We start from the raw sequence: 72089 nt of genomic DNA, 5'->3' as shown, positions 1-72089 counted from the left end.
GTTTTTTGCATACATTCGACCAAGAATAAATATGTTTATCAACTGGCGATGCAATAATTTTTACATGTTTGACATATTGCAGGTGAAACACCACAAGGCTATGTGGTGCAATGGTCATAAATTTTGCATCAAAAAGTTGGATGACACGAAGAAAACTTGTGATTCTGAAATAACTACAATATTTCAGGTGACTAATGTTTCATCTAGAAGCGACATACATCCTCAAGTCTCAAAAAATTGATACTATGGGATTTTGGATGATATACTTGAGTGTGACTTTAGGTCCTTCAAATTAGTTCTTTTCATTGTCCAATGGTACAGGCTACAATTAAATGAAAATGATCCTAACAGAACTATTATTGAACATGATAATAGATTTGCAATGGTTAATACAAGGTCATTTGAGTGAGTTGGAAATGAGCCCTATGTTCTTCCAAGCAAATGTGAGCATGTATTTTACTCAAAGGTTCCACATAAACTGGGTTGGTCATTTGTTGTTAGACATAATCCTAAAGGGGAGGTTGGTAAAGTATAATGTAATGGAAGAAGAAGATACAGAAGAAATAGAAGACGATGTAGATGATGATCAGGATCAACAGTTAGTTGATGATGTGTCTGACAAAGATGTCGAAGAAGAGGAACAAGATCACGATGATGTAGGAGTTAATGTTCATAAAGATGATGATGATGATGATGATGATGATGATGATGATGATGATGACGACGATGATGATCAATCCTTACAATGTTGATTATGGATCGGATGATACAGACAAAGAGTTGGATGAAGAAGAAGATCAATGACATGATTTAAATGTATGAAGTATGTGATTAGTATATTATCTATTTAATATTGATTTCTTGATATTTTTTGGTGAAATCTAAATGTTGTGATAATGTGGGAGGACTTGTTTGTAATTATGTGGGAGAACTTGTACTTTGTGATGATCTTTACATGTATCTTTACATTTCAAGTCATTTATACTTTTACATTACAAATATTTGCATCATGTTGTGTTCCCTACTGAGATATTTATGGAAAATTTAATGGATGAATCATTTTAATGGTTTTTTATGCAATAACACAATGATTCCTATTATGATGCATGATGCACCTGATATTATTTTGTATCTATGCTCTTAATCTAATTCAAGGAGATGATTCTCTTAATCTAATTTGACTACCCTCTAGAGGGGGCATCATCCTCATTTTTCTATCCTACTGGGACATATCACCACCTTTTTGCATCCCAAAAGTATACAATTGAATGAATCCTAATTGAAGTAGATCCCTAGGACATTTTTCTATTATTTTCAAAAGAATTGAATGAATCCTAATTGAAGCATATCCCTAATGCATATAATTAACTAAATGTATCTAAAATAAACTCATCTAAGATGAATGGAAGAATGTAAACTAGAGAGAGAGGGGGGAAAAGAGAGAGGGAGAGAGGGAGAGAGGGAAGGAGAGAGAGACTTGAGAGAGAAAGAGAGTAATAGGCAAAGAGAGAGATGTGAGAGAGAAAGAGAAAGGGAGGACATGGAGAGAATGGAAAAATTGGGATGGAGACATCTGTGAGAGAGTGAGTGAGAGAGAGAGAGAGAGAGAGAGAGAGAGAGAGAGAGAGAGAGAGAGAGTAGTCATAATATCTACAATTCATCCACAAGTTAGTTTATCAATCACAATGTCTAGTCAACTAGGTCCTAAAACCCACATGTTACTCCTAGAGTGGGGGCATGAACTACATGTCGCCCAACCCACACTATACTTGGTCCAATGAACATCCACACACTTTGTCTAGCTAGTGCATAGCAAAATAATCTAGTACATTTATTTGGAACACCCTGGAATAAACTACGAACTAGTCATAGTGAGCATAATGTCAAACTTAACTTTCCTTCTTGATCCTCCCCTATAAAATTTGAATAGATTTGTCTTCGTGTTTAGCCTTACTTATTTTTCAAACTAAAAGCCTCAAAATAATATAGTGGTAGAATGTGGTACAAAATATTGCATCAATGTACTAATAGGTTGTGAGCAATAGACCTTTGAAAAATATCATAAATAATTTTTAATATAGAAATGTTTAATATCCCATAGGTTAATTTTGATTTTTACAAATAATTACATATAGAAATGTATAATATCCCATATAATATCCCATACTTTGGCAATGTTTACTTATAATTTTATATAAAAATGTTTAATATCCCATAGGTCAATTTTAATTTTTACATATAATTATAATATCCCATAAAATATCCCATTTAATTATAATTACCATGCAAAGAAAAAGAGATGTCTATGTAAATGAAATATCCCATTTACATATAATAATAATATCTCATAGGTCAATTTTAATTTCAAAATACTCTGCAAAGCAAAAGACTTTGAAAAACTTCATTCCCACAAGGCAAAGCAAAAGACCATTGGCGCGCGCAGGAGAGGAGATTCACAGGTTTAGAGATGATGATGAATGAAGACTTCATTTGTGTGCGTAGGAGGAGGAAATATTATAGGGTGAGCACATGTGGTGAATGAAGTACCCGATCAGAAGACTTCATTCGCATGCGCCAAGGTTAGAGGAGACAATCTGGTTGGATGCATTCTCAAATCCCTAGCCAAGGTTATAGGAGACACTGAAGATAATCATAACTTGGTATTTTATTTGCATTTTTAGATCTGATTACAAAATTTTGGGGTTTTATTTGAACTTTTAGATCTAATTGGGTTTTTCATCCGAATTGGGTTTCTCTATTAATTACTCCGATGACACTATGACCTACAAATATTAATGGCAATCTCCTTTCCATACCTTTTAGAAGCTTTATCTTTTTCTTCTTAACTTTATCTCATGCTTTCTTACTACTATTATTACTTGGTTTGTATGATTCTTTAAAGATTTTTGCTAAGGCTTAAACATAAATATATGTGTAATATTTTATAGTTTGCAATGTCTTCCATCAATGTCCCATGTAAATCATCTCATATTTTAACTTTAACCCTCCTAACCTACCTTGTAACCTCCAATGATAATTTCTTCCTTGATTTCATTGAAAATTATATGCTTCTTTCAAGGCTCCCTCATGAAATTGAAGCATTAGTACATCTCCACTAATCAATTGGTCCATCAGATAATTCAATAAAATAGTTTTTCAAGAAAAAACTCTATTATCATCTTCCTTCTTCAATTCTTCAACATCTAAATTATCTTCAAATGCATGGTCTTCACTAGTCAACATCTAAATTAATCTTCAACGTAAGGTTACTCTTACTTTGAAAGGTACCTATGTTTTGTTTGCTCCAAGTTGTCTTTTTGTACTTATATTGTTTTAACTTTTGCTTCATGATTGCTCCTTCATAGATATTACAGTTGACTATCCCACCTTATACCTTTATCCTTATTACTAGAAGACTTAATTTGCATGTGGAAGAGAGGAGATTCATAGGGTGAGAGATGGTGGTGAATGAAGAACCCGACCATAATTCGTTGAGCGAGGGATAGTTCGAATCAATTACTTAGCTAATCAGTTTACATGTGAGCAATCACTTAGCTTCAACTTATGTGCATTTCAAACATAATCAGATTTATTTATTTCCCTTTTGCTAAAAATTACCCTATCCGATCGGATAATCTAAACCTAAAACCCTAATGATGCATGTTTAAGGCCAAAATATCTAAATATGACAAATGAGAAGAAAACCTAAGGAATCCATTAAGATAGTTGAAAACACCTATTTAATAAGATAGTTGATAGCAAAATATCGAATCCTAAAGTATTGCTAGATACCAGAAAAAATTATATTACTAGATAGCAGAAAAAATATCTAATCATAAAGTTGGTATCATCAACATATCATACATCTCATTTTCAAGATACATCTCACAACATATCATTATCATACATCTTATTTTCAAGATACATCTCACAGCATATCATATCATACATCTCATTTTCAAGATACATCTCACAGCATGTCATATCATACATCTCATTTTCAAGATACATCTCATAGCATATCACATCATACATCTCATTTTCAAGATACATCTCACAGTATATCATATCATGCTAGATAATTTCTCAATGAAAATGCATAAAGTATGTTTTTTAATTTTGCAATTTCAAGACAAACATATGACTATCATTTAAAAATCTAACAAAGGCTTTCTCTCCACCCTATTGTAATGGTGTCATGGAGCCTCATGGGCTCTAGCTATACCCCTGAGCAAGAACATTATTATAGACCTATGTCAAATCCATGGATTCTTCTCATATACCCGAAAATGAACCAAGGATAGAATAGTTGTATAGTTAGATTAATTTCAGCAATATTTCTCTTCTTTTATTAATGTTTTCAATCACAATGAAAGTCTTGGATCAGATAGAGATCCAACTATTGTTAGGAATTTACTAAAAGTGGAAGTCATTTTGAAGTGATCCATGACTTTCATTGTGTTTGAGTCAAGGAGTTTAACCCATGAATTGTAGGAAATAAATTTTGATCTCAGTTACTTCATAGACTTGGCTAATCATTGATGTAGAGAGTAAATAAAATAGAGCTTATCAGAATGAGATCCATAGGTCAATTTCAATTTCATATTAAAATACTTCAAATTACTATGCAAACCAAAAGACTTCAAAATTGATGAAGAGAATCCACACACAAACTCACCAATTAGGGACAAATTATCCCAACTCACCTATCTAGTAGGTGTGTTCCATCAACTAGGTGCTCTCACTCTCCTAATTCATCAACACCTTTCCTTAATAGGATTCACAAACTCACACATCTACAACCACCCCAAGGCTTGATAAACACCATGTACCTCCCTTCCATGATTGAACACAAGACCCAATACCTTCACACACCCCTTGAGTTCTCACAACACCCGGTTGCAAAACCACATTCCATTGGCTCAACACACATCCACATTTAGGAAAGTTATTATGAAACTCAAGACCCTTGCTTGGAAACACATATGGGAATGAAAACAAGACCCTCATACACTCTCTTGAAATAAATGTTTCCCAATCCTTGAACACTCAAGATGGTTTGTGGTATAAGTAAATGAGTCTTGTAAAGGGAAATTAGGATGTAAAAGTCTATTTATAATGTAATTGGACCTATTTGGATCCATTTTGAGTCATTTGAGGTCTAGGTTTAGTCTAGGTGGGATTTTATGCAAATTTGTCAAAGTTGACAAAAAATGTTGTCATGCAAAAGTTGCATTTTGGAAGAAAATGATGTAAAGTTGGTTCCAAATCAAGTTGAAGGTAGTTACAATCTATTTTGGTTATGTATAGAAGAAGATAAATTCATTCTTGTGAATCACAATCAAAACCCTCATTAGGGTAATCAGTGGCCAAATAAAATGTATTTTGAATTAGTTCTTGATTGATTGATCATACCAATGAGGAAATATTTGTATCATATTGTGTTCTTGCTTATAATATTATCTGCAGGGTCTCCAGGAAATGTTGGCACGTTCTCAAACAATGGTTTATGACTGAAAATGTGTCTCAATCATTTTATAGCAGCAAGGAGTGGTTAATGGTGAAGCTTATGCAAACGATTAATTGAGTAAGAGGCTTAGGGGAAGGAAGGAGAGTGAATAAAGGTTATTGGAGAGTTACAAGGTTGGGTAAGGAAAGTAAAAAACCCCAAAAGAAAAGACCTTTGATTGTCCTACAAATGACAGTGGCTACCCTTGTTGATAGGGTATAAGGAACTTATATTTGCAAGATTCATTCTTGATTGGTTGGATGATTAGTGTTGGTGGAGAAGTTTGGGTAACTACCATCAAATTCCTAGAAGTTCCTAAGGCATTGATAAGAGTGAATAATTCTAAGGGTATGACTATCCTTTCATAGTGTATGAGTGTCCTAAAATTTGCATCACTTCAAAATAGCAATGAAATAGTGTCCTAGAAGTCAAAGGGTATGATTGTCCTAGAAGTCTAAGGGTATGATTGTCCTTGCATAGTGTATGAATATCCTAGAAGTTGCATCACTTCAAAATGGAAATGAAATAGTGTTCTAGAATTCTAAGGGTATGATTGTCCTAGAAGTCTAAGGGTATGACTGTCCTAGAAGTCCAAGGGTATGACTGTCCTTGCATAGTGTATGATTGTTTCAATCACAATGAAATTCTTGCATCACTTCAAAATGGCTTTCACTTTTACCATTTGTCTGTTAACTTTTGATCTCGGTTACTTCAAAACACAAAACTTCATTTGAGGGGCGGCATAATTTGGAAATGAGAAGTGCACATCTGATTTAAATAAGAAGTGCAGGCCTGATTATGAAAGTTTATGTCCCTTTCAAAGGGAAGAAATAATGAAGAGTTGCACTCTTTCTTAAGGGTGCAATTTATATTAAGAACTATGAAAAATGAAATTAATCATCTAATGAGGAAAATAAATAAGAACTTGTTAATAACTAATTGAAGATATCAATCAATTTTAGTATATTGCAATTGTGGAATATGACTTGAAAAGGTTTCTAAAATATTGAATTAACCCTACGAAAATCCTTGCATCACTTCAAAATGGCTTTCACTTATACATTAAAATCACAATGAAATTCTTGCATCACTTCAAAATGGCTTTCACTTATACATTTCTATATGTAATTATATGGGATATTGTAATTATATGTAAATGGGATATTTCAATTTTATAGACATATGTATTTTTCTTTGCATAGTAATTATAAGTAAATGGGATATTATATGGGATATTATAATTATATGTAAAAATTGAAATTGAAATATCCCATTTACATATAATTATAATATCTCATTTACTTATAATTACTATACAAAGCAAACGATCTTCTTGTGTAATTTTTCAAAGTAACGCGGTCAAGGTAGGGAGATCCAATGAAGGACAACCCAACCTTGTAGCCTAACACAAAAACCATGCAAGATATACCAATAATCGATAACAAGATGCCAGTAACAGCAGAAAGAACAATCGATAACAACACATAATACATAACTGGTAAACAATATGAACAATTCTTATTACAGTCTGAAGAATTACATATGCCACATGCTGAACCGCAACCCAGGATTACAAATCAACTCTTACAAATTAGATCTATGATCCACAGATCATCCTCTCAACAATTCATCATCCAGTAACAACTTCCATTGTTCTGCACTGATCTAGACCTCAGCCATATTGGCTTTAGTCTCCCCAGACCAGAATCTCTCCGGAATCAATATACAAATCTAAGATCCGCAGATCTTTTGCTTGACGAATGGGTCTCCGATAACAATTTGCAATGTTCTGCACTAATCTGGACTTCAACCATCCCAACTTCCATCTCCCCGGATCAAAATCTCTCCAGAACCTACTTCTTGGTCGATCTTGAACTCCTGTCTCCTATCTGCCATCTTCTCCATCCTCTCAACAATTCATCATCTGGTAACAACTTCCACTATTCTGCACTGATCAGGACCTCCCTGTCTTGACTGCATCACGAAGTCTTTTTCTTTGTAGAGTAATTTGAAATTGAAATTGACCTATGAGATATTACAATTATATGTAAATGGGATATTTCAATTACATATACATGACTTTTTCTTTGCATGGTAATTATAATTTAAAGGGATATTATATGGGATTTAATTATAATATCCCATATAATGCCTAACATAGGCCTCAACAAGAATGATGTACCTACGACGAAATTAAAATTGACGTATCGGATATTAAACATTTTCATATGAAATTATAAGTAAACATTTCCAAGGTATGGGATACTATATGAGATATTATACATTTCTATATGTAATTATATGTAAAAATTAAAATTGACCTATGAGATATTAAACATTTCTATATGTAATTAGAGAATTTGTGATCTGAATGAACATTTCCAAGCTATGTTGAATATATGTTTTGCACTATTTGACCAATATAAGCAATGTATGAAAAATGTGGTAACATAGACAAGGCAGTGAACTGTCAAAAAAAATGCCTTAAAGAAATGCAGTCTCATGGTGATCGAATGCAATGACGGTGATGGAATGCCATGACAGTCAAATTACTATGGATTGTCATGGCATTCCATCACCATGAGAACACATTTCTTTGAGACATTTTTTTTCAAACAGTTTGTTGCCTTGTCTATGAAAGGTAGTGAACCATTTAATAAAATGTTTAAGACAAACATGTATTTAGTTGTATGTACCTGATTCTAATCAATAAATAAGTTACTTTTACCTACCCCTAATTATGTATTGTGTAGTGTGATGAAATGATTGATTTTTTACAGTCCTGAAGAATACTCTTTACCACTCATTCCAGTATTTGTATAAACTATGATGACTGCATATTGTAATAAGAAATAAATCTATTCATGTTGTCTACTATGTAAATCTGATTATGATTGACCTTCATATAAGATGTAAGCTAACATAAGATAAATGAATTACATATGCAGGAACCTGAACCCCTTTGATGGGGATCCTGCACAGTCTACATAAAGGCAAGGCGATGATTCTTCTCATGGATCGACAGGTATAACTCAATACATCCTATAGAAACCATTTATTATTTGCTTGCTTTCTCTTTACACCCATCTTGGAGTGGTTTAATAATAAGCCAGGTTTTAGCAACTATATTTTGTCAAAACTTTGATTTTAATTCTCACCTAAACTACCTTGACATCCACATGGTATAGCTCATTCCACTTTCTTGGCCCTTCTATATGCTTTAAGTGATGAGGAAGACTATTTTTCTAAGTTTTTGAAACTCCAAATTACCAGGAAAACAAACTTGCTCAGTTTTTGAAACCTCCACATTAGCAGTAACTCTAATACAATTATCAGCACTTGAGGCCACAGTTGGGCTTATTCGAATTTAAATCTCAACATCAACTTTAGGGCCAACTTCTTAATCAACATTACCCTCAATGATGAATTTGGGAAAAAAACATGAGCCATTCTTATCAATCCATGCAATGGACCTTTGACAACCTACCCTCAAATCTATTTGCAACATTTGCAAAAAATCAACAAGATATGGTGAACCATCTATTACAACTTCTTGTCGTATCTAGTCTCCATGGAATCCTAAAATTTATTTCCTCTCATAATAACAATCGACCCTCTACCAACTATCTCTCTCATTTGATGGAGTGCAGGTACCACCAAATAGGTATTTGTTAGATATGTCTTCCTCGAGTGAGGGAAATTTAGGAAGAGAAGAGGAAAGCGAGACATGTAGTAGGTCTAAAAGAGTGAGATCAACTAGAGGTCAAAAGATTAGAAGAAAATTCCATAAACGGATGGAATTTTTTCTTGCACAAGGGGGATCATGTTCTTATGATGATGAGAGCATAGGCGACATTGAGGTGCCCTTGAGGTACAAGCATCTACAGAAACAATGGGTACCCAAGGAACTTCCTCCAATAAACACTGATTTTTGTGTTAACGAGAGGATATATCGCATAGCACCATTGTCATTACATGGTTTGGGCCTATTTTCCATGGACGATATAAAGGTCTTTTACAACAAAGTTGTTGAATTGATGGAGTATGTTAGACCTTGTTACAATTACAAAAATTGGATGCAGTTAGTTCGATATACACGAAGTATGCGTAGGTATGCATTGTCAACAAATTATATACAGCTAAAGATAATGATCAAAGTAAAAGAGTGGCTATGTACATTGACGGAAGGCCAAAAGCAAGAGGGAATATTGCAGGTTTTATAAATAGTACACAACCTGGGTCAACTAATAGGCAACCCAATTGCATATTCGAGGCACGCGAGGGAAACTATGTATTCGTATGTGCGATAAAATCAATAAGTGCAAGGGAAGAGCTGCTACTCGTTTACAATTTGAATCGCATAGATACAAACAAAGTTACTATCATGGGGGTGGTACGTACTATATACCATTTAAACGAACCTCCAATTAATGACTCCAATATACCATTTTATTATTAAGTTTTTTTGGTAAGTCTATTGGTTTCATTTCACTAATGTTTTTTTATATTTAATTTTTGTCACAACGCGACATTGATCCGACACATAGCACAGACCGGGATGTAGCTTTGGGCACTTCTACCCTATAGGTAACACTCATTGTAATTGTACAAATTAGATACAAGAAAAATGTTATATTATGATGTTCTTTTATTTAGGGTTTTGGATTAATTTTGATAATGTTACTAATATTCTTGTCACAGACGGATGTTTGAGGAAAGGCACTTGCAGTAGCTGAGAACATCGATACAAAGGTGGACTCACTATTATGCAATGATGACATTGCATATTCCACAAACCCTGCTGAAATGATAAGAAAGACGCAAAAAAAATTAATAAAGAAATTCTTAAATTGTTATTCATAGTCCCTCAAATTGATGAGATAAAAGAGGGTGAAACAATTGACAGAGAGCACAAAACTTGCAAGTAAGCAGTCATGAAATCTTTAATTATAACAAAAGTTCATTCATGGTTTATATTTTATACTCTTTTATGTCATGAACTAAAATATGTACGTGTTGTTTTTATAGGAATTTTTGCGTCCTCATGAAGTTGGTGGTCATGATAAGGGTACTCTAGGTAGTTCAGGTGATGACCATGTCATGTGCATACAACAACTCATATTTTTACATGTTCTTGTCCTTCTATTAATGTGTCATTGCTCATATATTTAATGTATTATTCTTCAAGTGTTATCCATGTTCCTGTTCATACACCACCTCATCCGACCCATCATCTGCACCTATATTCCCAATTACAATGTCGACAACACGCAACATGCAGGCATCGAGTACTGCACTAACCTGTGTAGTAGGACATGTACCTGGGGATGTAGAGGTGTCAAGATTTTAGAAGCATTGCCTGGATCTTCCTCTATTACTAGTAAGGGAACATTGTCAGTCACATTTGTGGTGACTGATGATTTTGTTCCCATAAAGATAGAGAAGGTTCCAGGTACTTTAAAATTATTATTATATATAGTCCAATTGTAATTTACTTATTGATCACTCGTTTTGGACTAATGATCCCATGATTTTTTTGCAGGAAATGATGTTTTTTTATAAAAATCTAAATGATATTACATTGGAGATCTTTGGGCCCACCATACGTACACGGTGGAATGCCCAAAATCAACAATTAAAAGATGAACTCATAAACAGTTTGGCTGCGTTGTTCGGAAATGACACATTCAACAAAACCAAGGTCCTTTAGAAAGATGGCACATATCTAAAGTATGTGAGGGACCTGTTAATCCTATGAGGATCCGGTTAATACTGAGAGGGGGGGTGAATTAGTATTAATAGAAATTTAAAACCTTAAACCCAAATCAAACTTACAACAAATCTAACTTCATTTACCACATATGCCAATTCATTAAACAGTACCAGTAATCTCTAATAAATCTTTGATAAACTGTTATAATCAGTGTATTTAGAAATAATACAAAAATTAAAGATAATCAATATCACATGAAAATCATTCCACACATGAACACCATATTTTTGACATGGAAACCCAAATAGGGAAAAACCATGGTGGGAGTTAATACCCACAAAGATTTGTACTCTTTTGAAGTATGCCCTATTAGGAGCCTAGCCTTGTTAGGAGATTACAATATGCCCCGTTAGGAGTAGACCCTATTAGGAGTCACCCGGTTAAGGGATTTAGATGTGCAGCCCAGTTAGGAGCTGAATGACCTGTTAGGATCAACCTCGTGAGAGGATTTACTACTCTTTTTGAGAGATACTCTGTTAGGGGATTTACAAGATTAGGGAATGTTAGGACCTACCCGATTAAGGGATTTAATCTGCTGTAATTGTTAAGGAACAATAGTGAAAAAGTGATATGTTACTTGCACTTCTCAGCTTGCTAAATCAGATCCAGTTATGCTTCACTATCTACAACTCTATATGTTACTTGCACTTCTCAGCTTGCTAAATTAGATCCAGTTATGCTTCACTACCTGCAACTCTCAGGCAGACCTAACTCTTCTCTGGTATGGCTTCACACTCTTCTCTAAGATCACCGACACAATAAACATCAACTAAGCCAACATAAATAATGCTTTCCACTAGGTCAGCCATTAAACCCTAAATTACATCATAGATCATCACAGATCTTTACAACTCATTATAGATCATCATGTGGATCATTACAATAAATTACAAATCAATATTAGTCATTGAATGATCATAAGTAGTCACATCAAGTTGATCTGGTACAAAGTCAAACCCTTAGCTCACTTCTCTAAGCACTTTGCACATTCCCAAGAAATTTGCTCTCCAAACGCGCCAAAACATCTTTCAAACATTTTGCATGGTTTGTGTCGCGTTATCATCAAGACATGAACTTGTTGTTGATCACCACGATACCAAAAATCATTACCGGTTTTATGATTTATTCAACAATTCTAAAACCCTTCTTAAACCCTGGCAAAACTTCATCAAAAATTAGAAACATGCCTTCTGATAGTCATCACAAGATGCAGTTTTGGTCAGATACTCATTACCATGATAAAAGCTTATATTCCAAACCATAAATCACCAATCATTACCAATCATCCTCTTCAAGTAAAACACCTTTGCATATACTGGTTAAAGTCCTATTTCATAGACTTTTGTATATTGCCAGTAAGCCTTGTCTCTAGTAGACTAAATCACTTAGATGATAAACCAAACATCAGGAAACATCAATTAACATCAGTTGTCGTCAATGACAACATAAATAACTGATCAAGCCATCTAATTATAAAATCTCAATCTCTTCATCATAAATAGTCTTCTATCCTCTATCGGTGCAGTCATCAGTCTTTAACTACATCACCTCATCTGTATCAGTTATGCCAATCATACCAACAATCTCCCCCTTTGGTATTGATGGCAACACCAATCATATTGCAATACCATCACTGCTACTTGTTGTCAGAATCATATCATCTGTCGGTCTCCTTCTTTTTTCTTCTTCAACTTCTTTGATCCTTTTCTTCTCTCAAATCTGATCTTGTTCTTCTCCCGATTCTGAACTTGTTCTTCTCCCCCTTTGACAACAATGCCAAAGGTTTATGTGCATCGCCGATATTCTTTACTGCTGCTTCTGTCATCATCATCTCTACTAACCAAATCATAACATTATATCCAATCATTATATTAGATCATTAAATCAGAACTTTATATTTGAGCTTCTCCCCCTACAGAGTAGCTTGCACCTCATCAATCCTTAGTGAAAAATAAACATTATATCCACAGGATTTATGCATCTTCATCATTCTAGTTCTTTTGGTGTAGGGGTCTAACCCCTAATTTACCTCTAAGAAACTCAAAGGTAGTCAAGTAAAGATATCAACTATCTGATCTTTACTCTTCACATATTCCATCTTGATATATTTTTATTGAACTCTTTCCCTTAGAAAATGATACTTCAATTAAATGTGCTTGGTTCTAGCATGAAGTACAGGATTCTTAGAAATATTTATTGCACTTGTATTATCACAATAGATAGTCACCGGTTCAGACATATCTATTTTGAATCCTTCTGGAACATGTCTCATCCATATTGCCTGCGTGCAATTCGTGGATGCAACAACATACTCTGCTTCAGCTGTAGATTGAGAAACACATGTTTGTTTCTTGCTCATCCATGCCACTAATCTTCCACCAATAAGAAAAGCTCCAGTGGGTATGCTTTTCCGATCATCCACATTACCTGCCCAATCCGCATCAATAAAGACATCTAAATTGTAATGCCCCGCCAGGAAACCCCTAAGGGTTTAAGTTAATAACACTCAAATAGAGTGTAAATATTTTTTTTTTAAATAATAATTAAGAGCGTTAATGAAAAGTTACAATATTAAGATAGTTTGAAGTTATCTCAGTTCATAATTAGACACAACATTAAGATATATTGGAGTTATCTGACAACTTAGATATCACAGCGGAAAGCTAAAATGATCCTAAGGAGTTTCCCAACGCGATTACATAACCTCACACCTAACTCAACTTTCGTCATTAGATCCATTAAACTGGATATTTAAATTACGAGATAATGCATAGATCTTGATTTAATATGTGTTCATTGGTTTGACATCTTATAATTTTAGGAAGTGTTCATTTACTTTGGGTGGTTAGGAGGCCTTTGATAGGTTATTTATTCAATGCACTTAAATTCATAATTTCATTTAGAGGCCTACAAATAGGTTCCAAGCGTTTAATATAATGAGGTTCATTCATTGGGATTAGGGAACCCATTCACAATCGATGTCATCCTTTAATATTAAAAGTATGGTTAATTAGACGAGATTCATTCATTAAGGATTAACTACAATTAATAGAGTGAGATCCCTTCATTTGATTTCATGCATAGCCAACTAATGAGTTGTAGTTCTTATATGAAAGATAAAATGTGAGTAGCCATAGATTTCATTTGGAGTTTTGATAATGCTAATAAATGGACTAATTTCATTAAGGTGGATATGCGTTAGGACACACGAGAGCATCCTTTAAATTAAAATATCGTTAGCTAGATGACATTCATCATTTCAAGGTTAGAATAATAAGATCATAGTGACGTTCTTCTATTAGGATTAAAATACAATTTTCTTATTGCATATCACTCTTTTTTTTTTTTGAGTTAATATGAGAGAGATACTTTTACTAAGATTTTATGTATAAACATCTAATCAATTGTTACCCATTTTAGTTCAATTTTAGCATTCATAAGGAATTCTTTTTTTATAAGGGTTATAATATGGATATCTAATTGAGTCCACACAATTATCAAATTAATCTGGTGAGGGTTATTGGTTATAATTACAACATAAATAACTAAATATATTCATCCAATATAGTGGAATATAATTAACATGGCATTGCTCATTTAAGAAGATAAAAGTAATTACCTATATGTTGATCATCCTTTAGATTCCAACTTAGAAATTATAACATTAATTCTATCTTCATTATCCCTACTCATTTGTTCGATTTACATGCTTAATAACAAGTTAATCCAATGATGTAACCTAGCAAGATTCTTTCCACTATTACTACGTTTAATTAACCTTATCAAAATACTTTTTCCACAACTTTAATTACAATATTTTAAATACTTTGCCATCATCATAATTTACAATGTTTTATAAATCTGATTTACTACATTCCTCAAGATGTCTGATTTTGTGCATTTGACTTAAATTCGTTAATTTTCCATCATGCACTTATGAATAGCAACCATACATGAATAACTTAAAGCATGAAACAAGGGAAAACTAAAACATCGTATAACACAGATATGATCTCGGAGTTCACCCCTAAGGGGCTACATCTCCGGGTCTGCTCAACTGCAAGACCCCTCTGGCATTTAATATAGTTAAGATTACAAATTTACATGTCTTTTACAATCCTGCCTCTCAGGCGATCACAACCATACTACAACTGACCACTTCGGTTAGTAAATACATCTCTACAAGTTTTTCCAACAAAGTTCACATAAATGTAAGCATCTCTCGTCCGGGTATTTTACTTAATCCTTAGATAAACATCACTGACATATTGGTCTAGAACTATACACTAATACCCAAATCAAGGAAAATATACTTTAAAAGGAAGCTTTGAAATGAAAAGAAGACACCCCCCAATGATCTATGAATCTCTTACGTATATATAAACGAGTATACATGAATCTCAATCTATAACTAACCAATTTAGAAATAACCCCCACATTTAACCATAATTTATAGTTAATAATTATTAATGCCATTTATATAAATCAGAGTGCAGCAAAAACTTGTATTACTATATGGTTTTTCTAAATATCAAAATTCTAATTTCCAAATATTATTTAATACTCAACTTAAATACATTAAATAAACAAAGAAGCAAAAGAGTAAATTAAAGTAATTAATAACTCCATTTAAAATTCATTATTTTATTATTTTTTTCCATTTGCTACCATAACATTAATTTATTTTATTGTTTTTTCACCTTTTTATTTTATTTTATTTTAAAACAATAATTAAAAACTAAATTAAAAAAAAACATGTTGAAATGGGGTTACCCACGTGGACCCCCACGTGGGCCCCCTTGGTAGCCACGCTACCATTGGTAGCGCTGCTACCAAATGGTAGCAGGCCGCTACCCTTGGTAGCGCTGCTACCATTTGGTAGCAGTTCTACCAGTGGTAGCGCTGCTACCAACTGGTAGCAGTAGCTACCGTGGCAGCCATGATTCCTCCCAGCGATGGGGGGTAATAAAATATTTTTTTTTATATTTTTTTTTTTTCATTTTATTTTTTTTCATTTTTTAAAGGAAATCTCTGGTAAAATGACAATACCAGACCCAGACCCAAAACTGCCAGAATGCAGTCAACAAGTTACTAAATGAATATATATATATATTTTTTTTAAAAACAATATATGTAAGTATTACAAGAAGGATGAATGACTCATCAAACACACAGTTTAAAAACACAATTTTACATTATTTTCCAGCAAACCCCATTTTGAAAAAAAAACAATCACAGTCATAGCCATTTCTTCTCTTTTTTTTGAAAGACAAGGGTTTCAAAATAATAGAAGAAATTGTGGAATAACCTTCTCATTAAGCAAATCTTTGGCACAAAGAAGATCTCTTCTCACACAAAGATCTATCAAAACAAATTTTTAACAATTTTTTTTTCTACAAGAACTCCTCATGGCAAACAATGGAAAATCTGAAAACAAAAATTGCAAGAACAACATACAAGTCTCTTTTCTTTCTTTTTTTTTTTTTGTTAAAAAAACAACTTGAACAAAATGATAAAAGAGATTCCTACCTCAACAACCTTTCCTAGAAGGATTTTGATGATGAGCCCCCAAATCTGCTGCTCCAAAACTCCATCCTTGTCCAACATTCCCAATCTCTCCTCCAAAAAACCATGTTTTTCCCAAAAAAAATGACCAAAAGCCAAGAAGCCCCCAAAAACATTTCCCATCTAGTTTAAAAATGAGAAACCCTATTTTTGCCCTAATTTTCAATTTCGAAATTAGGCATTTATTTTTTTAAAATAAAACAAATGAAAATCCAAATGGAAGTCATTCATTACCATTATCTATTACATCTTATTTGTTTTCCTTATTAAAATTATAATGCTTCTATTTCTTTTTGAGTTTTAAATTTTTAATTCCTCAATATTAATTTTAGGCCTACTTTTATATTTTGGAACTATTGACCGGGTAAGGCGTTTTGATTAATTTAATTTTCTAAAAATCAATCTTTTTATACTATATCAACTATACAAGTAAAAAGGAAATAATTTCTTTTAAATAATAATAATTTACCTTTTTTCTTCCAAAATGCGAAAATGAGTAATTTATTTCTATCTCCCAAATGACTTTAAATTTTTCCTTTCCAAAACGCATAACTCATTAAATTCATTATTTTAAAATTAGCTATTAAATTAACTCGCTATAACATAATAAAGCGACATTTTTAAATAAATGACTAATCTAATGCAAGAATCTTATTTATTCTAATTTCTCAACTACAAATGCGTAAATGTTACAAATGCGTAAATGAGCACACTAACCCAAGTTAAATACCTTAAGCTTGCTACAATAATAATTAAAGCAATCCCTTTAAAATTAACGATTACTCGTATAGAAGAAACTACCTATTTACATTTCTATATCACTAATGTGTACGTTTACTCATTAAATTGAATTTAATACTTAGGATAACAAACTCCACTTACCTCGTGCAAGGCACGCAAATCGAGGAAGTCCTCCAAATCTCTCGACATGCATCCCAATAAAAAGCAAGCCCCACGAATCCACACACGATGCTCCCCTAACCATGGCTAAGGCAAGACGAGAGTTATATGATCACCAAATCCGAATTCTAAAGATGAAAGAGGCATACTCAACCTTGCAAATCCCAAAGGAGATGAACCTTGCCCTAAGCGGTGTTGTACCTGCAATCTCCTGCACCCATGAATTCATACAAGCATGCATATACATATACATATTCAATGAAGGCATTAGCTCAAGATTTATCACAAGGGTTAGGAACAATTACATTTACACGAAAATCGATGCAAAAGCACAATAATAAGTATGCACAGTTATTTATATTATCTAAACTACACATTTCACCATGGTTAACCTACCTTTCAAGGATGCCACATAGGAAGTCAATCATGGTCAACGGGTTTTACAAGTCTAACTAGGGTATGGGCATTACATAAATTAAGATCTCTTTTATAAGGATACCATAAACCATAGTCTACTGTGCCTTTGAGATACCAAAAAATTCTCTTCACTGCCACCAAATGTATCTCCTTAGGCTCTTTGTGAAATCTGACAACTAATCCAACAACATGAGTAATGTCTGGCCTACTATGAACAACATAGTGCAACTTACCAATCAGAGACCTGTACTCTTTTTCACAAACAACAGGAGAATCATCTTGTTTGGACAACTTGCAGCCTATCACCATCGGTGTTCCTACCGGTTTGTAGTCTTCCATGTCGAATGTCTTCAAAACCTCTTTGACATACTTGCTCTGACAAATAAAGATACCACCATCTAGTTGCTGGACTTGTAACCCAATAAAGAACTTTATTTCAAATTCCTTTTTCATTACATCAGCAAAATCCATACACAAATCATCATTTCCTCCAAAAAGTATGTCATCTACAAACACTTCTGCTATCAGCATCTTGTCTCCATCAGTCTTCAAATAAATGTTATTGTCCTCACTAATATGATGGAATCCAATTGTGATCAGATGTGCATGTAATCTCTCATACCATGCTCTCGATGCCTAATTTAGACCATATAGTGCTTTATGCAATTTACATACCATGTCTTCATCATCAGATAGAGAAAATCCATCTGGTTGTTCAATGTAGACTTCTTCTTCTAGAATCCCATTTAGAAAGGCTGATTTGACATCCATTTGATAAACTTTGAATCCCTTATATGCAGCAAATGCTAGCAGCATTCTCACTCCTTCTAATCTAACAACAGGTGCAAAGGTCTCTCCATAATCTTCACCTTCTTCATGTGCATTCCCTTTGCAGATTGACCTCGCCCTGTTTCTTATAGTTTTTCCTTCTTCATCCAACTTATTCCTAAAGACCCATTTTGTTCCAATTCCATTCTTATCCTTTGGTCTAGGAACAAGTAACCATGTCTGATTCTTCTCAATTTGATCTAATTCTTCATTCATTGCATTAACACAATCATCATCTTTTAGTGCTTCCTTTACTGTTTTGGGTTCAATTGTAGATATCAAACATGAGTTTTCTCTTATTTTTCTCCTTGTTTGCACACCAACATTCTTATCACCAATTATCTGCTCTTGTGAATGGTTTAATCTGACATACTTGGGCAATACTAGTACTGGTTTTGTATCTTTTGCTTCTTGTTCTTCATTTTCTTCATTGTAGTCATCACTTATCGGTTGAGCACCTAATTCTCCATTTGCCGGTTCTTCATTGTTATGTTTTTTCGGTTCAATAATCACAAGTTTCTCATCATCTTTTTCAGACTCAAATCTGCTGGTACCTTCTGACTTTCCAGAGAGACCATCTACCTTCACATTAGCACTTTCAATAATCTTCTTAGTTTTCCTATTGTAACATTTATATCCCCCTCTCTTAGTAGAGTAACCAAGAAAGATTCCTTCATCATATTTTGTGTCAAATTTCTTAGTGTAAATATCTTTCTTAATAAAAAATTGACTCCCAAAATTTTTGAAATAACTTACACAAGGAGTTTTTCCATACCATAGCTCATAGGGTGTTTTTGTTATTACCTCTTTTTACTAGTACCCAATTTAAAGTATATACAACAGTGTTGACTGCTTCTCTCCAAAATATTTTAGGTACATTACCCTGTAATAGCATGGTTCTGGCAGCTTCAACTATTGTTTTGTTCATCCTTTCTGCTATGCCATTATGTTGTGGTGTCCTTGGAGCTGACATTTGTCTCTTAATACCCTGTTTATCACAATACTTAACAAATTCATCAAATGTGAATTCTCCTCCCCGGTCTGAGCTTAAACACTTCAAGTTCTTACCAGTTTCATTCTCAACTAGAGCTTTAAATGTTTTAAATTTACTAAATGCTTCTGATTTCTCCTTCAAAAATGTCACCCACATCATTTTAGAATAGTCATCAGTGAAAATCATGAAATACCTATCATCGTAATAACTCTTTGTTCTCATAGGGCCACAGAGATCAGTATATACCAAATCTAAAATATTCTCAGAAATATAATTCTTGCTCTTGAAAGAAATAGATGTCATCTTACCAATTTTAAAATCTTTACATATCACACTATTCGGTTTAATAAGTTGGGGCAATCCTCTTACAACACTTGACTTGCTTATCTTAAAATCAAATTATCAAAATTAACATGACAACATCTTTTATGCCACAACCAACTATCTTACATTCTTGCAAGCAAACAATTATTAATATTACTATTCAAATGGAACAAGTTACCTCTAGTTTGCTTCCCGATAGCAATCGATTCACCATTACCTCCGAGAATTCTATAGACTCCACTTTTAAACTCAAGCAAATAACCTTTATCATTGAGTTGACCAACACTTAAAAGATTATGCTTTAGACCATCAACCCAAAACACACCATCAATATTACTCTTCCCATTTAGAGAAATTGAACCTTTACCTTTCACCATGCAGGGAGAGTTATTTCCAAATCTCACAACACCACCATCAAATTCATCAAGGTTTATGAAATTACTTTTATCTCCGATCATGTGGTATGAGCAACCACTGTCTATAATCCATTCATCACTATTCTCCATATGAGATACCAGTGCCTTTTCATCTGTTAGTTCCTCCTTCACGACTACTAACATAATTTCCTCATTGTCATCTTCATCTTCAGACTCCTCATTGGTCACACCTTCATCTACTGCAACATAACATTTCTTTTTTCCCTTTCCTCTATATTTTCTAAATTTCTCTTTCTTGTCAACATCAGGACAATTAGCAAAAATATGACCAATTTTACTACAAGAGAAACACTTCAAAGGTAGCTTTCCTTTATACTTACCGGTGCCTCTTGGAAATCTTTTTGCTAATAGTGCCTCAAGTTTCATCACTTGATCTTCATTGTCTTCATTTCCCTGGTAACTTCCATGACTTGACCTGCACTCATGATTTTGACATATATCTTTTTCTTTTCTAGCAAATGAGTCGGTAACAGAAGCTTTAAAGGCAGATTTAGTAGATTTTGTCACACTATTGTCAAAACTATTTAACTCAAAAGTTGTAAGCTTACCAATAAATGAATGAACGGTTACCTTATCCTTTGAAATAGATCCAAGTTCTTGGATTACAGATACTCTTATATCATACTGAGGTTGAAGAGTTCTAAGCATTTTACTTACTATTGTGTCATCATCTATTTTACGTCCAACACTCTTTATGCCACCAACAACTTCTTTGATTTTCTAACCATACTGTGTAATATTTTCTCCTTCAAGCATTCTCATGTCATCGAACTTTCCTCTCAAGCTTTCCTCTTTGGCTCTTTGCACATGCTCATCTCCTTCATAGATTATATCTAACTTTTCCCAAACCTCACTTGTAGTTTCCAATCCTTGAACATCAATATATTATAAATGATATAAAGTACTAACAATAGCTTCTAAGGCTTGCATGTTATCTTGTTTCTCTTTGAGTTCATCGAGTGTCAAGGGAGTAGTAGTAGGAGCAACATATTTTGTTTCAACTTGCTTCCAATATTGTGCACCAAGACCTTTGATGTAGATCTTCATTCTATCTTTCCAGATCTTGTAGTTATCCTTGTTTAACTTGGGAGCCTCTTTCTTCATCGTCTTGACTTCCTCAGAATCTTTCCTTCAAGCGGTTAGGCTTTCTGCACATAGAGGACCAAAGCTCTGATACCAATTGTTAATCCTATGAGGATTTGGTTAATACTGAGAGAGGGGGGGAGGGGGGTGAATCAGTATTAATAGCAATTTAAAAGTTTAAACCTAAATCAAACTTATAACAAATCTAACTTCATTTACCACATATGCCAATTCATTAAACAGTACTGGTAATCTCTGATAAATCTCTGATAAACTGCTATAACTAGTGTATTAAAAAATAATGAATAAACTAAAGATAATCAACATCACATGAAAAATAATTCCACACATGAACACCATATTTTTGACGTGGAAACCCAAATAGGGAAAACCCACGGTGGGAGTTAGTACCCACAAAGATTTGTACTCTTTTAAAATAGTTATGTTAGGAGCTTACAATACGCCCTGTTAGGAGTCACCCGGTTAAGGGATTTGGATGTGCAGCCCGGTTAAGAGCTTAATGACCTATTAGGATCAACCTCGTGAGAGAATTTACCACTCTTTTTTGAGAGCTACCCTGTTAGGGGATTTACAAGATTAAGGCATGCCAGAACCTACCCAGTTAAGGGATTTAATCTGCAGTAATTGTTAGAGAACAACAATGAAAAAGTGATCTATTACTTGCACTTCTTAGCTTGTTAAATCAAATCCAGTTATGCTTCACTATCTGCAACTCTCAGACAGACCTAGCTCTTATTTGGTACAACTTCACACTTTTCTCTAAGATCACTGACACAATAAACATCAACTAAGCCAATATAAATAATGCTTTCCACTAGGTCGACCACTAAACCCTAAATTACATCATAGATCATCACAGATCTTTACAACTCATTATAGATCATCATGTGGATTGTTACAATCAATTGCAAATCAATATCAACCGTTCAATGATCATAAGTTGTCACGGAAATTTGATCTGGTACAAAGTCAAACCCTTAGCTCACTCCGCTAAGCACTTTGCACATTCCCAAGAAATTCGCTCTCCAAACGCACCAAAACATCTTTCAAACATTTCACGTGATTTGTGTCACGTTATCATCAACACGTGAACTTGTTGTCAATCACCACCATACCAAAAATCATTACCGGTTTTATGATTTCTTCACCGGTTCTAAAACCCTTCTTAAACCTTGGCAAACCTTCATCAAAAATTAGAAACATGCCTTCTGATAGTCATCACAAGATGCGGTTCCGGTCAGATACTTATTACCATGATAAAATCTTATATTCCAAACCGCAAATCACCAATCATCGCCAATCTTCTGCTTCAAGTAAAACATCTCTGCATATACTGGTTAAAGTTCTATTTCATAGACTTTTGTATATTGTCGATAAACCCTATCTTCGGTAGACTGAATCACTTAGATGACAAACCAAACATTAGGAAACATCAGTTAACATCATTTAACATCAATTTTCATCAATGACAACACAAATAACAAATCAAGTCATCTAATCACAAAATCTCAATCTCTTCATCACAAATAGTCTTCTATCCTTTATTGATGCAGTCGTCAGTCTTTAACTGTATCACCTCATTTGTATCACTTATGTCAATCATGCCAATAGGACCAAAATAGGACACATTTAGAGAAGAACAAAAAGTATGAGCGTCCCCCATGTCTCCAAAGAGGGAGTGAAAGGACCTGGTTTTAGATGAAAAGGAGAAATCTGAAAAGAGAAAAGGAAATACACCATCGGGTGAAGGAAGGTATGTGATACTATTAACAATGTAATTATTTACTAATTACTCTTTATATTTACATAGTCTAACATATTTCAAACTTTTCATAGGCTGCCCGACACATCGAAGGCAACTAAGGCAAGACTAAAAAAAACGGGCAACACAAACTTGGCTCTAGTGGTTATATGAAAGTTGATGCACGAATTTTAAGTATCAATAAATGAAATATCGCATTGAAATAATAAATTGAAAACAATTTTTTTTAATCAAACAATAGAAGCCAAATTCATGATATTAAGCAAAAATACAGGGCTTTGAATTCAGTAGAGCGCCCACAGAAGATGACATGAAAATTGCCTTCGAGCAAGGCTATGGAGTCGTAGCCGAACGCATAAGAGAATTGAGTGGGCAAACACAAGATTTTGGTTTATCCATCACACAGGTAAATAAGCTAAATGAAAATTATTTAAAATTGAATACTTAAGCAATAATCTATTCGATGTTAATTTCCAACATAAAGTGACTATATTTGCTTTAAATAAGCAAGCAATTATAACAATGCACATGACATTGGAATGCAACCTGCTAAGGGTGGAACACAACCTGCACATGATGAAGGTCATGGTGTGCATCCCAGTATTGGAGGTATTCATGTGCTATACAATTTTTTTTTATATAATTACTAATACAATTAAACATCTTTAATTGAAATTGGTGTAGTAATTAATGTAACCTTTTTGTTTTTATTTTAGAGCATGTAGAGCATGGTGAACAAGTTGAGCATGATCAGAGTAGACAACATCAAGAACATGATGTGCCCCCGTCAGGTAAAGAGGACCATTGTTATTCCTGTAAACGAATTTAATTGCAATTGGTGTATTGATTTATGTAACCTTTCGTGTTTCAACTCTAGAGGATTTAGAGGGTGTTCAACAGGTTGAGGATGAAGCTAGACAAAATGATCAGGAAGATGATGTGGCCCCATCAAATAAAGAGCACCCCCATAATGTTCTTTTAATTAATGAAATACTTGTAACAATAATAAAAAATCTTATGAATTTAACCCATTTCTTTGTTATTGCAGCGAACCCCCCTTTGCATAGGCGTCCTCGTCATGAGTACATGACTAGACATACATTAAGATCACGAGTAGAGGGCACAACAACTGAAGAGGGGAAAAATGATGAAGAAAACGATGCTCCACTTAGTCTTTACTTAACTTCAATAAATAAATAAATGATTGTAATCGTATTATTTGTTAATGAATGAATTTTATGTGTTAATGAATGATATGTGTTAATTAATGTTGATGAATGTTACGTGTTAATAATTGTTAATGAATGATATGTTATAATGAAAGAATGTTGTATTTTATTAATGGATGAAAGAATGAATGAATGTTATATGTTAATGGGAAATTTAGAGTGATGTTATGGGGGGAGGGGCCAAATGAGCTTCCACGTTCACGTGGTTGGCCATGTTAAGTAGAGAATATTAAACTATTGTTGAAACAAAGAGAAGCTCAATAAGGTAACACACTTTTCAATATTTCATTATGCTCCACTGTTAATCTTATTGAATAATATGTATTGAATCTTAATTGCAGGGTCCAACAGAGCCAACACGAACAACAACACAAGAAGTTACTTAGTGGAGACCATCATAGGCAAGGTCCTTGATTAAGATTTTGTTGTTTATATTCATATCGTTGATTACAGAAAATAGATTTTGTTGTTTATATTCATATTGCTGATTACATAGGCAAATATTCATTTAACTTTTTAAAAGGGCAGCCATCAAATACACCAAATAGTTATATAAGTTTGAGATCTAAGATTAGCTAAGTCTATTAAGTAGCTAAGATCAAAATTTATCTGGCCGAGATCCAACTATTGTGAGGAATTTAGTAAAAGTGGAAGCCATTTTGAAGTGATCTATGACTTTCATTGTGATTGAGGCAAGGAGTTATGCGGAGTCACAGGGAAACTTGGTAGAATACCCAATCCCAACACACATACACACTCTCCAAGGGACTTACTCACTCATTTTACCCTTCTCAAATGACTCAACAAGTCACTGGTTGACAACACATGCTTTCAATGTGACCTTCCTTCCTATAGCCCTAATTCCCAATAGGTTATACATTCCCTTACAAAGGCAATACACCAATAATATGGCATAGACCCAAACCACCCATACACAATGCCTTCATACATCCTATGAGACATGATTCAAGCATTGGAAGTGATTCTTAAACTTCCTAGAATAGACTTTTTTTTTTTAAATTACTTGTTTGTTGGAATTCTGACATAAATGCCTAACATAGGCCCCAACGAGAGTGTTGTACCTACGATGAAGTGTTTTTTGTCACAGGTACAACATTCTCGTCGGAGCTTACTTACATTTGTCATCAGAATTCCTACGTTATCCCCATCATTTTCTGACGAGATTGTTGTACTTGCAACGACAAATTTCATTGCAGGTAAAACATTCCCATTAGAGCATAGAGTCATTTATCGTCGGAATTCCAATGAAAACCCCAACATGTACCGACGACAATAGTGTACATGGTTCATTGGAGGTTTGACGAGTTCGTCAAAATTCTGATGAATTAGACCACCACAGTATGTATCAATTTTTGACAAACATAGCATTGAAATTTTGACGAAAAGTTGTTAGTCGAATATGATGACAAAATTTGAGCGACAAAAATATTTTCAACATTTTATCAGATCTATGACATTAATATGTCAAAATTCCAATGATAGTTTGTCGAAAAATGACCCCAAATGTGTTAGTGATTTATTTCAATTCTAGATAAATAGTCCTTCACCTTGGAGCCCCATTATTGTTTGCTCACCCCTATAATCTCCTCCAACCCATCTCACTTGTTGAGGGCATCATGGCCATCCCATGAGTCCTCCCAAAATAATGCTTTTGAGCCATCCCCCACATTCCAAGAGATGTGCTCCACAATTACTAGCCTACATGAAATAATGAAATTTCAAATGGTTGACCCTCTTGGAGAATTTCAAATGGTAAGATTTTGATCCCTTGCTTGTGAATCCAAGTACTTATCTTTCAAGATCCAAACCCAAATGTGATCTGGATTGCAATACATCACCCAAATCAATCTTGCTCCCATTACTTCATTCAGAATCTACCATTTTCTTAACCCCACACCCCTTGACATCTTAGGTTTGTAGATGCTCTCCCATGCTAACAATGAAATTTTATCTTAATCTTGATTACCATTCCACAAGAATTTTCTCATTTTTTGTTCAACGACTTTGATTATTTTATTAGGAATCTTATTACAAATCATCAAATAAATAGATATTGCTGATACTACTATATTTAGCACTAGAATCTACCCCATTGAGGTCAACCATCTACTTTTCCAACCTTCCAACTTTCCTAGACAACTATCTACCAATGGTTTCCCTAAGGAGGTTTTTGACACTCCTCCAAAGAGGGGCATACCCATATATTTCCCAGGAAGAGAACCTAGCTTAATACTTAGAATATTAGCTATTTCCTTTTGTTTTAGTACAATAGTATTAAAGAATTTTTTTTGACTTGTGTCAGTTATTGCATTGACCAAAAGATCTATTATAATCATCCAATGTAGATGTCATACATCTTGCCTCCCTAAAGGAAGCCTCCTCCATCAGAACAATATCATTAAAGAATTGAATATGTGAATTAACTTCAACATTTCTTGCTATCTTAACCCCCTTCCACTACCCATTTTCTCACTTCTTTGAAATCAATCTCCCAAGAAATTTTGTCATTATAACAAATAAGAAAGGGGACATAGTGTCTCCTTGCCAGAGGCCCCCTGAAGAGGAGAAAAAGCCCTGGGGACTCCCATTCACTAGCAAAGAGAAATGAGGACTACATATACAACTTTGGATCCACTCCGTCCATTAAGGACAAAACCCAAATTTCTACACTACTTTTAAAATAAATTATCTATTCACTTTATCGTACACTTTCTTGATGTCTAGCTTCATAAACATCTTCTCTGTTTTAGCCAGCCTGATGGAATGGATTACTTCATGAGGAATGATTACTCCTACTATCGATATCCCTAAAGCAATTCCACTTTGCTCATTCAAGATAATCACTCTCAAAAATCATTTCAAATGATTTTCATGACTTTTGAAATAATCTTATATATTGTGTTACAAAGGGATATCGATATGAAATCAGCAAAGGAATCAACTTTATATCCTTCTTCAAAATCAATATGATAATATTATTATTCAAATCTTTCAACACCTTACTATCTCATCCAGACTCCTCCATAACCTTTCAAATATCTTCTTGAAAGATATGCCAAAACTTCTGGAGGAAATGGTAGGAAATTCATCTGGCCTGAGGGCCTTCTCTCCACCCATTGAGAACACAATACTTTTAACCTCCTCCAGCTTAATTGGGGCTTGAAGCATTTGATTTTTCTCATAAGATACCAAAGGAGGAATCACATTCAACACATTGTCATTGACCTCACCTAGATCAACACCATCTATAAAAAGAAAGCTTGGAAAAGGCTCTAGCAACCACTGACCATCTGCACTTTTGATTTTGTGGATTTTGTTGATCAATCATCTTGCCTTTACAACATTACAAAAATACTTTGTATTCATATTCCCTTCCTTCAACCAACACTCCCTTCATTTCTGCCTCTAGTAAATTTTCTTTTGAGCAAAAATCTTCAAGTAATATGAATGAAGTTTTTTTATCTTCTATAAATTCAACTTCCACCATTGCATTATTACATATCTTGTTATTTAGGGCTTCAAGTTGTTGTTCTATTAGAAGTTTATCCACAAAAACATCTTTAAACTGAGTCCTATTCCATTCTTTCAGACAAGCTTTAACATACTGTAACTTCTTTAAAAAGATGAAAGCTTTCTTACCTTCTCATTGTGGGCCATTCCTCCACCAACCAACAATAAGATCATTCATACCTTCCATTTTTAACCATATTTTTCAAATTTGAATGGGCATCTAATTGGAATAGAGTCTCTTTAAGTAATGAGAGAGATCGGGAAGTGGTCCAAACCTAAGAAGGGTGCAATTTATGCCTCATGCACCGCTGAAATCCTAGCCCAAGATCGTTCTAAAAAGAAGCAATCCATCTTCTTAGCAATATTGAAGATGCCCGCTCTACGATTATTCCAAGTAAAGGAACCATTCTTGAATTTAACTTCAAGTAACCCATTGGTAGTAACAAAATTTTGGAAGACTCTCAGTACTCTAACAAAGTTGGTTCTCCCACCACTCTTATCCTATGATTCCAAAGTTGCATTAAAGTTCCTTCCAATCAACCAATTACATATTGTTAAAGTTTTGAATAACTCTAGAGAGAGTATCCTAGAGTTCTTTTTTTTGACTTATACTAGCAAGGCCATAAACATTTAGAACTGGGAATATATACCTCAAGAAGATTGAAATTAATCTAACCAACTACCAATTTTTCTCTTGGAGTAAAAGGACACAATCAATCACTCTTGGATTCCACAACACAACCAAACCTCCTAACGCCCCTTCTGCCTCCACATTGAAGCCATTCCAAATGTGCCGCCCTTTCAATAAGCTATCAACTTCACTGCTACTAAGTTTGGTTTCTTGGACCAAAACACAATTCAATTTTATCTGATAAAAACACATTTTGATTAGATTCCTCTTGTTAGGGGCATTGCAGCCCTTGACATTATATGATAGGATTTTCATGGCTCTTTGGAGGGGTAGCTCCCTCCCATATCTCAATTTTATTTTCCCTTTAGCGCTACTAGCCAACTCCAGTTTCATCTTGTTTGTTTTCAAATCTTTTTGCCTTTTTTCCCTATTTTTACACTTCTATTTTTCACCAACAACTGACTAATGGTTCTCTTTTCTATGCCCTCTTCATCGATCAAACCCACCAAATCTTCATCTCTTGCCAATGATAAATACAATCATCCCTTGACCTTTTGGTCTAGTTCATCATTATCTCTTAATTGTTCATCAGAAGAAACATCTTCTCTCTTTGGAGAGATATAAATATCTTTGAAACAACAATCAATCCGATCCTCCATGTTAGCCCATTCATTGTCCAAAACGACTATGTTCTCCCCTTTTGCCTCCTGCAATACCTTAGGATCCACTTCTCCCTGTGATAGGTTCTTATTGTTGGCATTATGGATGAATTGAATATGTGTTGCATTGATGTTTTGTCATTAATGTCAACACTAGCTGCTATGGTTGGTTACCAACAGACAAGTTTTGGTTACCAGTAGAAGATCTAGTGTTACCGATAGAAGAGACTATCTGTTGGACACTTCCGACATGTTTGGATCAGTGAAGTATATTTGATTTCATGTGTTATATGCTCCATGAGAATGTTTTGGTCAGTTGGTATTGGTTTGGTAATCGAATGCTATCATACACTCTAGTAACCCTTACCAACACTAGTTTAAGGCTTTATCGACAGAGCTTTCATTAAGGAATCATGACAGGATGCATAGTTGGTGTTGGTGCAACTTCTTCATGGATTTCAGGATGCTAAAGATGTTCTTTTATCGTGCTTCAACTACTTGAAGACATTTCTTTGGCGTGGTGGACCCAGAATAGGTCCGGTACCTATCTAGGTTATGGACCGGTATCATGCTAACGTGTACTCTACACGTTACCGGGATGTTCAAGATGATTTATGGATTTGTTATTGTTGTTTTGGTCTTAAGTTGACATGACATATCATTGTAATATGAAATCTTTTAATGATCTTATTGTAATATCTTTAGGTGGCCGACCTAATTGGTTTAGGCCTTAGGATTTGTATAAATAAGAGGTAGAAACTCTTTGTAAAGTATCATGGTTATTGGAAAGGTCATGGTCAAGGAATGTAATGTGTGAATATTGTAATATCATTTAGGCAGAGGAGTTGGTCGATCATTGGTGATCGAATTGGATTCGGAAGAGGATTTAGTCCTCCAACACTGAGCTTAACCGGGACTGCAATCAAGCATGGTAGATGCTATTTCTAGTAGTTCACTCTATTGGATTGTTGTCCATTTATCTTGAGATGGTTGTAGCCTCTCTATAGTCACTGAGACTCTTTTGTAATGAGCAGTATGCTCTAGTGCAGTGTGCCTTCCTGCAAGTGCAATCCCCTCATTGTAACACATACTTTCTGCATAAGTATCATCTGACTGTGGGTAGGCTTCCCACTATGGTTTTTCCATTTCTGGGTTTTCCACGTACAAATCATTGTGTTATGTGGTATGGTTGCTTTGCATTGATTATCTGGTTAATTGTTAAGTTGTATTGTTTACCAGTATCTGTTCCTACCGACATCTGTATATTTATTTAAGGTTGTATTATGGATTAAAAGTTATAATTTGTTAACAACTGATTCACCCACCCCCCCCCCCCCCCCTCTTAGTTGTTCACCGGTTATCCTAACACTTATCGTCCCTGTCCCTTGCCTCTTGAAAAAGTCTTGACCGAGAGTCCAACTCCTTCTCCAAATGCAAATCGTCCCAACTCTTCATCCTTTCATCCCTCAGCTCTAGAGAGGCCACCCCCTTTTACTATTACTTTAGACTATTTTGAGGAATAATATTATCCTCGGGGACATCTAGTCCAAACTCTTCAGAAGAATCAACTTTTTCCTTCTCTTCCATTGTAGTCACTATTGGACTAGCAAGAGAACCATCCTGAGATCCGAGTAAAGAAGTCTCTCTCTCCCCTTCCAATGCATCAACTCTCTCCTTAACTTGGGGGTTAAAATGGTTAGGAGGGTGAACTAGGTCCCCTAACAGGTTTACAATCTTATCAATAGATTTATTTTGCTCCAACACTTTACCTTTTTATATCTGTAATGCAGTCTTTTTGTTGGATGCCCGAGGCATTTCCATTTCTTACAATTTTTAAATATGTCCTCAACCTTAACTTGTCGACGCCACACACATTTTGATGAACAAAGTTCAATTTCTTTGGGGAGTGGTGGGAAGGGTCTCCAGAGAATGCAAATTTGAGCATAAATGTTGAAGTCATTTTTTTCCATAGCTTCATTCGCCTTCACAAATTTACCCAGTTTGTTCTCAATCATCTTTAGGATTTTTAGATGCTAGTATTCATTAGGAAGGTTATATAGTCTAATCCAAATGGGAATTTCCTCAATAATAGCCTTCAGAGGGTCAAAATTTGGGGACCCATCTCTAAAGTAGAAACCCATTCCTCTCATGAGAAAAGGGCCATTGTTCAGAATCCATTGCTTATCTTTAGGTTTTTCATAGATTACCAGATAAAAACCATTAGGTAATGTTTTCAAAGTGAAGTTCTTTCCCCATTGCTCATCAACCCATTTTTGGACCTTAACTAAAGTAGGCCATTCCCTCGCCCACTTCATAAATAAGGTTTTATCCTTCATTCAAGGCTTGAACAACTTCTTTCCCTTCCTCATTTTCAATCCTCGCTTAAATTAACCAAGAAGAAGAGGGCTACAAACTTGTCTTTTGAGATGACACCAACTTCTTTGGTGCTTTTGGTTTCCACATTTTTTCTTCTAGATTCTTGAAACCCCCCAAAGGATTCTTAAATAAGCCCGCATAGCCTCCACTATACAAGGGATGTGTCTATTTTCCCTACCATGAAAAGTATTTTCTGTGGATTGCTTGTAATGCCCAGTTGTTGAATCCTCCCAAGCTCGACCTAGCGGGTGCTAGGTGTTATTCTTGTAACATAATCTTCCCATCTAGTATTGCAAAGCTCGTCCATGCCAGAAGGGGAAAACCCCTAGTTGCCTGCCTCTCGGCGCCATATTTTACTATGTGGCGTTCATATTAGTGCTATGTTATTAGTTAAATTAACATCTTATCATTTTATAATTGCGTTAATTAAAGCTATACATTTAATCTTTTTATATGTTTGATATTTATAATTTTATATATTTTTTAAATTATTATTATAGAAAGTCAAGCGACTTTATTGGCATGTCATTGTCAAAAGAAATATGACAAAACTAGTTACTATTATGCAATAGTGAAATGACTATGGAATACTATTGTATGAAAATTCAAACAAAAATAGAAATTTGATCAACCTATTTTAATTCATGCTTCTCATTGATTGATGTTTGACATTTAACATGCTGACATCATCTATGACTCTAGAGTACTATATCATCTAAAAGAATAATAGATAAAGCAATTTGTGTATTTTTAAAAATATAAACATTAAGAAATTTGGTCAACCGATTTCAATTTTTTATTTTAATTAATTGATGCTTTGACATTTAATAAATTTGGGTGAATGCATTAGTATTCCTCCAAAAACTATATAATGATCAAATGATTTATTTAAAAATTAAATACTTAATCACATCATAAATATTAAAAAAATAACTTGATAAAAATTATTCTAAAATTTACTGAATACCTTCTAATAATAATAGCACATAATAAAATAAATATCAATTTTACACTACTACAATAGTTTTCTTATATCAGGAAGCCTCCACTCCATTATTTTAGAACGAAGTCCCCACACGAAACCCTTAACTGGATTTCACTTAAAGCCAAGCATTCGGGCACATCCTTCAATTTCACTCCAAGACCCAATTGAGTCTCGTCTCGTGGACTTTTGCATTTATTCAGTTGAGAAACAGACATACAAATCAACCAATGAATCAGCAGCCTTTTGACATCACAAGTACTAAAATTCAAAGTAATTAGAGGACATAGATCCACTGTAAAACTTGCTTTTAACCACCTTCCAGCTATTAACATCTAGAAATAGCCGTTTGGATTACATGCTGTCAGTTTGTTCCTTAAACAAGTAATAATAATATAATTGAGTCTGCATAAATTACAGTCAATTGACCCACTTATGAATAGGTCGAGTGGTCATAACCCAATTCATTCTACAATCGAAGGGCAGATCTTTTCCTTCATTCAGGTAAAGTGAACCTTACTTTCTGTAGAAAATTCTCTATATCGTTCTTTTTCTCTTTCTGCAATAACCGAATCTATTTTGTATGTTATTTTACGAACTGAAGATGTAAATTGAATATCCAATGCATCGTATATGTTACTGTGATTTGAAGATGTAAAATCGAACACCCAGTTGGTTTCATATGTAATTTTTAATGATCTGAAAAAAATCAAGTTCAATAGAAAAATTAGGAAGAAGATTCTACGCAGGAGGGCTGCAATTTAATTGAGCAGATAATTCTCCTGATTTAACTGCAATATATTATACATCTGTCCCTTTCTTTTAATATGATTTGAAGAGGAGCTAACTAGTAAAGATAATTTGGAATGTTTTTCAAATGATTAAGTTCATTCTTCTTGAATATCCACATTTTTTATTGCCATATACTGAAGTCTCAAATTTGCATTTGGGCCATTCTATATATTGAGCGGCTCTGCTTCAACACCTATATCGTCTTCCTTCTACGTTGCTATGAACTGATGCCTTATAATTCAGTTTGATCTACAACTTTTTTTTGGGTTCTACATCTATACCCAAATTGTTATCTCATTTTTTATAAAGATCCTTAGGGCAGATAGATATTCTTATATTTTTAAACCTTAGGGCAGATCTCCAAGAGAAAACGGGTGGGCTTGCATCTGTAATAAGGTTACATGCTGTACACATGCTTTGTTGGCATTATGCCTCTCCTCCATTAGGGGAAGAGGGCTGAGACCTCTTGAAGTCAGTCCATTAAGGTTATTTGTGCATTTGACCTTTAGGTACTCAACAACATACTTAAGCTGGTTTATGCATTTGATCCCTACCTCCCAACTGTTCCTGTTGCAAGACATTGGGGTGGGCTTAAAGACTTAACATAATCATATTGTACGCATAAGCATTGCTATAAGTTTGATCTTTATCTTCATCATATTCCTGTGGCTACATCAAAGGGTGGCCAATAGCTGGTTGAAATGGAAGCTTGGCTTACAGTTTGAAATTTCATTCCTTTCATGCTTTAGTTTGATGTTTCTGATAAAGTCCTATAACTTGGATATTCTGCTATAAACTTTCCTGACTTATAAATCACTCTCATTTGCAAATTAAGATCTGCTTTATAAAGCCTTATTTAAAGATGATATGTTATTGTAGGCATGCAACACAGTCATCCTATGGAGTAGGATCCTGTGCATTTTCTTGGGAAGTCTGACTGAATAAATTTAGGAGCCTTCTGTAGTGTATCTCATATATCAGCTCAACTATACATTTTAGGAGCATTAGCTGCCATTTTATAATATCCCCGACACAGAAATGTATCTCAATAATGCCGCATAGCAATAAAACTCTTCATCCAGCACTATAAACTTCCAGGTCTCCTAAATCGTAGCTGATCCACATCATTAGGAAAGATTCAATTTGTTTGTATTTTTGGATGAATTATTTTTCATGAACCCATGCAGGATTTTAAAACTGGAGCAATAGTCCCTTCAATTGGTTCACTTTCTATTTTTTAAGGGTTGCTTCTTTTAATTAACTTTTGATTTATTGGTTGCAAAATTTGTACATTCGATTTTCCCTAGTTATTATGTGTATAATGCATCTGCCTGTTTTGTGTTGCAAGTTGTGTGAACTAATTTTAGTCTTTGATAACATTGATTTTGCACTTCCAGCTGATTCCTCTGTTGACGTCTTATATTGAAATATTGATCCTAAATGGAAGCTTCAAAGTTCTCATTCAGTATATGGCCTCCTAGTGAAAGAACTAGGGCTGCAGTGGTAGAGCGTATGGAAAAAACACTCTCATCCACTTCTATACTTTCTAAGAAATATGGTCTGTTTGATACTGAAGAAGCATACGCTATTGCAAAGAGAATAGAAGAAGAGGCATTCACAGCTGCTCAAGATTTTGCAACTTCAGAATCTGGCGACAGTGGGACTGGGAGCCATGTATTGCAGTTCTATTCAAAGGAGATTAGTAAGCACATGTTAGATGCTGCTAAAAATCATGCTTCAAATAAAAATCCAAATAAGGATAATCAAAATTCTTCTTCAGAGGAAGCTTCCAGTCCTGGCACTTAGCTACTGATAGTTGATTTGCATGCCCTACTCTACCTTGTATTCTGTGGTCATGTGTTGTGCAAGTGTAATATTCAGCAGTTGGGTAAATATTTTATCTTTACCCCAAGAATTATATGCCTTTTGGACATTATAGGTTTATTATCTACCGTTTTTCTCTTTGTTTAATTTGTATTTATTTTGTGGTTTATGAGATGAATATTTCAGTTTCCTGTTTGGATATCCGTTTTCTTTGGTTTTTCTCATTTTTAACATATTTAAATCACGAAGAAGTTTCTCCTCAAAAAGAAATTTTTGTACTTGGGATTTTTGTCCACATAATTGTATATAGCAAACACAGATGAATTGCTGTTTTGCTGTAGTTCTCACATGCTTTTGCCAATTGTTTACAGCATCGAGGAGCATAACATCTGCTAACATTGAAAGCTTTTGCAGCAATTAGGAATTTTGATATAATCTCTCATCGAACACCCATCAGCTACTGGATCTTAACCAACGGACGACGCCCATGACTCCCCAAAATCTCTTTCAACAAAGCTTATTATAGGAAAAACCATTATTGCTTTTCTTCATGCTTTCTAGAATTAAGATTGCATATGGTAAATATTTTGGTGTGCACTGCTTTTGCCCCTCACTTGAAACACAAAACAGTTGAGTTTCATTCCATTTGACAATTAGTTTGCATTCCTTCTATGATATAAAAACTGCAATTTGGTGATCTATAATAGATCCAGGATTAGATAAGCTCAGTCAAAGATGACAAACACTTGAGAAAAATAGGGGAAAAAAGGCATCAGAAAATGTGGGACGAATCTGAGCCTGTGGAAATGACTGAGGTTGAATCTGTGTTGTGGATTTGACCCCTAAAAATTGGAAACAAAATGTGAAACAAACATTTGACTCTTCCACATCTGATTCTGTACAGGCCTTCAATTTGACAAGAGGGATCAACAAATAGCAGCAGCTATAAAGAAAGATGGAGAGTATTGGTTCCTTTATCCATGGTGATGTACAAAAGGAAAAATAAAAGATTGTATCATCTAAGAGTAGAGAGCTGAAGTAGAAGGGCTTGATAGAGAATATAATACACCTGTATTTGTCCATTTGAGCAATGCACACCAGTAGAAGAGCACTTACCTATCAACTGAGTCTCTAATTCTTTAGACAGTTTTCCCAAGATAAAAGTCTTGTGTTTGTGTTGCATCTTTGCATTTCAGTACTTCATTTCTTTACAAACAACTCTTTAATTTCTCCATATTAATCCAATCATTTGGATGTCCAAGTAGAACAGTAATTTATTTTCTTGATTCCCTAGTTTTTAACTTATTTGGTGGAAATTACATATCAATTGATATCAAAGCATGAAGCTCTTGGGGCATGTAGAGGAATTTTGGTAACACATAAGATTTTTATGTTTAATCATTTTTTATTTTTTTGCAAATTAATCTCAAGGTGTGCAGGTTGCAAAGAACAACCATGACCAATTCCATGAAGAAGAAGTTTGAAGAACTCCAAAAAAGCCATGAGTTGGTGTTGGAAGAAAATCAACTTCTTTGGAAAGAGGTGCACCCTTTAACTTCTAAGGGAGCAAATTGAAGAGTTGCAAATATAGAAGTACCAATCTGAATTTTTGATTGGAATGCTCAAGCAAATACAACAAAAGTTGGCAGTAAAAGCTAAATTGCTATCAAAATTCCAAGAAAAGAAAGAGGGTCTACAATGAAGAATGAACCAACCTCACCAAAAGATGAACAAGCAAAAGAGTTATGCAAGGAAAATACCTATGTTTCTTTAATGGATTAAAATCTGATAATTCTTCGGGCAAATTTGAAAGGTGTACGAAGAGTATAGAATCCAAGTTGTCAGAGAAAATGTGGTATAAAGGAAGAGGGATTGATAAAGACATCAAAGGAATCCTCAAACCCATTATAGTAAAAGAAAGACCACCACATGAGGGACTTGGGCTTGAGTGCATGGAAATTGATGAATGCTCTAAGATGTCTGCACCATGTCCCAATCAAGAACAGAAAATGAGAGGTAAAAGTTTCACTAAATAGTATATTGTCTTTGTAACGCCTCTAAAGGATTGTATGTTGACAGAAAAAGGCTATGCAACAATCTAGATGGGAAGAAAAGAGCAAGAATTGACTATTGGAGGACAAGGAAGCAGAAAAATGCAGAACAGAGGATACTCCCATGAATGACATAGGAAAGACAATCTCGTGTCTTCAGGAATGACCCATTTCAAGCTTGCATCTGCAGAAGTGATGCTCATCTAAATAGAGAGTATTCACAGAATGGAGGAACATTGAAAGATACCATGCAATCAAAAGAAGCACACAAAGATAATTTGCAGATATAAAAAGAATAAATGGGGGGATTCCACTCTACCCATTTCACCACTAGCCAAGCCTAAGGAAGAGGTGAAAGAGCATGTGGGTAAATAGGGTAAAGAGTCTATTTTTTGTTTCATTTGCAAAAACAAAGGACCTAATGCACAAGAAATTATGTTTCTTGTTCCATGTACTACATGTGGAAAAAGTAGCCATTGTAAAATAATACGCAATGCTAAAACTACTAAGAAATACATGATACCTTGTAAGGGTGGTAAAAGAAGAGCTACTTTCCTAAGCAAAGAGAGGGGAAATGCCAAAACACACTCAAAGAAGGTAATAAGAAAATGGTTTGAGTATGCATAAAAATAAAAACTATTTCTCTCATTGTAAAATAGAAGAACATTGGGATATCAAATGCTGGAAACTTCATCTTGAGCAGCCACAAGGGGTAGAAAATAACACTACAGAACCAAGTTCAAGAAGAAACAACCTTTTCTTGATGGTAAACCACCATTGAATGGTAGGGTATGACAATAGATACTTAGATAGAGCATCTATTTAACTCACAAAGGAGATAAGTGTGGAGATATAGCATTTGGTTTGCACTTTGAGGTTTTCCTAAGGATTGAGTAACATTCCTAACTGTGCTTGTATGGTAGTTGGTTGTTATTCAGCCTTCACATTTCTTGCATAAAAAATAAATATTTAAATCCTTTTTTTGTATAAGGCAGGCAAGGATAAATGATAGCTTTTTGAATGAGGACGTGTTTATTCTCACAATTAAAATAAGTAACATGGACAGTTTGTAGGAAATATTTTCCATAGTTGTAAGCATAGTTAAAAAGACCCAACAAGTAGAGCAAACTAAGGCCCAAAGACTTGGACCTTTCAAACTATTTGAGTTTGCTAGACTTGATGAACGTAGTGAGGCTTGTTTGGAAGCTTGACCATGTTAGTTAGGTGGAAAGCTAAACAAAAGCAAAAAAAATCAAAATGCTTAAACTTCAAACAAGTAAAATAATATTAAATGCTTGAAACTGATATTCATTTCATTTGCAAGCACATACAAGGAGAGAAAAAGAGAATTAAAGCCAAAGACACAATCCATTGAAGCGAAACCAACAAACATTTTCGCAGCAAAAAAATTTAGGGCCTAATTATTGCACCATTGCTTCAATACTTGTGTTTTTTGGAGATTTTGGAGGAATCTTGGAGCTTGGTTAAAATCAATTAAGCTGTGAAAAATGGCATGTGCCATGGAGGCTTGTGTAGTTTCAAGATGATTTATGTAGTGGCTAGGTTGCCTACGAGAACAAAGATAAATGCAAAAGCATAGATATGCCTGAAAAAGCGATCAGATATTCTTGGTTGCATGGAAAAATACAATTGACATGCAAAAATAAGCTTGCGTTATGAAAATGGTGGGAAATAAACTTGTGTGACAAGCAAACAGGGACGAAAATGATGTCATTTGCCCCAATTCAGGTTTTTTTGTCCATATTTTGATTTAGGAAAATGTTTCCTAGATTTTGGGATGTCTCTGGTACGAGAAATGCATCCTAGTCCCTGAGATGCATGCTAAGGGGTCAGAGATGCCACTCCCTGCAGCTATGAATGTTTGTTTGTCGAGTCAATCCCTATCCTAAGTAATGCTCCTATGGTTGTAAATTTGTAATGACATTTGTGGACTTGTCTAAGATACAAACATAGAACCTCACATATAGCTAGTGATGCTAGGTTGAGTGATACAAGCCCATCTCTACAATACTTATGACTCCATGTAATTTTTATTTTGATGCTGATGGGTGATTTGAGTCGGATTTGACACACTGATCAACTCTGGACAAGCGTGAAGTGTACCTCACCTCTTTTGAAAGGAAATCAACCATCCCCAAGGTCTATATTGCTAGGTCATGGTCATGTAGGATAACTTAGCAGTTATTGTAATGCTCCATTTTAAGGGGCCTGTGGTGTATCAGAATTTGTTCAAACAAACAAGTAGTTAGTTGCACAAATTGATTAGTGTTTTCAGATCTATGTTTTATCATACATTGATCAAAAAATTCATTTATCTTAGATGTCACTTTGGAGTTCATAAATCAACAATAAACATAGTTGCAAACACAAGATTCAATTTTATAATAGTAAATTACAAGTTCTTATCCGAAAATTAATCTTATCCTAATTAGATACGCAGAAAATTGCAAAAGAAATAAGGTTTTGAAGCTATGTTTTATGGCATTTCGGGGATGGGGACAGTGGGATGGCAGGGGATATGTTTTGGGGACAGCGTTTTTGAGGGCCATTTTTTGGAGATGGTGAGGGGACAGCAAAATATATATATAGAGGGAGATAATCAAATTTCTACAAGTTAATGGACAAGTATAACAGCAGCAATTAACATGACACTGTTAAAATGACACCGAATGATGTCTGCAGAAGCCTGCACACCAATTACATTCCAAAAAAATTGTCTTTCTATACTTCTCATACAATACCCCACTGTACTAGATCATGGCCAATTCACCTTTAATCTCTTTTGCAACTCACTCTAATACCATAGACTTTGAGTTAAAGTTTGAAAAATAAAATCAGAAATTCAAATTATTGCTGTGAGTGTTAATTGTTAAATAACTTATATCGTTAGCTATGAATCTGAATCATGATATGTTTATTGCTTCTGTACCACTGTCACTGCTGTCATGATATTTTTATTGCTGCTGTTATAATGCTGTCATAATATATTTAACAATCTTTTTCTAATGTCATGAATCATTTCTTTCTAAACATTATAAATAGTTGTCTTGCCATTGGGTACAGTTGAGAGATGTCTTAGACGACCTTTCTGTCTTGGGGATGGCCAAATGCCTCCACAGCATTTCTAAATACTGCAACACATTTAGGAAATGTTTCAAAAATTTGAAGTTATTGGGAATGGTGATGGCGAGGGGACATCCCTTGCCATCCCACATTACCTGAAATGCCATTAGGGACGGTCGATTTGAGGGCTGGGGCAGTGGGGACATGTACCAATGGAACACAGGTTTGAAGAGAGAAAATGAGCCTGTTTTGTGGAGATAAGAATTCTGTCTTTGTTGAAGAGATCAATTTCTTGTAAAACCATTCCTTGTTTGGTTTGTTTACACATGACGATGTAGACAAGAAAGGTGTACGAGTTTGAGGACAATTAACAATGAAAAATAATGCACTAACTACCAATTATATGCATGAATCAGGTGCATACAACCCTCAAAGCCTCTATTTTTGAGATATTTCATGAAGTGCTTGTTGGAATTCATCAACATTTAGGTGGAGTACAAAGATTCATCAAAACAGTATATAAGTTCATGTTTGGAAAACTCAAGAAACTAAAGGAAAAACAAGTAAAAGGTCTAGATTTATTATTAAAACAAAGAGTTTCCAACCACTATAAAAAATCCTATGGCCTAAAATAAACAAGCATTTAATGTTTGTAGCAACCATGGGTTCCTTCAAAACAAAAGCATCCTTAGCATCCTCACAAATCTATATAGTGACACACGTTCTAAGGTGTGTGTTTTTATCTTTCTCTAAGCATGCCTTCATGTACACTATCTTCTAGGCACAAGTTACAAAGCATGCTCTTTTCCCTTATAGACATGGCTTGTATGAATTGTTCCCTAAGAATAACATTTAGTTCTTTTGCCAAGTTGCTTTTAGTCAATACATGCAAATGATGAAACTGTAAGGCAGACTTACAGTTGGGGTCTGCAAAGTACATAGGAGACTAGGAAGTCCGTAGTGTAAATTGGCGGAGATGGAGCTTGTCATGCAATCTGCATTTGCAAGGAAGGGCCAAAATTTTGTGGGGCATATGCATGTTAGAGCAATGGAAATGAGAAGCAAGGATGCAACTTGTAGGAAGGGATGAAAGTTCTATTGAGACTATTTGTTAGAAAGTGAAAATGGGGAAGCAATTTGCAAAAGTTGCAAAGTTGCATGCGAGGTCTGAAATTCTACAAGAAATAAAGGGAATGGGAAGCATATACAAAAGTTGCATGTAGAGTCCAAAATTCTTCAAGCATGAAAGGGAGTGGGAAGCAGAGGTTGGGAAGCAATTTGCAAAAGTTGCAAAGTTGCATTGTAAATTCGCATCTCCACAAGGACATGGTTCATAAGTGCAATGTGGGTTTGTAAGTTTGCATGTGTGCATAAAATGCACACAAACCCATAATGTATAAGTATTGTGGAATAGGGAGGTAGAAGTGCAAAACAACTTTGTAGACATGCATGACTATACCTTAGTTTTGTGGTTCCAATCATTACATACAATTTGTGGGATTGCATGTTTTAGGAGTAACGATTCATATTGTAAAATAAAAAATATGTACACAAAGGATGTGAACCCACACAAGATTCGTATATAGTAGTTTGCAAAAATTTAAATGGCAGGGAAAGTTGAGTTTGTGTCACTTGTGTTAGGGGTTCTATGTTTCACAATGTCATGTTTTAAAATACTATGACTTGAGTGAGCAAGCATGCATAAACTTATAGAGATGCAAGGGAACTTTACATCTCCACCAAGATGTACAAATTGAGCAAAAAAACACAATACTTGAAATTTTTTAACATTTGAACACAACACAAAAGATTTAGATAGGTAGTAAAGCACTACATTGAACATGAATTGACCGAGGTAGCTCATTTATGAGTTTTTGGATTGGTAATTTATGATGGGCCAAAAATAAGGACTAGGGTAGTACTTGCAAGCATGAATGTGGCTTTTTGTGTTGCATAGTAGATCTTCCCCATGGATCTAATTTAATATCCGACTCCACCAAATCATCCTGCATGACAAGAAAAAAAAGAACATCAAATTCACGAAGACAAATAAACATTGGAACAATCTCAAAGCATGTAGTAACGACCTTCAAAATATGATTTAACCATCCAAACCATATCTAGCTTAGGATAATCCGAATACAACACGTAACTCGCAACCATCCACAAATCAAGCAAGAATCATTTACTCATGCAATTGAATTCAAGTAGATGATGTAAACCATAATCTCAAAATGATCTATTCAAAATGATAAACAAATGCTCTAAGAGGAGAAACCATGAATAATCAATCAAAATAAGAATCAAGACTTTTCCACTTTGAAATCATCAAAATGCAAGCCAACCATTGTTAACAATGACCAAAATAAAATTTACAACTGAAACTGAAGTAATCAAGACAATGATAACTGAAAACCTGATTAAAGACACCAAAAAAAAGGGTCCACATTTCTACTAAGATAAATGAGACAGGTTGTGTGAGACACAACACCATGGATATCATAATCCATGAGAGTCACACACCTAAAACACTTGAGAATATTTGTATATTTGAAAATGTTGTTTCCTTCAACTGAAATCTGCATTTGTACTCATTTGTTTGATGTATACTTGTGGATGTGACTAAAGTAGACACCAAAAAAAGAGGTCCACATTTCTACTAAGATAAATGGTATAGTTCGTGTGAGAAACAACACCATGGATATCATAATCCATGAGAGTCATACACCTAAAACACTTGAGAATATTTGTATATTTGAAAATGTTGTTTCCTTCTACTCAAATCTGCATTTGTTCTCATTTGATTGATGCATACTTGCGTATGTGATTAAAGTAGCTTGTAACTGATAAGCTTATTATGTCTTTAAATTTGATTTACTTAAGGGTGCATAGTAAAAGCTTTTAAGCCATAAAAAATCTCTTTATCTCATTGGTTTTTCAATTTGCCAAGTCTAAGTGGAGTTTGAGTCCAAGAAAAAAATCAGCTTGCCAAGTCTAAGCCAAGTCCAAGACTTGTTAGGGTTTAGGTAGATCGGAGCAATAAGCAATATTAAATATAATGTAGAACAAAAGAGACAAAAATAACAAATCACATTAACACATAGATTCAACGTGGTTTTGTAATGTCCCCTAATTGGGAATGCCCTAAATTTGCTCTAATTCTCAATTTCCAAACAAACAAATGGGGTTAGAGAATACCTTTTCACTTTGATTGAGACCATGCAAACAAGTTAGGAATTATTCATAATCATAATTCATAAAATAGATCTCTTTAATCAGAAGGCAACAAGTATATATTAGAAATATAGATATAATCACAAGATTGCTTAAACTAGTTTGAGAAGGCTCAATCATAGAAGAGCTAAGATAGTATGACTTGATAGGGCGCCCTAGACATCCTCTACCATAGGCCCAAGAACGGATATACCATCCCTCTTGATCTCATGTGGCCCATGGAATACTATATACTTATACCAATTAATATAAGTATATAGTATTCATATCTTATCAATAATTTATGCATTTACCAAAATATATATATATTTTCAATCACACATAATTATTATACACATAATTATATTGATAAACTAATTCTTCATGCAACTCACATTTGTAGGCATAAGTAATCTATCTATTTCCCATATAATTAACATAACACGTAGGTGCATTAAGAAGTTAATCCTGCATACCACACGGATTGATATGTGAGTATTTAATCAGATCTGCTGTGGGCGACTATCTCTGTTGATGATTGATCTACTGCTACAAACATTGGTAAAGATCTTGTTAATCCAATTACATTACTATCCAATGTTAATATAGTTGCTGTTCATTTGTTCTGATTTCTGTAATTTTAGGTCTGCTTATTAGTCTGCAAAGAGCAGAAGAGTATTGTTTTTTCCCCCTCCATTCACATCTCTTCTTACCTTATTTATACCCAATCTAGCATATCCCTTTACCAAGGGACACGTCTCCTCCCAAGAGGTCGGCCCTAAAACAGCAATAGTTTATTTTTATTTGATTTATGTCCTTCTCTATGGATGACTACCTTTGTATCAAGGTTGGCTGTCTATTTATGGAACCCTACTTTGGTTGGCTGCCTATATATATTTAATGTATTGATTTCTGGTTGAAAATATATTTAATGTGTTTAATGTAGTTAAATTCTTAGTTGGCCCTCTTTATTCCATTGCCTAGGGTTTTCTATTTAGTTGTGATTTTTGATAAATCCCTAGTTTTAGGCAGGACATGGTAGTCCACCCTTCCCAAAATTGCTTGTCCTCAAGCAATGATCATCTTATCTAAATCTTCTCAATATGAGGATTCCTAACTAACCCTTAAAGATTTGTAATCTTAAGACAAGTTTTTTGTCATCAATTTTAATCGTAAGAATTGTGTTTTGTTATTTCCTCGAGACAAGCAAGAGCGGACTCCCACATACATTGAGAAGAGGATTTGAAGCATGACACATATCTATGACCTTAAATGCAATGTTCTCTTCTAAACAATCTCATGTCTTTTTGATTCTCTTTAAGCATTAATCTCAAGTACATATGAAAACATATCACATATAAACCAAGCACAGAGTATACACGTAAAACACGAAACATACACATAAATAGATGCAGGCACAAAGCATATGCAAAGAAATGTCTTGTTATACTACTTTCATTGGTTAGAATGCATCCATTGATTTATCTTTACTTTGTAGGCTAGTAGGACAATGTTTTGATACCATTTGTAATGTCCCCTAATTGGGAATGCCCTAAATTTGCCCTAATTCTCAATTTCCACATAAGCAAGTGGGGTTAGAGAATACCTTTTCACTTTGATTGAGACCTTGCAAACAAGTTAGGAACTATTCATTATTCATAATCATAATTCATAATATAGATCTCTTTAATTAGAAAGGAGTAAGTATATATTAGAAATATAGATCTAATCACAAGATTGCTTAAATTTATTTGAGAAGGTTCAGTCATAGAAAAGCTAAGATAGGATGACTTGATAGGGTGCCCTAGAGATCCTCTACCCTAGGGCCAAGAGTGAATATACCATCATGTTGACATATTTTTTATGACAACGTCGAACACAAAATAAAGTTGCCTAACGGTCACTTCACTCTCTCTTGATCAAAGTGTGATTGTATGCCAAGATTGCCGTGAATTCAAACAATTGACTCCAAGGTTCCTGTTCGCAATGGACGTGACTCAGTTGGCTGATGTGATTTGCTGGTAATCCAAGGGTCCTTACGTTTGGATCGTTCTTTTCACCTCTTTGTTGTGGCGTGGAACTTCATCATCAGATATGGCAATTTTGCGATGCTTCTGCTTCAAATGAACTGAACAGAAATAAACTGGAATTTAAAGGGGGAAAGGGTTAGAAAGATCTAAATCTACTCCTAAAGGCAGTGATATCAACATATAATGCTTTGATGGACAAATCCCAAATAAACCAAGCTCTGCTTCGCCAAGTTTAACTACAACTCCGCAAGAACCAGTGCAATCTTCCGAGGATGTTGAAGGATTTTCACATTGAGAAAGTGCATTTGAATACCCAACACGATGCAACCCAAACGACTATTCATAATCGAACTTAGCATAAATTTGGGGGTTCAGGCTAACTTTACACTGCAACTTACAATCAGCAAGATGAAAAAAGTATGAACCATGGAAATTCATCAAACACCATTACATTCTCCATTGAAATCAAAGCACTTTATCTAACAACTGAGAAAATAAAATTCTACTCTAAGTAAGGAAGGTGAAACCATGCAAGTCTTGAAAAAATAACTTAAGTGGACACCATCAGAGAACAATTTTTCACTGTTATTATCTCAAATCTTATCGCAACAATTTCATACAAATCTCCCTCTTATACAAATGAGGGGTATCACCTCTTTATATAGGCTCCATCCTTGGATACATGTATACCCTAATTAGGGTTTTCCCTGAAAGATTCCCCACACATGATACAACAAGGTGGGAATCAACAATAAATGCCCATTATGCTCATATACAATTAATTACATTCCTGCCCAAAATGGCGTTTCACTGTGCATTAAATGCACCACTTCTTTCGTATTTGCCCGACATGTGTTGAATATTCCTCCATGCAAAAATCACCCCATTATGTCATAAATGCTCCATCATTTCTACATGCGGCGACTGCTTGCAAAAGGAATCTGCCATAATGCCTTGAATGTGATGGCTGCATGCAAAAGGATGTTCCATAAATTCAGCTTGCATTGACCAGGTCGCCATTTGGTCAAATATTCTGGTAATGAATGCTCCTCGCCATGCAAGTGGACCCTGTCGTCGTATATCCACTCCTACACATTTGGAATTGTTGGAGAGAGAAAATTTGATTTAGGAAAAATTTTCTTGAAGCTTTTGAACTTTCCTTGCTCTGGAGGAGATTTTTAATGATTTTCCACCATCTCGTATTTTTTAGGAACTTTCCAAAAATAGAGTTCCAAGTTCCAGGAGAGAGAAAATTCTATCACGAATCCAAATCTGAAAGAATTTTGAAATTTGGATGGTGATTTGATGCCCGACAATGGACTTTTCGAAATTTTTCCCGAGGGGAAATTTCTTGTTCAGTTCATCCTTGATTCCTTCCTTGCCTTAGAAATTTTATCTTTAATTCATCCTTGGGTGTGATTTCTTCCTTGCTTGGAATTTCGTCCAGAAGGAAGGATTTCCAACACTCAGTCAATTTTCACCTTTCCTGGAATTTTGTCTTGAAGGAAGGAATTTCCAACACTTAGCCAAAATTTCACCTTTTCCAAGAATTCTTTCACGAAATAAGGAATTTCCATCACTTAGTCAATTTTTCACCTCTTCTAGAATTCTATCCTGAAGGAAGGAATTTCCAACACTTAGTCAACTTTTCCACTTTCTTAGAATTCTTCACCTTGAGAGCATTTCTTCCTCAAGGAAGGAATTTTTTTGAATTCCTGAAGTTTCCTTTCTGAACCTTGATATTCACGTTCCGCTTCCAACCTTAGGCACATTTCAGAACTGGAGAATTTTTTTTGTAAATTTGTTCCTTGAGGAAGGAATTTTTGTGCTTTTTGAGTTCATCTTGTCTCGAGGAGGCTTTTTTCATCAATTTATCACATTCCCTATTTTTTAGGAATTTTCCTAAAATTTAGGACATGGGTCTAGGAGAGAGAATTATCTCAGGAGTCCAAATCTGTAAATTTTATCTCGAGGGGATTTATGCTTTTCTTTCCTTTCTTGACCCTCAATTTCCCCTTTGCCTTGGAAGTTTTGAATTCCTTGACTTAGGTTCTAATTTCACTTTGTGATGGAATTCTTCATTTCATCCATTTTCCATGCCCATTTAATTTTTGGAGTCTTAATTCTTCCTTGGGCAGAATTTTGACTCGGAGGAGGAATTTACCAAATTTGAAGTTTTCCAAGACACCTCTCCTTTAGCGCCCTAGCTCATCCTTGGGCGGAATTTGACTTCTTTCACATTTTCCAAGACCAAGGCATTTTGGCGCTCTTCATCATCCCTGGGCAGAATTTTGCACTGAAGGGGGAATTTGAAGTTTTTGAAGATTTCCTTCAGCACCTAGTTTTGGCGCCTTACCCTCTGACTGGGCGCCATTTTCACCTCCTCATGGAATTTTGTGTTTTCTTGGTTTTCCATGGACACCTCATTTTAGTGCCCACTTGACTGTCTAGGGCGGATTTTCTACTTGGTCAAGGATTCTTTGAATTTCTTGATTTTCCACGAGCACCTTGATTTGGCGCCCTATTCCATCCTTGGGCATGGATTTCAGTGGATGAAGGATTTTTGCCATCTTCACTTTCCAGACTTAGTCAAATTGAAGATTTCCAGATTTAGGATGACATGTGTGGATTTTGAAGTGGTTTTCCATACTTCGGTGATTTTCAAGCTTTCCATTCTCAGAATGAATGCCCATACTTAGCCAAATTTTGATCATTCCGCTTTCTCTTTGACTTGTTCGGATTTAGAAGTGGATTTCCATACTTCGGTGATTTTCAAGCTTTCCATTCTCGGAATGAATGCCCATACTTAGCCAAATTTTGATCATTCCGCTTTCTCTTTGACTTGTTCGGATTTAGAAATGATCGTGCATATCTGGTCTTCATTTTCTTCCTGCAAGGACCTGCCACAAATAGACTTTCCAAAAATAGAAACCTTTTCAAACTATCAGCGTTAGAGCAAAATAGGATGTCGGGACACTTTCTAAAAATAGAAACTTACTAAAAATAGAAATCACTAAAAATAGTAAGTTTGATTTTTTAGCAAAATTAGACCAATCAAGGAGGCAGTGAAATCCCTAAAAAATAGGAACTTTCTAAAAATAGAAAGTTGCTCAGAATCGCTCAAATTTCACGTGTAGGTTCCTTAAAGTGCCCCGATTCCCATGCAACATTCGGTTTAAAAAAACCCTAAAAGGAAACCCTTGAAATGTAGGACTGAAGAAAAACCCTAAAATTGACAAAACGAGCCCTAGACTTAGCCAAAATTGCTCAAATGAGTTGCAGGCTTGATCAAACCAACCCCACTTACTTGCAAACTCAGAGAGACTGACAACACTGCCGCAAAAAAAACCCCAAAAACGAAAACCAAAAGACCGAGAGGGCCTAAAAAGTAGGGGGTTCCCATTTGCAGTGGGGCGATGTGTGAAAATGTCACAACACATCCCTCTTGGCCTCATGTGGCCCATGCCATCCATATGAGGTGGAGTACCAAGTGAGGTGTCCTATAACCATCCCCCTCAATCTTGCCACTTCTATCCTACTTCCATGATTGAACATTCTTAATGCACTCATTTACCATGATAGATAGCATGAGGAGCATTCACAATAGGGTGCCTTGGAAGTCCATCCTTTCTAAGCCCAAAGGTAATACCTTTGTATCCATTTGGCCCCATTGGACTCCTCAGTCATATACCTTGAGGTGGTGTACCTAGAAGATGACCCCAACACCGTTCCCCGACATCATTCTATTCTTCTCTCTCCTTATGATTGAGGACCCCTTTATTGTCTACTTCAATAGCTACCCCATTTAGGGCTTGGAGGGAAGATTGCGATAGGGTGCCCTTGACTCAACCCTAGGCCCAAGGTTAGGACCTTATCCTCCTTGGCCTCATGTGGTCCTTAACCGATGGTCCTTAACCATCATCATGAGGTGGCCTCGTAGTCCTTAACCATCTTTACGAGGTGCCATACCTAGTGAGGAGTCTTTCATCGTTCCCCCTCCTTGCACTTCTTTCTTACCCTAATATGGCCAATTAATATAGGTATTTAGTATTCATATCTTATCAATAATTTATGCATTTATCAATATATATATATACATATTTTCAATCACATATAATTATATTGATAAACTAATTCTACATGTAACTCACATTCGTAGGCATAAGTAATATAACTATTTCCCATATAATTAACATAACACATAGATGTGTTAAGAAGTTAATCCTGCATACCACACAAACTGGATATGTGAGTATCTAATCAGATCTGCTGTGGGCGAGTGTCTCTGTTGATGATCGATTTGCTGCTACAGACATTGGTAAAGATCTTGTTAATCCAATTACATTACTGTCCAATATTAATACAGTTGCTGTTCATTTGTTCTGATTTCCGTAATTTTTGGGTCTGCTTATTAGTCCACAAAGAGCAGAAGAGTATTGTTTTTTCCCCCTCCATTCGCATCTCTTCTTACCTTATTTATACCCAATCTAGCACATCCCTTTACCAAGGGACGTGTCTCTTCCCAAGAGGTTGGCCCTAAAACAGCAATAGTTTATTTTTATTTGATTTATTTCCTTCTCCATGGACGAGTACCTTTGCATGAAGGTCAGCTGTCTATTTAGGAACCCTACTTTGGTCGGCTGCCTATATATTTAATGTATTAAATTCTGGTTGGAAATATATTTAATGTGTTTAATGTATTTAAATTCTGAGTCTGCCCTCTTTATTCCATCGCCTAGGGTTTGCTATTTAACTGTGATTTGTAGTAAATCCCTAGATACAAATCTGCATTTGTTCTCATTTGATTGGTGTATACTTGTGTATGTGATTAAAGTAGCTTGTAACTGATAAGCTTATAATGTCTTTGAAGTTGATTTATTTAAGGGTGCATAGTGAAAAATTTTAAGCCTAAAAAAATCTCTTTATTTCACAGGTTTTTCAATTTGCCAAATCTAAGTGGAGTCAGAGTCCAATTAAAAAATCAGCTTGTCAAGTCTAAGCCAAGTCCAAGACTTGTTAGGGTTTAGGTAGATTGGAGCAATAAGCAATATTAAATATAATGTAGAACAAGAGACAAAAATAACAAATCTCGAGAACACATAGATTTAACGTGGTTCACCCAATGTGGGCTACATCGACAAAGAAACAATCGTACACTTTCTTTATATTATCCAGCGAAGAGCAAATTACAATATTGATATTTCACATTTCACAGTCACTTATTTATCAAACCCTTTTTGGTGGTTTACAAAGGTAGCTTTACATACCCTCAATCCCTTGGCTGGGGGCACAACCCCCAACAGCCCCCGTTGGGGGCATTGCTCCCAAACCCCTACCGTGGGCTCCGCCCTTGGGCCCCCACCAGGGGAATGGTCCCCCCAGGCCCTATAGGAGGGGCTCTGCACCCCTCCAGCACTCCCTTGTTAATTGATTTGGGGGAAAATGCGGCTGACAAAGTCACCAAAATTTAAGTTCAACAGTATGATCAATTCCATCATACTAACAACTATGGTTTTAAGCATGTATGTAAAAGATCAATACCACTTGCATGGGCAAGTAAAGAGCAGCTGAGGGTATAGCCAAGATAGATTTCATTGTGCAAAAAATCTTATCACAACTATGGCATGTGCATAGTTGTAGGATGGGGAAGATATTTCAATTGTAAAACATTGTAAAGCTTTATTTGTACCAAATAGCCATAAGAAGGACCACGTTGTAATAGCTTTCAAAAGCATCACAAAGGACCTCCAAATATAAATAAGATCCTTCATTGTAACAGGTTCTCTAGGCCATGCAATCCTTGTAGCATGTTGTGTACATCAAAGGGATGGAGAATATCGGTAAAAGACAATTCCTGTAGCATGTTGTGTGCATTACAAGTCCAATGAAATATCTTAGAAGCACATATGAGTCTTCGGTCTTTAAAGGAGTGTGCACAAAAGTTGTAGCATGGACTTTTATTGCAATATGTAATTGGTACCACTTTGTGTTTGTAGGGAGGAGATTTTATTGTGTTTCTAACCCATAGTAGTCATAGGAGCATGCCGTGAGTGTCACAAGAGATTTTAGCTATTAGGGTTTCAGCACAACAAGGGTTCTTAAATTGTGACACAGTAAAAGAAAAACTTCCAGATGGGAGGAGAAATTCTTAGATCCCAAATATAAGCTTTTGTGGGACCAAACTCTCTCCAAGAAGGGAGGTGTGATCTATAATAGATTCAGGAGTAGATAAGTTCAGACACAAATGGAAAACATTTCAGAAAAATTAGGCAAAAGTAGTATTAAATAATGTGGGATGAACCTGCACCTGTGGAAATAACCCAGGTCAAATTTGCACTGTAGATTTGATCCCCAAAAGTTTAAAACAAAAAGTCAAACACTTGACTCTTCCATTGCCAATTCTGTACGAGAGCCTTTCATTTCAACAAGAGGGATGAACAAATAACCATAGAGCAAGATGGAGAGTTTGGTTTCTTTATCCATAATGATCTACGGAAGGAGAATTAAAAGGTCATATCATCTAGAAATAGATAGCTGAAATAGAATGGCTTGACAAAGAATGTTATACAGTTGTACTTGTTCATTTGAGCAATACGCCCCAGTAGAATGGCAGTTTCTGCTACCAACTGGGCTTTTTATTGCTTAGAGGGTTTTCTCATGATAAAAATCTTGTGTTTGTGTTACATATTTTAATTTTAATAATTCATTTCTTCATGAACAGCTCTTTAATTTCTCCATATAAATCTTCTGATTTGGATGTCCAAATAGAAGAGTAATTTATTTACTTGACTCCCTAGTTTGCAACTAATTTGGTGGAAATTACGATTTTTTGGCATTCATGATATTTGAAGTTTGCCTGCAGACCTCATTGACATCACTAGTTCTACATTAAGAAATCACACCTTCCTACCAGTTACTTGCTTACTAATTAATTCTACAGTAAGAAATCAAACTTTCTCTCTTACTAATTTTTGTTGAGAAATTCTCCCTGATTGCAATGATAATCATGTACCAAAAGCTTTAATAGACTTAGAGATATGTGCCTGTCAGGTATACTGCAGTCTCTTTATTGAATAATGAATAAAGTTCGTGAGTCCTGAAGTTGGATTCTAGCAAGCGAAATTTGTTGCAAGCAGAATGTTCAGTATATAAAATGTCTTTCACTTACAGAACATAGCAATTAGTATATCTTTTAATTCATTATTTCAATCTATAGCAGGTCATTTTTTGTCCCTTTTGTTGGTTTACCTATTGGCTATTAAAAAATCTTATATTGATGGGTGCAAGATGGTCCTAGACATTATGCATTTAGTATTGCACCTGAACATATAATTGTTTTCTACAAATCGATGAATAAATTCCAATGGGAATTTTCAACATGAGATCTATCCTCTTATGTCTTACTATTATCTGTTCTAAAGTTACAAAAGTTCAAGTGCCAAATATACATGGCAATAAACATTGACTAACTACTATGAATTATAATACATGGCAATAAACATTGAATAACTACTATGAGTATGAACTATGAATTATAAAAAAATTTAAGTATTCAAAATATTTACAAAACATGGAGAGCATGATGAAGTATAAACATAGATTATAAATAATAAGACGCTCATCATTTTTGCCCTTCTGGAGAGCGAATTGTCCCCAGTTTTTGTTATAAGCATGAAAAATATTGTCGCTAAAGCTGATTGAAAGACCCACCGTCCACTTAGCATGGCAAGGCAAGTTATGTTTGTTTTTCACTACGATGTGGTAATTTGGTTCAATGTGGTAGTTTCATTCCTATCATTGAGCAAAGTGTCTTCCAAGAATGGAGTTTGAGATTCTAGAATAATATTCAAACGGTGCATTATAATACTTCCTATAACTGAGTTAACATATAGAGTTTAAAATTGTTGGTATCGACTACATTGTCGATCCCAAGAGCACCTATGTAATGTCCCCTTTTTTGAAATTAAGCTTGCTGGATCATTGCCTAGCATGATATATATTTTGCTGCAAATAAAAAGAGATATATATTCCAGAAAATTTGAAAATTATAAAATATCAGAAAGGGGCAGAGCCCTCACCGCCAAGCCCAAGTTAAGGCCTTTGAAACCACACAAACCTTCATGACACCCCATTTTCCCAATTTTATCACTTAAAGTTAAGGGTGAAATAAGGTATGTAGGCACTTTTTTGTTTATAAAAAGGGTTTAAAAAATAACCATTTTCTATTATTGTGATGGGCAGCCCTTGGGTACCCCTGGGTTCACCTAGGTTCAGCCCAAGTTTTCCTAGGGTCCCTCTTGGGCACCTCGGGAGGGGCCCTCGGCAAACCTAGAGAGGAACCAGCTCAGGACTCGGACCCAAACCGAACCCATATGAGTATGGGGGGTTCTAGAGGAATCTGCTAACATAGATGTAAATCAAAGAACATTAAATATTCCATTCGGGATATTACATTGGTATTAGAGTTGGAAGTTGTCAATTTGTGAGATTTTCTTCTATTGTAGTCAAATGGTAGAGCCAATAGATATCATCAAAGAGAACTAGAAAAAATCAACATCAATTTCCTAAGAACAAAGAAATAGAAACAACTTTAGAATTTGAGGTAAAAGAAGTAATTATGGAAAGAGAGAAGAAATCTTTGGAAGATCCAACAAATAAGTTTGAAAGGAAATTTGAGTGTTTGACTTTATGTTAGATATGATGGGGCAGGTGTCACATATGATGCATAGCAATCAGAAAACACATAACAATGCAAGAAATTACAACTGAAATAGTGAGGCAAATTCTTCTAGAGCCAGTAATCGTATCAATAATAACTAGAATAGTCACGCATAGAGAACCATGTTTGGGTTTCTTAATTGACCTCAAGATCACACTTTCATTTTTAGAGAAGACGTTCTTGTGGTGCAATTTCAAGATTCAATGCAAGAAGATATCAATGCAAGTTATGTAGATTATAAAAATATTCCTACATAGATCCAAAAAGCAACATCTTTCACAAATTTCATGAATACGAAGAGAACTAGAAATGGATCGAGACTCAAGTCTAGAGCTCACAAGAATTTTCAAATTTTCAATACATGATTGGTGGAGTAGAAGAAAAAAGAACATTCAAAACCAAAACGCCAAGAAGTCATCAAAAGGGTTACAACACTAGAGTAGTTAGTGTCTTGGACCCAATCCCATTCTAATCAACAAAAGAAATTTTCTCCTATTGCAAGAAAGATTGATGACAATTGAAATAAATTTAGAAGAGGAAATATTTGCTTCTTATGAAAGGAATCTAGGGAGCCAAGCCACAAGTGTTGAAGTAAAGAAGCAATGACATTATAAAAGGAGTTAGAAAAATTTGATGAAGAATCAAAAAATACGAAGGCGGAGTATGAAGAAGTAAACACATAAAAGACATAAGCTGAAGAAAAGGTTATAGTAATTACTACTGTTGGTTTTGAGTATGTTGAAATTGTTAGATCAACAACTAATGATAAGCAATTTTGGAATGTTAACACTGATTGAGAATTAGAAATAATGGGTTTAGAAGACCATTGTTCAAAATTAGGTTAGTATGAATGGTCTAAACAGGAAATTGATCTCAAATCTAATAATATTTTCAATTTTCCATTAGGTTGCAAATAACCTGCTTTTTGAGATGGATGCAGATAGATTTGTCCATTGGGATAATCCACTTTCTGAAATGGAGGCAAAGACATCTCCTAGTTCAAGTTCTACAGCTTGTGATAATATTAGAGTAGCACAACAAAAGTTAAATGGTGAAATAGTTCTTCATAAGGAACAAACCCTCGGAGAGTTAGAAGTTGTAGAGACAAAGCAATTAGGAGAGTTGAGTATAATTCAAGAAGCTTCACAAGGCAATATAGGTAGTCACGTAAAGCTGTTTTAAGATGAGAAAGACAAAGTTGTTAAGAAACCACATCAGCAAGACTTAGCAACTGCTAGGCAGTTAACAAAATACAATTCATCATTAGAGAGATTCAGAGTATTTCCAAGATTGATTTGGCATCCTGGTATCTTTAGAAAGACTCAGTCAAGTAGAGAAGAAATTTTGGAGCATCCTATTTTGCAATTGCTTGAGGACAAATAGTCTTGGGAAAGGTGGATTATAATGTCCCCCTTTTTGAAATTAAGCTCACTGAATCTTTATTTGGAATGATATGTATTTTACTACAAATAAAAGGAGAGATATATTTGAGAAAATTATAAAATATCAGAATGGTTTCAAGGGATATTTGTTTTCCGGTGCAATGTGTCATGTTCTCCCTAACATTACCAACTGTGGGCACCATAATTAAAGTCTGCAGCTCACAAAATGTTTAAGGTCCTAAACAAGTCGAAGGTTTAATGTCAGACCTAACAATTGTCTCATGATATTCCAAAGAGATTTTCAGTGACATCAGGGCAGATTTATTTCAGAATCTAGCCACTCAAAGACATACATTTGACCCCAACAAAGCTGTATAATCAGTGATTTTGTGTGTCATAGTCCCTGCCAATATTTGAGGTCACATCCATTGTAAATTAATATTTGTATTCTTCAAACTCAAATGATAGCCCATATAGCAATCAATCCAAGACTGACAAAGATTAAAGAATAGCTTGTGATTAGAGGCCGACTTGATTAAGGGAACATTACGAAGTAAAGATGCGTAAATTTCTGCTAAGGCTGACTGATCATGGTACTCGCCTGTTAGGAGGATTAGAGTAAATCAAATATAAACAACTATCCAGCTGACTTATTTGTTGGAGCCCAAGATATTGGCATACATACATACATATATATATATATATATATATATATATATATGTATGTATGTATGTATATGTATATTAGCAATTAACATTTAGAGGGTGTCCATAAAAGAAACCGTCAGATTTAATCTGTGAATGTAGCGTATTCTTTGAGGGCAATGGAAAGTATTATATGAAGCAACTCTTAGTGCCCTTAACAAAATCAACTAGATCATTAAAAACGCAATGATAATAGGAAGTGATTAAAGACAAAGGATGCAGCGATTAATTAAGAAGAGATATATCGTTTCCAAAGGGGTGGCACTCTTGGTAAAAGGATGACTCTTCATCCTCCTTGAGGATATATAAGGCAGACCCCTGTTTGAAGGAAAGGCATCAAAGAAGATCAACCAGGACTAAAGCCGATATAAGTTACAACTCAGAAATCAACATATATATACATCACACAGCAGTTGCATAACAAGCAGATATTGTGGTATGAATATGATGCATTATCATATGATTTAGATAACTAATCATATGTCTTCATTTGATAAGAAGTATGAATGTTTGCAGAGATTCTATGGCTTCTAACATATGATTAATAATAGGAATTTATGATTAATGTGGATAAGATTCCTTTAAGCTCATAGCCAATCTACCATCCCATTATGGAGGGGAGGTAGGGCATATGAGGAGGGCAAGTAGCAAAATGGTCGATTTAAGTAGTGGTAACTCCGAGTGGGGCTGGGAGGCCAAATGGTAGGTGCCTTAACAAGCTCCTGGGCTTGATGGATAGGGTCAATTGTATGACCCTCCCATTTGCTTCATAATGAGGATAGGTTGTTGGGAAAAGCCTTAAGGGAATCCACATGCACATTATGTAATTTACAATGATGATTAAGATAATGTTCCTAACCCCAGTAGGAAAGATCAATTTTATATCGAGCTGTTAACATGATTGAGGGGTCTCAATCAGGATCTAATTGGTAAATGATATTTCTATCTCATCCCTTGTTTTACTTGGGATTGTGATTTTAGGGCAAAAACTAGGACATCAGAAAAGGGGACATTACATTGTGCTGATCATGATATGTAAATCAAATAACATAAAATATTCCTTTTGGGATATTACAACTGATGGTTTGAGTAGAAAACATATGGCCCCATATTTTGTAGACTAGTATAAAAACTATATATGATAGGTTTCAACTTGTGAGGCTTCTAATTATTTGAAACATTGTTGATACAAATGAAATCCTCTAGAGTTTGGAGTCAACGTGAGACCTTAGTTTATCATGTGGACCCTAGTTGTAAGAATATCCTTCAACTTTGACATGTGCATAATATAGACTAAGAAACATGCGGCTCTATTCTACATAGTATATAATGAGAGTTGGAATGAGCAGAGAGAGCAATTGGAAGTTCAGAAGGTGAAAGGAGCAGAAAATCATAGCAAACTTTTAAGACATAAATAGTTTACAATTGTATTTATGCTACACGATGTGGAAGTATTTATTCCATTTCTTGTTGGTTTAGATAGAAAAAGAATCGTTGCATGAGTTGAGGACTTATTTTGTTCATTAGTCTACTGTCTAAGGGTCGAATAGAGTGGGAGAAGTATAATTGACAACCAAGTAATCTCCATAAGGATTGCTAAAACTTTATAAGGAGATTTTAGTCCTGATCTGTGATAATAAATGCTGATTCTTAGTGTCCATATGTGCTGAAAGAATAAGTATTTATGAAGAAGTCTACATTAAAATAGCAACACAGCAGGGGAAATATTGCCATGCTAGCATTTTGTCATGCGTAAATTATTAATGAAAATCATGGAAATGAATTGCTAATGCGTTGATAGTGAACAGGCCTCGATGTTGTTCCACTTTGCAGTCCACAAAAAATACTGTTGCAGGTGTTGAAATTCCAACAAGGACAGAGTAATTGATCTTGTACAAAATTCGACTTGATGAATGTAATCTAGAAAAAGATTTTGATTTGATGAGTAAAAGTATTTGCCTTTGCATCAGTGAAATGGTGGATGAAAATGGTGGGTTAGACAGTCTGTAATGTTGGTAAAGATTTGTGAGGAGGGGAAGCTAAGGAAGTCCGTGACTTTGAACTTTGCCCATGTTAATAATTTATTACAAGTTAAAATTACTCCATGCAAGGTGGTCACTTCATGTGGCAATATTCCTAAGCTTTTGCATAGGAGTTGCAGAATTCAGAAGCTGACGGAATGAAGGATTGTTTCTTTTGTATGGGTAAAGTGTTGCCAAAATTTGGGGGTTTGAACGGCAGAATGTTTATGGACTGTCCCACCAGAGTATGAAAATACATTTGAAAAATACAAGACAAATGTTGTCTTCTATACCTACGCAAAAACAAATAATGGTAGTAACTAGAACCAACAGCTCGAGGTAGGAGGAAGACCACCATTAAACCATCCGGAAGATGTGTCTTTTGATGTTTACCTTCGTGATACATTGATTATTTGGGACTGATTCTGATCAATTTTTTTTCTCTTTCTTCTGGCTCAATCATGAATAATACATGTTATAATCTGATTCAATTCGATATACATTTCCTAAAAGTAGTTTGATTGATGATGCAAAAACAATGGCCTACAAATGATCTCAACTTAACTGTGCTTCAATCATTGGATCATGAGTTACCTCAACTAATCTTCATTTCCATCTGTGGCCTGTGCCTTACATTAATTGAGCTTTATTTCAGTCATTGGACCATGGTTTACTTCTAGTAATCCTAATTCCATTATTACCCCATGAGTTACCTCAATCAACCAACACATTAATCAGCGGATAATGGGAGACTGTAATTGATCTCTTGGCTCTTTCAGAAATCAACGAGTTACATTGTCTGATCCTATCATCAGTCAATGGGTCATGCATTACCTCAACAGACCCTCACCTTGGTCATAGCCCTGTGGCTTACCTTAAATGAGCTTTATAATCCTTGACCGTGTAAGTGACCTCAATAGAGGATCTTTTAACTCAGTTTACAGCCTCATTTCTGGATAAATCAGCTTATCTATGATAGCGATATTCAGCACTTTTGTTTTGCATCAGTTCTTATTTATCATTAAATGTAAGTAAATGTTTGCAGCGGTTCAGAAGTTAAAACTGCCAACTTATCTAATCAAATAGAAGAAATATAGCCAATACAGCATTGCTCAGTCATTGCGGACTTCTTGTTATCTTCTTTCAATGCATTTTCTGTTCAGCACAGCCTTAAATGAGGTTAACCCTCCAATAAAAAATATTCATTAACAGTGGCAAGCTTGTTGATATCACAGTCAACTGCATTGACATCAGCAATATGGTTTGCCCTAGAAATTCACTTTTCTTTCCTTGAAATATTTGCTGTTAGAAACATAGAGAGTTTCACTTCATTGATGTGACTAATGAGGATATATTCTTGTTCTCATTTGAATTAGTGAGGAACTTGAGGTCTGGACTAGGAATTTGAGGACAAACATGCCACTAGTCAGTGCAGTTAGCTGTGGCACCATAAATAATGTTACCACAGATATGATAATATCTAATCAGGAAATTATACTGACAATATTGACACCGAAATTAGACTGTGGTGTCACGATGAAGTCAAATTATGTATAATGACGTTACCGGCCAACTTAGGTCTTTTGACGATCATATCTCTTGTTTGTGTTTCCTATTTCAGGTTTTTTTCTAATAGTTCAAATGCACAGTTCATTGTTTCCCCGATGAAGTAGTGGCTACTTGGGTTATAATGTAACAAAACTCCTTTTTGTAGATACTACAATTTTGTTTGGTTTTGAGAAAAAATTTTGGAATGTTAAGTTATTGAATATTGCCCTTGCTTAAAGGAGGCATCTATTGCAAGTGAAGAGGCAAGTATGATGCATCAAAAGGCATCTATTGCAAGTGAAAATCCTTTTATCAGCTCCCTGAAAGAGATCCTTGGTTTAGATTTAAGACGAAACTTGCCTATTTCGGTCCTAATTTACATATTAGGCACAAATCAATTGAACTACGTACCTCTTCTAACTTTAGACATCGCCATGATAATCAAATTCATCTTGTCTGTCAAATTTTGGTTTATTACTGATTGCCTAATCATAGCTCCCTCCACTTAAGTATATTTTTGAGTGGAAACGTTCTGAATGATGAAGAGCTAGATTTAAGCTCAATCTTGTTTGCCGCAAAAATAAATACTTTATACTGCATAAACAGGACTAGACCTGTGTGACTTCCAAATTAAAGATAAAGATAGAGATAGTTTTTAGGGTACTTCCAACTAAGATTTCATTTAAGTGCATTAGACCCCACTTTTTGAAGCTCACAAGGGGATTGTGTCTCTTCCCATTACCTCGTATATATCTTAACAAGGTATTCACAACCAAACTCCACTAGGCTTGAAAATGGGCCTTTTATATGGATTAAGAAGGGGATATGGAAGCAAGCTTCTAGGAATCGAAAGCTAAAAGGTGAACATGCCAGTGAAGGGTTGGCTAAGGTGGAAATTAGTTAAGAAGCTGACCCCCTTACCTTGCAGAGAGTTATTCATGCTTTGCAAATTTCTGATTCTGGAATAACATAAGGGGTTTCAACTAGGGAACCTTTGCATCTCATCAGAGAAGGGGATAGAAGCACTGAATTTTTCTCCTAGTCTTTTTAGCAAAAACATGAACTTTAGGATATTATTTCCCTTAAATCAAATAGAGGTAGAGCCACCAAACTAGAGGAATTTTTACATGATTTGATGGAAGATCCCTGTTGACCGAACTAAAAGGCTTTAGATTAGTCTCTCTCTAGCTCATTGAATAGATAGATGAGCACATAGGTTCCATCTATCCCTAAGTGAGCCTAAAAAGACTTGAACAATTTAGCTGATAAGAAAGTTGTTGGCATTGTGTTGTCGTTGATGCCAACGGGTATAGGATGTTATCGACATCACTGACATTGATGTCAACTAGTGAACAAGAGGTTGTTGGCATTAGAGGTTGATGTCAACCGGTATAGAAGATGGACCGGTATGGGAGAAGAGTTGATGTGTTGTCATTGGTGACAACCAAGTGACCATCTTCATGCAAAAGGAAGAACTGGTGTGTACTGGTATGATAGTGGTGCAACATAGTGACCACTCAATAAAAGGGTTGTTGATATGATGTTGCATACAACCGAAATGAAGAGACTACATGATGAGTATTGATTGTGCTGAAGAGGTGGAATGCTATTTGGATCACATCAACACCAGAGGTGAAGTATGTGCAGGCCACCAAATTGCTAGTGTAAGGATAACTAGCGGGACTCCCACTGGATGAAGAAGCTATCACAGGCTAGGTGATAGGTTGACAGAGTATATTGCCTCTATGTGTAGGATGACATATGGAAAACCACCAGGACATATGTCATGTTGAAGATGTATTCTCCCCTCGGTATTGTCACACTTGTACCAGCATAATGATTCCCTGAGATAGACAGGTGATTGAATGCAGAGACCGGTTGTACAAGTGGAAGATAAGGAAGCCCCTGGAGCATGAGATCTTAAATGCGCATTGGATAAGAAAGTGAAAACAAGGTGTGCTACTGGGTTAGTGAAGGAAGAATGAGGAGTTGAGATGGTGTGTTTGTCATCTTGACAAATCAGTTGAGAGGAGAACTAGTTTGATGAAGAAGGATGCTAGTGAGTCTGCAAGAATATACATGGTCATACCGAGATGTTGAAGGAAGGTTGATGCAGAACAGTTGAAGTGTGATGACTTGGTGTCATCAATGTGTCTCACCGACAAGAAGGAAAGTATGTTGTCCACCGGCAGACACATCTACCTGAATCTGCATTGGTGACAGTTGACATGTTATGTCAACTGATGAAACATTAGAGAAGAGACAAGGAAGATAAGGTTCTCACCTGATAAAGAGGAGTGCAGAAAACTAAAGGATAAGGAGAGTTGTCGGAGTTGCTATGGTGCTGGTAAGTGAACATATTCACAGAGATGTTTCACTGGCAGAGCAATGAAGTACAAACGTAAGGGTTACATTGACAGGATAGGACAGGAGATGGCAGGAAGGATAACCAGCAAGGTGATTTGTGTCGGTAGGGTCAATGGATCGGTATGTGTGTACCGATTATGTGGGTGGTCTGTGACTAAGCTGAACCAACAGATCAGTATGCCATGGTGGATACTGACGGTAATGCAACGTGGAAGTAAAGTGGAAAACTTGCATAGGTCGGTGTAGAGTGACAATGAAGTAGTTAGCAGTTGGTCCAGGATTTATGGTGACTGCGGAGCTCGAGAGATGTTTGCAGAGGGGTTGCGGCTCAAGGCAAGACAAAATTGGACCATATCCATGGCATGCACTGATTGATGCAGATTGTCTGGATGAAGATCAAAGTTGTTGAAGCAATCCGTCATGCCATTAGTGGTGATTGACTAAGGGGTGTGCTGACAGATTGATTGCAGGTTGCTAAAATAGGAAGGCGTGTTATGGATGGCACGAAAATGGTGGATATGTGCAGGCAGTCATCTCTGAGTTGTGATCTGATCAGATTTGATTGGATTCAATGTGCCTCGTGATCTGTGGAGAAAACCCTAACCACCTATGATTTGAATTGACTTTTGGCGGGAAGACTGGGATATAAATATGCAAGCTAAAGAGATTGTGAAGTGTTGTTGAACATAAGAAGATAGTGTTGTTGCATGCAGATTAGTCAAGTGCTCATCAAGGAGATAGAGAAGAGACTGAGAGTGAGGGAGAACGAGGTTCAAGAGTTCAACGGGTAGAAGTGCAGAACTGATAGTGTTTATACCGACAAAGAAGAAGAAAAGGTAACTGCAGAGAAGGGAGGCATAGAACCGACTGAGTGTTGTACCGGTGGAGAGCTGCAGAGCAGCTGAAAGAAGTGAGAACCGACAGAGAGAGAGAGAGAGAGGTGAACTGGTAAAGCAACAACAACAGAGAGAGAGAGGTGTACCGGTGTAGCGGAGAATGTGTCTCACCGATAGAGTAAGGTATATGAAATGGTTACAAGATTCAGTTATAACAGAATGATTACTTTTGTATTTGATGCTATCATTGTGATCACTGAGTTGTAGCTCGGTGCAGGGGTTGTAGCTCCTTGGGTTGGTGCCTTAAACTTTGTAACAGATTTGATTGTGAGGCTAGATTGGAGTAGTAGACTCCGACAACATTGCTCACTGAGGTTTTTCCCATCTTCTGTTTTCCTTGTACATGATAGTGTTATGTGATGTCCCTTTATGTGTGATTGCACTTGTGATTAGTCTCCTCACTAACCAGTATGTCTGTGTTGTGTTAGTTTCCATAACCGATATACACACATAAGTTAGTTAAAGAGAAAAAGTTGAGAACCACTGATTCACCCCCCTCTCAGTGGTACATTGTGTCTAACAAAAGCATCAGGTATGCATGATCTACCCTATGAATTCTATAAACCAAAATTGGAATGAACATGCCTTGACGAGTTAAGAGGCAACATATCCATAGTTTCCCCCATTAATAAAGGATATAACATTTGTATTTTTAGGAACAGGTGTCTTGAAGTAAATGGAAGCTTATTACATCTTCCATAAAATATCTCTTTCTAGCCTAGGCTAGAGGGAAAAGCATGTTATCAAAGGGTGTTCATCTATTAGAAAAAATGACTAGAGGTTAATTGGAGGGAAATACGTGAGGCCAAAGCCTCTTGTTGGGATGTTCTCTCTATGAAAATAGATTCTAAAAATGCTTATAATAGAGTGGAAAGGAACTTCATTATTGTGACAATATTGGCCTTCAAATTTAGCTCTAGGTTCATCAAAGTAACAATAAGGACTCAAGATGCATTACTAAAATTAGAGCTTCCTATGAGCCATTTACCCTTGATGTCATATTAGCGTTAGTGTGCACATTTGCATCATTGTTGCTACGGGGCTCTTATTTTTCCCTACTAAGGTTTTTATGGTTTTTCCTAAGTAACTCATTTGCTTGAATAATTGGAAATCATGTGATGGTTATCCATAATCATGTAATAGTTAGCCTAGTAGCATGCAATGCGAATCTTAGACAACTCAAGCTAGTTAGTAATCTTAACTTGTGTGATTGTTGGTTTTAACATTCACCTCTTGCAAACCTCTCAATATAGGGAGGTCTTCTGCAACTTATATTAATGCTAGAAGAGAAGTAATTCTCGTGTCCTTTGTGCAAGTTGCTTTTTTCTTTCAATCTTCATTGTTGTGCTATTGAATTATGCTTGGCATCAAAGCTCAGTTGTTCCATTTGTCTCTCTTCTCGAAGTGTTTTAGATTACCAAAAATAGTTGACCTAGCCTCTTGTTTCATGAAGATCAGCCTCAGATGCCCTAGATATGAATTTGAAGTCATGCAGTTGGATCCTGATCCATGGCAAATCAATGTTGTTTCAGCCCAAACTCACCTTATTATAGATGTGTTTGCAACAATTCCCTATCATTTCATGAAAAAATAATCTTGTTTGCTCACGGTCTAACCATTTTTATGAAACTATGAGGACCATCCATTTTGGTATAAATTGCAATTTTTTTTCATTATGGCGAAAAAGATAATTAAAAAAAGGATCTTTTAGGGGTTGCTTTATTTTTTTGTTTGAGGCTTATGTTTAAATCTTTTATTTTTTGAAATTGTAAATTTTGAATGGTTTGTTAAGGTCATTCTCGTGTCCACTATTGCCACCATTGTGAATTAAATGTTTTATTTTTTGAAATTATAAAATTTGAAGGGTTTATTAAGGTCCTCCTTGTGGTCACCATTGTGAATAATGATGCCTCCCCATCTTGTAACCTAGTAATATCCCTATTTCTACCAAGTGGTTTGTCAACATAAGTGTGTAGATGAGTATGTGTGTAGTTTTTGTTAGATATTTATGATTGAAATATGATATGTGATTAGTTAGGTATATAGTGGATTGGAATAAGATGGTTAGTTAATTGTTTGGTTTTTTTCTATGATTCAGATATGGCTTTGACAATGAACTACTTAAAATACCATCGATTAAGGAGATCTACTTAATTAGGGGAAGGGTACCAATAGTTGCTTATCCTAACTTCACACACCTTGAGCCCCTGCACGATACATCAGATTTTGACATTTTTTTTGGTTTTCTTCAGATGCATCTTAAGAGCTTATAGCTATAGTTTTGGCTTCTCGATAGTTATGATGAACGTGGGTGGATTCATTTGCATGCAAATGTATAAATGTGGTCATTTTGAGGTGATCTTCGATTCATATTCCCTAATGCCCCATTAATCATTCGCTTTGACCACTAAAAAATTTGGACAACTAATCCAATACATAGTCCTCTAATAAATGTTTTGACCAATACCTATGCTCAAATGTCCCAATAATTGTGTACCATGGGTACCAATAAAATTGCACAACTCTTCCAATTAAATGCCTTTTTTTACTATTGGGTATACAATTAGGCAACTATTGGTACATATGAAATTTTTTAGTGGGTTGTTAATTAACATGTATTCTAATACAATTATCGGAGCATGGGTGACAATTGGGTTATTACCGTTAAGTGTTGAAATTGAGGAAATTATTATGCAATCAAGTGTCAAAATTGAGGAAGGGAATGCTTAAAGTGTTGAAACTACTTATGATTGGGGAATGCAAGGACCACAAGTTATAAGAGGTGTTGGGGAAGAAACAAAAGATACTTTTCAAAACATTAAAACAAAAATCAAATTCATTTTTAGGACTATAAAACCATTTGCAACAACTTTTGGACGTTTGGAGACAAAACCCTTAATATGTGATAACTATGTTTTATTGGGGATGAAAGCTCTCAAGTAATAGATTGAGTTTCAAAGTGTACCATATTCATCATAGGTATTAATTTTGTATATTGAGTGTGCCTAGTGAGTTGTATCAAACTATTCAAACTTTAATTTGATTGTATGTGCACGAATAAAATAAAATATCAATTGCTAGAGTATTTGTGGGTTATATTATTTGTTGGGTTTTCATAGTGATATTAAAGTTGTGTTCTTATCAACCTACGTGAAAAAAAATAAAAATATATATATATTTAAAAAAAATCAAACATTTATTCCCCATGTCACAAAGTAATGGAGACAAGGTAACAAAGTGAATAGAGGAAGCAAAAAATGTCACACAAGGACAAAGAACATGAATTTTTAGAGGTGATGAAATCCTTAAAGGATAAGCACCAACAACAAATCAAACTCTTGACTATGAGTATGCAGGGTAAATGAACCAAGAAACCAATCATGTCATCACATTCGACAAATGGTCCACAAGGAACAAATCAAAACCTCATTGAAGTAAATTATATGTGTAGGATCCCCTAGGGTCACATTCTTGTATGAATAAACGTTGTTTCCTAGAAGAAGATATGGGCAATCAACAATAAAAGTATTTGGGTGCTCTCCATTGTGAATATAGGACAAAGAGTGATAAGTTTTGAGAAGATATTTCCTTCATGAATTATTGTACACTAAAGTACAAAACAAGAACTAGGAATGCAAGTCAAAGTCCCCCAAAAATGGCTTAGAAAGACTTGCAAAGTAGGTTGGATAAGCTCATTGTCCTTTCATTCAATGAATCCAACAAAAAATCAACTTGATTTTGGATCCACATGTTGAATACCTACTTCTTATTGAGCCCTATGTACAAGGACACATTTTACATTTGTGGTTATTCCTCGAAAGGAGTTACACATGAATGGTGGTGTAATGAGCTAGTCACTTAAGGGCATAGCCTTATCATCACATATGTAGAGTTTTTTAGGAGTTTGATTGGTAGATTTGAGAGGCAAGATCCAAAGGAGTACTTTAAGGAGTTGGCACAACTACAACACCATGGCTTAGTGGATGCATATGTGGTTTATTTCTAGAGGGTAGTCATGATTGTTTTGATGTGTCATCCTTTTCATGGAGGGGTTGAGAGAGTCACTCAAAGGCCTAGTCTAGGCCCTTGAATCAAATTCATTAAAGATGGCCATAAAAGGAGCTTGGACTTTGGAGAACACTATACCTAGCAAATTCTCCAAAGGTCTGACACTAGAGGTGTGAATATAGGAGCACCACATGAATAGTAAGGGATTCTATACAACCCATTTCCATAGAGATGGGGGGTTGCGCCCTCTTTACTTGTGGGTCACTATAAGATAGACACACTTTTAGGAGTTAGTAGGCAAGTTACTTGACCTATAATGAGATGTGGAGAAAGTAGTTATGCTTCAGCTACAAGGAGACTTTGGACCCAACACATATTTGCCTAGGAAAGGACAAAGCACATTAGATAGAGTTGAAATTTGATGACAAGGGAGAGCCTGAGCCATGATTGGAGGCACAAAATGTGGGAGTGGATTGACATTTTAGATCAACCTATTTTTTCTTGCTCGAGGGTAAGTGAATTTGAGGAGGGAGGAATTGTAATGTCTCCATTTTGATAGAGTGGTTTATTAGCATAGAAGTTCATTGATGGGCGTGTTTGTAGTTTTTGTAAGATAGTTAAAATTGAAACAAGATGATTGTGTGGTTTGTTAGTCAGGTTTGTAGAGGATTAGAATAAGGTAGTTAGTTAACTAATTGGTTTTTGTTATGATTGAGTGGCTTTCATAGTCAACTATTTAGAACTACCAGTGTTTTAGGATTACTTAGTTTAGGGTTGAAGTTGAGGAAAGGATGACTTAGTTAAGTGTCAAAGTTGAGGAAATGACAACTTAGTTAAGTGTTGAAATTGCCTTTGATTGGGGAATGTAGGGAATAATGGGTTAAAAGATACATTGAGGAAAAAACAAAAGGTACTTTTCAAAACATCAAAACAAAAATCAACTTCATATTTTAAGGTTGTGAAGTTGTTTGCAACAAATTTTGGGCATTTGGATATGAAACCCTTCATATGTGGTAGCTACATTTTTTTAGGGATGGAGACCCTCAAGTTGTACATTGAGATTCAAAATGTTGCAACAATTATCAATGGTGTCTAGGTTTGCATGTTGAGTGTGTAGAGTAAGTTATACCAGGCATTTAAATTTCAATTTGATTGTACATGTTTGAATATAATAAGAATGCAAAAATATCTATTGCTAGAGTATTTTGGGGTTATTACACATGCTTTTAGGTGGGTTTCCACAATCTATCGCCTATGACTTGCAACATTCACACAATAGTAGCTTGAACTACCCCATTACTTGCTCTTACCCATCCCACCTTGACTTTGTTGGAGCTAGTGCCCCATCAATTTATTTTGGCACATGTGATTGAAATTATACCCCTTTAGAGTAATGCATTTTCTATGTTAATTTAATGCTAGTCAACTTGACATCCTAAGCCATCTCTTTGGCCACGTCAACACTAGCACAACTATGTTGGTTCCACATGGCATATACTTACTAGGTTTTTGTACAATAATATAAATATGTGTATGTTGAGGATTCCTAGGGTATACATAGGATATATATAAGTTATTAGCATAGTATTATTTTTATTTGTTTTTATCTTATGTAAAAGTAAAAGAAAAAAAGAAAAAAAAGCTAGAAGTGAAAAGTAAAGGTTAGTGTGAGGATGTTAGGAGGTTAGTATTAAATAGTTAATGGCTAATTTTAATCTTATGTTAATATTTAGAAAGTATTTCTAAATGCTTTATTTTAGGCGTATTCATGCCTATATATTTGTAGCTTTCTCCTCACATAGGCATATTGGAAAATACAAGTTTGTAGTTCATTTTGCAGAGAATAATGTCCTTTGTTGAATCTATTCTCTGACTTCTACATTTGCTTGTTGAATCCATATCAAATGGCATCTGAGCATCCTTTGATCCACAAGTTTGAAAATATATTTTTACAATCTTTTTTATTTTATTTCATTTTGTAGCTCTCAACATTAATTGCAACTAATTATTGAAGCTCTTATCAATATGAGATGATTTTTGAAAGCTCTCTTCATCTACATATAAAGAGGTTTTTCATAAAAAATCTTTCAAGAGTTCTTTCTTGAACAAAATAGTCATTTATTTGTTTTATTTTTTAGAGTTTCCTTTAAAACCCATGTCATTTTTTTTTATTAACAACAGTTTGTGTAAGAAGTATCTTGTTAAATGGTTTGGATGTTTCGAAGCTCCTTAGAGCTTTTTGAAACATTTTAGGGTTTCAAATTTTGTTAAGTTTTGAAAAAGTTACAATTTTAAAATTGTTGTTGTAGCTACTAAATCCAAAGCAAAGATGGTTTTGGTAGTGGTTTTGAGTACCAAAACATGGTTTTTGATGAAAAAATGTGGCTTTGATCTTTAAGGCATGGTTTTGGATTAAAAATATGGAATTTAAGTTCCTTCTTTCATAAATATTTATTTTGTTAATATTTCCCAAATGTTTCTGAAAATACATAGACATTCTCATGAGAGTATTAATTCCATAATTTGTGATCCGATGGGTTTTTTCTCTAAAATTTTGTCACAATGTGTCTAGTGGAGTTCCAAACCCTCTTGTAAATTGGGTTTCTTCTAGTGCTCATACATCTCTCAATTCAATTATTTCAATCCAAGTTTGGTAGAGTTGGCCCATAGTGGTAGCCTATTTTTATTTTTGGGAGGTGTAAATTATTGCACTGGCTCTAACCTGTAGTAACATGGTTGCTAATTTTTCTGAGAGTTGTTGAACTTGCCCATGTGATAACCAACCACATTGGCTGATGAAGTCAATGATACTGCAGTTCAACAACTTCCTAGTTCTAAAGGCCATTGACCTCCAACCAAATGTGAGAGGTCAATATCTATGATGGTATCTGAGATCCTAATGTGCTCTACACTTGGATTCTTGACATGGAGACATGTTTTGCCTACAATGAAATGTTTTGCAAAGTCCCATTTTCAAAATTGAAGTTCTTTGGCATCGCTAAGGTTTTGGTCATTGAACAACAATATGCTTAGAATCCAATCACCACATGAAATCAACTAGTCACAACTTTAAAGGACACATTCTATCCTTCCAACTATGAGCAAGATTTGTACATCAAGTGGCTTCAACTGTGACAACGATGACAAATGTCAATGCAAGATTATATCTACCAATTCAATTCACTAAGAATACTACTTCGAGTGCAAGATCCAGGTCTTGCTCTAATCCTAAAGTTAAGGAATGGATTACAAGAACATTTGTTTAAGGAGTTGAAATATATTACCCTAGAAACACTTGATTTTCTGTAGGTCCTCCAAAAGCTTTGAGTTCTTGATCACAACAAAAAATTTCTAAAGAGAAAATTTCTTCTCCTTCCCCTTCTTTTCATTCCCCTTCTAATACTAAGAAATCTAAATTTTGTACTTACTGTAAAATGAAGGGACACAAAAAGTCTGAATGATTTAAGTTGAAGAAGAATCTAATTATACAGTCTCATGATGAGGAAAGAAAAATGCTCCCATCAAAGCTTTTGGTGATGATAGACATATGTTGAGTTGAAAGGTAGACTCAATAAGGGCACCTTAGTGAACCATCATTCTACTTTAGGAGGACATGACATTTTGTTTGATACTCGTGCTTACCTAAAACACAATTTTTTTGTGGATTGTATCATTGATGATGGCTCAGAGAAAAATTTGATTACGAAGTCCATTGTCGACAAAAATCATTTGTTGATGGTTCCACATTCTCATCTATTTTCACTTGGATGGAAGGATAATGATTCATCCTCTCTGATCACACACCTATGCACTGTGTCTTTTGCATTTTGTCCCAAATTCATTGATAAAGTCACATCTGATGTGACCACCATGGACTATTGTGGTTTGTTGTTAGGAAAACCCTATTAGTACGATACAAAAGTTCATTATGACACTGCAACAAGATAATAAGACATACTTAATAAAATTTACCAAGAGCACCACAAATCTAGCACTCAGTTGTAGATAGGCATGAAAGGCTATCAATTAGGCACAAGAGGGTGCACTTTTTCATAAGTCCAAAATCTTATAAATATGAAGAAAATTTCATTGTCTAAATCACATGCCAATTTTTTTTAAAATTGCAAGAATATTCACATGTGTTGGAGATCGATACCCTTATCAACACAAGGGAGGGTGGGCCTACCAGGGGGGACGGAATTTTTGTGCGAGAAGGCAAAAGATGAGCAATTACCTTAGATCTATGATAGGGGCCCTCCCACCCAACTATCTCCATCTTCGATCGATGATCTGGGGCACCAATGACATCTATCTCCCGGGGGGTTAATTAATCAGTCTACTAGAATAAGCATATACCTCAACAAGAATTCCCTGCATGCAGGGGGACCTACTATTCTAAGGGGCGACCTTACCCCTGGATATAGTACA

At 35.1% G+C, this 72089-nt stretch overlaps 1 non-coding gene across 1 annotated transcript; it reads left to right on the top strand.

Annotated features, from left to right (window-relative positions):
- The first annotated feature begins 33069 nt into the window (after positions 1–33069).
- Positions 33070–35826, top strand: LOC131028841 (uncharacterized). Its single transcript, XR_009372579.1, has 2 exons — positions 33070–33525; positions 35211–35826. It is a non-coding gene; the product is annotated as an uncharacterized LOC131028841 (transcript).
- Positions 35827–72089: the final 36263 nt, after the last annotated feature.

Source organism: Cryptomeria japonica, chromosome 5 (assembly GCF_030272615.1).
Source record: "Cryptomeria japonica chromosome 5, Sugi_1.0, whole genome shotgun sequence".
Taxonomy (NCBI): Eukaryota; Viridiplantae; Streptophyta; class Pinopsida; order Cupressales; family Cupressaceae; genus Cryptomeria; species Cryptomeria japonica.
The sequence above is the reverse complement of the archived record's forward strand: the minus strand, read 5'-3'. Positions and strand labels throughout refer to the sequence as shown.